At 33.8% G+C, this 72,089-nt stretch overlaps 4 protein-coding genes across 6 annotated transcripts in view; 2 read left to right on the top strand and 2 right to left on the bottom strand.

The window, feature by feature from the left end:
- The first annotated feature begins 36,602 nt into the window (after positions 1 to 36,602).
- Positions 36,603 to 41,072, top strand: LOC108476700 (E3 ubiquitin-protein ligase SINAT3). The gene is made up of 3 exons (XM_017778977.2): positions 36,603 to 37,203; positions 38,494 to 38,880; positions 40,535 to 41,072. Exons 1-3 carry the CDS (start codon positions 36,982 to 36,984, stop codon positions 40,895 to 40,897), a joined length of 972 nt encoding a protein of 323 aa, XP_017634466.2. The 5' UTR covers positions 36,603 to 36,981; the 3' UTR covers positions 40,898 to 41,072.
- Positions 41,073 to 42,000: 928 nt separating this feature from the next.
- Positions 42,001 to 44,861, bottom strand: LOC108476548 (phosphatidylinositol 4-kinase gamma 4-like). The gene is made up of 3 exons (XM_017778778.2): positions 44,709 to 44,861; positions 42,974 to 44,351; positions 42,001 to 42,654 (listed from the first exon to the last, which is right to left on the bottom strand). Exons 2-3 carry the CDS (start codon positions 44,336 to 44,338, stop codon positions 42,265 to 42,267), a joined length of 1,755 nt encoding a protein of 584 aa, XP_017634267.1. The 5' UTR covers positions 44,339 to 44,351; positions 44,709 to 44,861; the 3' UTR covers positions 42,001 to 42,264.
- An 18,940-nt stretch (positions 44,862 to 63,801) lies between these two features.
- LOC108479135 (cytochrome b561 and DOMON domain-containing protein At3g61750) lies at positions 63,802 to 65,861 on the top strand. Its single transcript, XM_017781548.2, has 4 exons — positions 63,802 to 64,351; positions 64,431 to 64,830; positions 64,911 to 65,188; positions 65,269 to 65,861. The coding sequence occupies exons 1-4, from the start codon at positions 63,989 to 63,991 to the stop codon at positions 65,545 to 65,547; spliced, it is 1,320 nt and encodes a 439-aa protein (XP_017637037.1). The 5' UTR covers positions 63,802 to 63,988; the 3' UTR covers positions 65,548 to 65,861.
- Positions 65,862 to 66,798: 937 nt separating this feature from the next.
- LOC108479136 (protein REDUCED CHLOROPLAST COVERAGE 1-like) overlaps positions 66,799 to 72,089 on the bottom strand; it is a 16,001-nt gene continuing 10,710 nt past the window's right edge. For all 3 annotated transcript variants that reach the window (XM_053022590.1, XM_053022591.1, XM_053022592.1), the window contains 6 exons: positions 71,817 to 71,948; positions 71,407 to 71,519; positions 70,643 to 70,733; positions 67,793 to 70,087; positions 67,476 to 67,545; positions 66,799 to 66,959 (listed from right to left, as the gene is read on the bottom strand). In XM_053022590.1, the coding sequence (XP_052878550.1) occupies positions 67,955 to 70,087; positions 70,643 to 70,733; positions 71,407 to 71,519; positions 71,817 to 71,948 (2,469 nt within the window). In that variant the 3' untranslated portion in view covers positions 66,799 to 66,959; positions 67,476 to 67,545; positions 67,793 to 67,954. The remainder of the gene's footprint in view (positions 66,960 to 67,475; positions 67,546 to 67,792; positions 70,088 to 70,642; positions 70,734 to 71,406; positions 71,520 to 71,816; positions 71,949 to 72,089) is intronic.

The following is a 72,089-nucleotide window of genomic DNA, read 5'->3' as shown; positions in this document are numbered from 1 at the left end:
GATAGGCGTAAATTGGAGTTTCTTCGTATTTTGGCTTGTGTTGGATTCTTGCTTTGGGGGGCTTGATGGCTAGTAGTCATTGCCCTTGGCTGACTTACAGTAATCGGCTTTGAATAGCCATTATCATACGTACTCGCATTATTTACCTCATTTTCCTTCTTTCTCGAGGTAGATCTCCTGACGTTTTCCCCGGCTTCTATTTTTCTACACCTTATTGCATTTTCTATCATCTCACTCCGCATTATTATGTCTGAGAAACTCTTAATTGTGCTTCCCAGCATGTGATTAATGAATGGAGCCTTCACGGTATTCATGAAGAGTATTGTCGTTTCCTTTTCTAACAGAGGTGGTTGGACTTGCGTGGCGACTTCCCTCCACCTTTGAACATATTGCCTGAAGCTCTCGCTTAGCTTTTTTTCCATGTTTTGCAATGTGATTCTGTGGGGTGCCATATTTGTTACGTGACCATATTGTTTCATGAAGGCTTGTGCCAGATCTTTCCATGAATTAATTTGGACACGACTTAACTAATTATACCATTTGGCTGCAGCCCCCGTCAGGCTATCTTGGAATAGTGAATTAACAACTGATCATTATTAAAATATCATGTCATCCTTCGATAGAACATCGTAATGTAACTTAGGGACAGCTGGTCCTATTATATTTCTCAAATTTCAGGATCTTAAACTTGGGTGGGAGCACTAGATCTGCAACCAGACTCAAGTCTTTAGCATCAACTCCATAGTGGTAATCAACGCTTTCTAATGCCTTGAATTTCTCGTCTAGCCATCTGCATCGGTCTTCAAGTTACTTTAGGAGCTCCACTCTCGCCTTTACTATTTCTGCTATATCATCAAGATCAGGGACAACAGGATTCGCTGGATGGTCTCCTGGGTTGGAGCCTGATCCTGTCGGGAAGCTTGTTAGTGTCGAGGTACTAGTCTGATATTGAGGCCTAATGTTAACGGACACCCTTTGTAGATATGCGTTTGGTTGTGCTTGGATGTTTGTTGGGGTAAAGCTTGGAGGATAAGCAGGGTCCTCGTTATCATCCTCAAAATTGACCATAGGGCTCTTTCCTTTTTCGAACCCTCTATTTAATAACTGGGTTAATTGGCTCATCATATTCTTTTAGGATTCTAGCATCTGATCCCTCATGTCTTGTTGAATTTTAGCCAATTGTTCTTGTATTTGTATTTTTAGCTAATCTTGCATTTCTTTTTGCATTTGCTCTAATCTTTCCAACCTTTGGTCCATTACTTTAGTTTTTTCTCGTGTTCCGTAACGATATTTTAGGGTAATTGCCATGATTTTAGGATCTCTTTGTGAGATTTAATGCACACGATGCAATGCAATGCTAATGCATAAAATGCATGCAAAAAAGGCGCATTGATTCTAATTCAATTTCATCAGAGTAACTTTTCTAGAAAATAAATTTCCTTACATAAAACGGATTACATATAAGGCCTCGCCCTAATACTTCAGGCCTTGACCTTTCTAAGAAGGCAAGCTAACTCTCGGCCTTGATCTAACTTTAACTCGTATTTCAAACTCAATACATCAACTTGGATTGCTAAGGTTTGTAAATGACCAGCCACCTCTCGTACTTGAGCCAAAACTACACCTATGACGTAATCCCTATCCCTAACCTGATCTTGAGACCGATGAAGCTGCTTTTGCCACGGCTCATTATTTGTTTCTAGGAGTTCAACTCAAAGTTCATAATTTTGTAGTGCGATTTTGAGTTCTCCTATCTTTCCTTTTACCTCTTCAATTTTGCTCCGACTAGCCTTCAACTCGATTACAGAGTTACGACTACAATACTGATGTAGGAATCTTTCTAACTCTGACACTCGAGTTTTTAACTCCCTTGCAGAACGTCTTCTTGTGCTTGAGCATCTCGAAATTTCCTTTCCTGTTGACTGGCTCTACTATTTTCCTCTTTAATTTCTCGCCGCCATTGTTTTGACATTTTTCCCAGACCAGCTGTTCTCATTGACCTCCACAGCTTCTTGTAGTCTGTTTTCAAACTGTCTAAATCCTCTTCAGCCTTACTCTTTCCCTTTCATAGCTTCTCGACTTCTAGTTTCTAGATGTCAACATCTAGTCTGAGCTACATTTTCTCCTCCTCCAATTGTTCTATCCTTTTTTCTAGCTCCAAACTCTTTCTCTCAAAATCCTGTTTGATGATCTCTAGCTCAAATGGGATTACCTGCAAGTGTTCTTCCACTGATTGGATGTTTTCTTAGTCTAACGTAGGGATGTTGTCGTTGATTCTCTGACCCCACCACCGGTCATAATCAGGGGTAGTCATTGGGTTAGCTGCAAATATTTTCATTCTGCGAGTTCGATTTCAGGCGTTCGATATTTCACAAACTTTCTTTTTGTAATTATCTATTTTGTATACAAACTCGCACTCCTTGTGTTATTGGCGTAAATTATCTTGATCTGTACTGCCTTAACGCAAGTAGAGGGGCATACCCGATAGCCTCTCATATTCCAAGAAGGGGAACCCAATCAAAATCACCACACCAGTATAGAATCTCATTAATGACCATCCAAGGGGCTCTCCACTCGACGTCTTCGTCTTGCAGATTTTGGAGAATCATCATCTATTTCTCTTCTATAATATCATCTCATCTTGGCGTAGCCACTAACTCTTTCAGAGGAGAATAGTCTTCGGAGAAGATTCGATATGAGACATTTTCCACTTTCTAAAAATGGCTGTGGAACCACACTAGTAAGAGTTGTGCGCATCCGATGAATCTCCCTTCACCCACTCTTCGGCATGCGTTCAAAGATCTAAAAGTTTTGGCCAAAATTGCGAGAGCTGGTGTGACCCTTTTATCAAGTCAGTCAAATAAATCAGAGACCGCCTCGTCTATATACCCTAAAGCCTTAGGGAAGATAACCAATCCATAAATTCTTAACGCGAAGATATCAACCCTTTTCTTCACATAAGGATGTGCTAGGATCATATCTCTCAAATTTCTCCAATGAATGCACTTACTATCACCTTTCTGCTTTATTTGGGCTGCAATCCACTGTTCGCTCATTCCCATAATCTTCATCAGCTTTTTTAAAAATGTTGGGATGTTGGCAGCTTTGGAATAAGCCTTGTCAATTTGAATCTTTGAGTAACAGAGCAAGGCCGTGTACTCTTACATAGTAGGTACCAAATCCATATTTCCAAAAGTAAAACAACTATAAGCAGGGTTCTAATACTAGGCAAGAGCTCGGAATAAGTGCTTGTCCACTTTTATATCGAGTAGATAGGGCAGATCACCATAATTACAATAGAATAGTTGCTTGATCTCGTCATCCCATTGATCCCATATTTCTTTCGTCTCTTGAAGATTATTTTGGGTTACGTTAACACGAGTAAAATCCAACAACTCTGACACAACCCTTTTCTAAAACTATCACCCTTCTCTTACTGCGTTGTCTCGGCCAATATCTGGATAGCCGTATTAACCTCCACATTATCAAGAAACCCCTTTTCCATGACAAGTTATCTATTTAGCAACCGAATGCGAATCAACACCTTTTTTATAATGACAATGCCATGCAATTACAATAAAAGTAAAACAAAATAAGTCAGTACTTCATACACAGTTTAAAGCAAGCGAAAAATAATAAGTAAAGCACCTACTCGGGTAACCACTAGGGTTTGGTATGGCTCTACCTAAGGTGGGCTCTTAAAGCTCGCTACATGGGGTTCGGTTCTAAAGTAAATGTACCTAAACTAGCAGATTCCTCGATCCTCACCAATTATAGGCTCATATGGACCGAGTTCAGTTCAAGGGAATACATTTTCCTATGGCTACGCGAAGATGAAAATCTTACGAAAACATAGGTACGGATGTATCTCGAAAGCGATCCACTATCCTATACGGAGGTGAAGACCTCACGAAGCAATATTTTCTCACTCCAACTTAAAAAAGGTAAAATCGACCGATTATGCGATGCATGTGTAGAAATATACCAAAAACTCAACCCAGTAAAGCAAATATAAACCAAAATGATGAATATCGCAACAAAGACAGATAAAATGCAACGAAAGTATCATAAATTTAAACCAAACTTTCAATTTTTGACAAAAAGATAAAATGTAATCAACTCATAGCTTCACTCACTTATTTTGGTTCCCAAGTGGAGTCGCCAAGCTGTCGACACCATTTCTTAAAAAATGGGTCGACTTTGATCTTGAAAATGAAACGAACATGGGAGTCGCCACCAATCCTTTTTATTTAGGTGTGACCAAATCACCTCTTAATTCAATCATTTTAATAAAAGTTTAAATTTATTAAAACAATGATTTTTGGTCTACAAAATCTAGAAAACGGGTTCGGAAGTCGGTTACGTACGAGGAAAGATTAGCACCCTCGATACGCCCAAAATTGGTACCTAGTTGATTACTTGGTGTCTTTAGTGTCGAAAATTGAAATTTTGAAAAGATTTTAAAAAATATGATCCTTTGTTAAAATATTATTTTAAAATTTTTTTGAGAAAATGGCGTTTTCCACGTTAATCGAGGAAAAGAAATATATCCCATAAGTTAGGACACAATATCTTAAATCCCCGAAATGAGAAAAAACACCGAAAATTATTTTGGAAGATGTTTGATTGTCTCGATTTTTAGAAAGAAATCATATTCCGTAAGTTAGAACACGATCTTTTCATAATTCCCGAGATTATTAAAAAAATTTCGTTTGTTCAGATTTATCGAGAAAATTGAAACCCCGTAAGTTAGGGAACGACCTTTCGAATTTTAAAAACCCGAAGCATTGCTTATTTTAAACACAAAAATTTTAATGCATTGCTTAAAATGTAACGCGGGTTTGTGGTGAAATGTAAAATGGATTGCGGTGTTTGCATGCATAATAGAATAATAAGTATATTAATGTAAATGACAATATAAAGGACGAAAATAAAATAAAAGATTCAAAATAGAAGAAAAATAATCATTAAAAAACTAAAAATTTGGAACCCAAAAACTAATACTAAACAAATAAATAAATAAATATAGTGTAACATAAATTAAAAATCATAATATTAATAATAATGATGATGATATTAACAATAATATAATAAAAATCTAAAGTTTTAAATCTATATAGAAGAATATAAATAAATAAGTAATAAAATGATAAAATGAAATAAATGTATTTAAAAATAGTTGGTAAATAAAATACAAAAGGAAACACAAAAATAATAGTAATAGTAATATAAAATTAATAATATAATAATATATTAATAATAAGCATAAAAAGAAAATATAATTATAGTAATAATAACATTAAATTAATTAATAAAATAGCAAAAATAACAAAAGGGGACTAATTTGAATTTTAAAACAGAGATTATGACGAATCAGAAATAAATAAATAAAATGAAAAGGACCAAGTTGAACACGCGAATAACAAGGCGGGACCAAAATGGGAAATAATCCCCACCCTCTAAAATGACGTTGTTCAAATAGGGACCAAATCGAAATCGCAATAAGTTATGGGGCAAAAATTAAAAATATAAAAACTTGATTGCAAAACACTTGAAAAGTGGAAGGGCTAAATGTACAATTAACCCTTCCGTTTAAAAAAGCGCGGATCCTAGCTTAGAGTGGGTCGTGTAATTGGGTCGGAGAGTGAAACGACGCCGTTTTGGACCATTAGAATCAGCCCTTAAACGACATCGTTTGAAGGGCCCTATATAAGCCAAAAAAAATTTTAAAATTCATTTTCTTTCATTTCTCAAAAAAAAAATCCCCCGATTTTGTTCTCTCTGAAAGCCTGAGGGTCCAGCCAAATTCTGGCCGATCGTCGTCGGGCCGGCCGTCGATTACTCGCGCCAGCACCGCCGTCTGCAGCGATGAGAAGGCCAAAAGTCGTATTTTTCGGGTGAAATCAGAAAGTTAAGTTTTCTCCTTCCTTTTTACTCCTTTTTAATATATGTATACATATGAAAATAGTTTTGTAAAGTAGGAAAATGAAAAGAAATAGGTAAATAACAGTTTCGAAAAAGGAAAATAAAAGAGAAAAAAATGAAAAATAAAAGGACCTTGGCATGTTTGGATTTGTTTTTCTCTTCTTCAAATACTTGTTGTTTTTCTTTGTTTATATGTTTAAACCTCTTTGGTTGTATTCAATGTGAGTTCGAAAAAGATTACATTTGATTTTGGTGGCTTTTATAGCCATTTACAAATGTTTTTAATCATTTTAATCTCTGTTGCAAGCCACTTGAGGGCGGTGGAGAAGTGACAAGGGTGGTGCTGACATGGGCGACGGCAGACTAGGCCTAGGGGCTTAGGGTTAGGCGGCGACACTTAGGGTTTTTGTTTCTGATAATAGTTTTGGGTATTGGGCTAAGTTTGGGCTTGTTTGGTTTAATTGGGTTGATGGTTTAGGTTTGGGTTTTGGGTTTTGGTGTTGAGTCTGTTTAGGTTTGGGGTTGTATTAGTTTTGGGCCTTGTAAAAATTGGACTGTAAATGGACATTGGGACTTTTTATTTATTTTTTGGTTTTGTATTTTGTTTATTTTTGGGTCTTAGGCCCGGGGTAAATTGGCCCATTACAAAAACAACATTTGATGTGAAGCAAGTGGGCAAACAACAAGAGCAATGCAATTATATCCTTTATTACATGTTGGATCTAGCTACTAAAGAATACAAAGTAACTATTAAGTAGGGACCTAATGAAAGAGTATTCCTTAATTTATTCATTTATTGTTGGTCTAATTATGGTTTTAGTCCCTTCCACATATTTGGAATCTGACCGTTCTACTTTAATTTGACATCTTTTGGTCCTTTTAATTTTGTAATGTTATAAGTAAACTCAATTGATAACAACATTAATTGTTGTTGTTAAAGTGATAAAGTGACTTTTAAAGGAAAAAAAGAAAAAAAAACAACCCTTAAGCACTTGACACCAACAGGCATGTAAATTTGTTATTAGTTGAACTCGATCAACTAGAATTTCATGTGGCAATAACTATGTGATCAAATAAGAGAAAAAAAGAACACTAGAGAAACCAAATTATGCTAAAAAAGTAGGTGTTAAATTCTATTTTTTATCATAGTAAAAGAGCTAAATCTAGAATTAAACCTTTATTGCCTTTTGGTTTTTAGCATGATAGAGAATATGGAGCGTCATTTTTTAAAATGTAAAAACATTATTATTTGCATGAGTTAATTGCACCAGATATTCTCAAACTATGACCTTCAATCTAAATTGGCCCTTAAACTTTAAAATATTCTAATTACATTATCCAACTATTGATATTATATCAATCAAGTCTTTTAATTATTAAAATCGTTAATTTAATCGTTAAATGACTTGTTAAATCTTAAGTGGTATAATTTAAAATGAAAAATTTAAAGAAAAATAAAATGGTACGGCATAACTTTTCTAAGTAAAATTAAAAATAAAGAAAAACCGAAAAAAAGAGTTAGCAATAAAACTTTTGTAAAATCTTGAAGGCCTCAAAATCAAGATTTTTACAATATTCATTTTCATTAAACTTTCCATTTTAAACTATGTCACAAATGATTTGACATATCATTTAACGATTAAAGTAATAATTTTAAAAATCGAAAGACCTTATTGATAAAATCTCGATAAATTAAAAATGAAATTAAAATATTTTAAAATTTAGGGATCAATTTAGAATAAAAATTATAGTTTAAAGATGTACGATATAATTAACTCTTATTTGTATTAGTACAAGATTAGAGATAAAATGGAGTATTGATGGACCTAATATATTCAATAGTTCTATCTTATGCACAATTATAGATGCATCTCTTATCTAGAAGAAAAAATGACATCACAATTAGTTTCTCCAAAATGAGAAATTTTGATTTAATCCTTTAAAAATATAAATATGTAAATTATTAAAATGATGAAATTGTATTTTAATTCTCATAAAAATATATAAATTAATACCATAAAATAAAAATTCTAACTTAGCCCTAATTTTGAGTTTAATTTTTAAATATTGGCTCATTTCAGGATGGCTCAATTCACTATTCAAAATAAATAATATATAAAAATATTTTTATATTTTTATAATTAAATTTAAATAAATTATTTTTGTAAAATCAATTCATTTTGGTGGCCCATATATTTGCCTTTACTTATAGTTAAGTCCAATATGAAACTCAAGGGGTTATTGTAAACTGAATCAAAGGGATGCTTTAACAATAACTCCATTGATTACTTTGTTTTCTGATAGGCAGATAGCTTAAAAGATATCAAAATGATACATCCAAATTTATAATAGAATTTTATATGTACAAATTTTTAGTAGAATAATGATATGGAAAAATATGAAGACAAATCAAAGAAATTCATTCATGAAATTATAAGTTATAATTTTTAGATAAATCATTTGTTTTTTTATGGTGCTTCGATTCGAGAGTTATTTAGACTTGATTTTGGACGGATTCAATTCGCTTTAAGGGTTGTCAAATTTTGATATTGAAAGTGAGTTTGGAGAGTTAATTGCTTCAAAATTTGGTTTGATTTGGAGTCAAGAGCCTTCGAGACTAGATCTTGAATCAATGAAGTCTCGCTAAGAGTTGACCTTGAAAATGAGTTTGGGTTCAAAAATCTTTGAGACTTAATCTTGAAGAACAAGTTCTTTCTTCTTTGTATTGATAAAACCGGATTGATAAGAGGTTTGATCCAAGAGTTTTTTACACTTCTAGACTTTTTCTTGAAAACGGGTTTAACCTCTAAATATGTTGAACAGTATCAAAAAGCAGCTTTCTTCAAAACTAATGCAGTGTTCTTTAGAAATTTTCTAGTTATTCGAATTCTTCAATGACTTTTAAACTTTTGGACTTCTAAATTTGTAAAGTTGTATTGAATGACTTGAAAATGGTCCTTTTTTATAGTGTTAATTCTTCAAATAAAAGAGGATGACTTGAGCTATCATCATTTTAAACTGAAGTAATTTCAAATTGACATGTGTTGCTTAGTAATAATTGGTCCGAATTTATTTTCTTCTCTTTATTAATCACCCTAAAAAAATACTAAGACAATTTTTAAACAAAAATCTTATGGTGGGAAAGAACAAGACATTGTTGTAGCTTTGTTTCTATGACGTTGGTGTTTTTATTTTTCTTTTATAGTTGTGGGTTTGCATCAGTGGAGTCGGTTCCGTATTGGTTCCAGTAATAAATCATTGCAATCAAATTCATTTTCTGTTCTAGTTGAAATTTCAGTGGATACAAATCAAACTAATTAGACTATTGTGCATTAGCCGGTGTATGAATATTTTATATTTAAAATTTATTTAATATTATTTATTTAATAATTATAAATATATATTAAACATATTTTCAAAATGTCGATAAATTTAAAATAATAAATTGACACAAACCAATACACAATTTCAGTAAAAAAAAAAAAAAAAACAATACGTCCACCAATGTGATATCACAATATTAATTGGGATCAAGCGATTTTGCCAGTTGCTTCGTGTTTGATTTTGTATGAAATGAATTTCATTATTAAAAGAAAAGCAAAACTCTCATTAGGAATTAAGGATTAGACAAAAATTTCCCCATTTGAAAGAACATAATTCATGAAGAAGCTTCTACCAGTTTCCTTGCATGAATATGAGGCATTTGGCGAAACAAGTTAGGGTTGGACCATGTTCCAGCGAAAGCTGATTCATTTTTGGATCTTTTCTTTTGGAAGTTATTAATATATGATATAAATATCTCACTTTATATTGTTGGAATCTTTAATTTCTTTGTATACAAATTTAATTTATCAAATTTTATATAAATATATAATATTTTAGAAATATAAGAATTAATATTGTTGATACAAGATAATACTAATAAGGGAAGAGTCTATGGTGGTGATGGCTAAGAAATCGGTATGGAATGAGAGAAATATAAAGTAATTTAGAGAAAAGGTTTTTATTTATATCCATCTTGTCAAACAATACCAACTTATATATACACGGAGGAATAGCAAACTATTTAACAATAATATATTTAAACTTTAAATAATTGATAATAAAGCTAAAATGTTACTAAAGAAAATGAAGAATCCCAACAACAAGATCAAGGCGGTTGAAGGATCTCATCATGCCCCCCAAGATGGACGACGTCGAAGCGAAGCCAATCCTGTTAACGATGTTAACGAACTGTTGGCGAGGTAACGGTTTTGTGAGAGCATTAGCTAGCTGGTCGATAGTGGAAATATGAGACACACGAAGACAACCGCTTTGAACTTGTTCATGAATGAAGTGGTAGTCTAGCGCAACATGCTTCATGCACGAATGAAATACTGGATTAGCACAAAGATGAGTGGCTCCAACATTGTCGCAATATATCACTGGCTGTTGTGGTATGATGACACCGAGTTCAGATAGAAGGAGCATGACCAACAGAATCTCAAAGAATCAGATAGCTATGGAACGATACTCGACCGGTAGAGAAGACCGAGTAATTCTTTTCTGTTTCTTTAAGCTCCAAGACACGGGATTGGGACCAAGATAGATAATATAAGCATTTGTACAAGTAAAGCCATCTTTTTCACTAGCCTAATCAGCATCAGAGAAACCATGAAGGGCAAGAGACGAATGATGATGAATGGAGAGGCCATGATCCAAGGTACCACAAAGATCGCGTAATAGTCATTTGACGGTAGTCCAATGGTCGGCTGTGGGTTGATGCATGAACTGCAACAACTTGTTAACAGCATAGGAGACATCAGGTCGTGTTAATGAGAGATACCGAAGGCTGCCAATAATGGTGCGATAGGCAGCTACATCTGCTAATAGGGAACCAGAATGTAATGTAAGAGACATCGAGGAAGACATAGGTGTTGAAATCAGTTTAGCTTCAGTCATCTGAACTCTAGAAAGAAGGTCAGCAATGTATTTGCGCTGACTAAGAAATAAACCATTAGCATGGGGAATGACCTCGACACTAAGAAAATAATGCAAGCGACAAAGATCCTTCAATGAGAATCGAGCGGATAGGTGCTGAAAAACTGGGATATAGCTGAAGAGGTATTGACGGTAACAATGATACCATCAACATAGAAAAAAGATAAATTACAGTACTATAGCCACGAAAAACAAACAGCGAAGCATGGACAATGGAGTTGATAAATCCAAAGGATAGCAAGAATGATCGTAATTCATGATACCAAGTACACAGAGCCTGTTTAAGCCAATAGATAACTTTCCAAAGACGACACACATGATTAGGATTGTCACGATCAATGAACCCTAGAGTCATAAACATATCCTCTAAAAGGGTACCTTGGAAGAAGGCATTATTGACGTCAAGCTGATGAAGGGCCCAACCATGACTAACAGCAAAGCTAAGTACCAAGCGCACCATGGTTGGTTTAACAACGGGACTAAAAGTTTCAGTAAAATCGATGCCTAGGCGTTGATGGAAGCCTTTTTACGACTAGACAAGCTTTGTACCTGTCAAGTGAGCCATCATAATGATATTTAGTACGGAATATCCATTTACAGCCTACTAAATTTTGAGTAGGGTACGATGGAACAAGCTCCTATGTTCCGTTGCGAAGAAGAGCATCAAATTCATTAGACATGGCACGCCTCCACTGAGGGTCTTTTAAGGCTTAAGTAACTGTGATTAGGGTGGTGAAGTTTTGCATGAAGGTTGAGCTTTTGAATAGGTTTGCATATATTGTGTTTTGAACGAGTAATAATACCGAGAGAGGGTAAAGGTGGCTGTATGGTGGTGGTGGTTAGTAATTCAGGTTGAGTAGGTGTAGTGGTTGGTGAGACGGTTTGGTCAAGAATAATTGGAGAGGATGGCTGAAGGTTTGAACCAAATGAAGTGGTGGAAGGAGATAGAGCATTGGAGGCGGGAATAGTGATAGGTGTTGAGGTAGATGAAGTAATGATTGGTATAGACAAGGAGCACCATTCAGAAATAGTAATGAGAGTAGCTCTCGGGAGAGTAGGAGCAATTTGTGTAAAAGGGAAGACCGTTTCAATAAAATGAACATGACGAGAAGTATACAGGCGATGGGAAGACAAATTAAGGTAGAGATAGGCATTCTGAAAAGACGAGTAACCAACAAAAAGATAAGCGATCGATCTGGGTTCAAGTCTATGAAAGGCATAGGGACGTAGCCAAGGATAACAAAGGCAACCAAAGCTTTGGAGTTTGCTATAGTTAGGAAGAATGCCGAAAAGTTTGAAGTATGGGGAGTCATTGTGAAGGGTGGGCATAGGCATACAGTTTATAAGATAAACGGCTGTGGAAATGACATATGACCAATAGGATAGAGACATTGATGCATGGGAAAGAAGGGAGAGACCAGTCTCTACTATATGTCGATGTCGACGTTCAGCAAAGCCATTATGCTCTGGGGTGTGAGGAGGAGATGTAAGGTGGGAAATTTCATTGATGTTGAAAAACAGAAATAAGGCTTGGTATTCACTGGCATTATCTGAATAAATTGTTTTAATTTTAGTGTTGAAGAACTTTTCGGCAACAGCTTTGAAACAGATGAAAGTATCACGAGCCTCAGATTTGCGGCTTAAAAGATACAACCATATGTATTTGGTGAAATGATCAAAAAATATTATATAATATTTAAATTTGTCGACAGAGTGTATTGGAGAGGTCCATACATCAGTAAAAACTATTTCAAGAGGGGATGAAGATGATAAGGTGGAAATGGAGAAAGGAAGTTTGTGACCTTATTAGAATGACAGGCATTGCAATATGTATCTAACAGAAAAGATGTGTTAACATTTAAATGAAAAGAGGAAATCATGTACTTGAATGTCGAGAGAGATGGGTGACCAAATTGATGATGCCAAACAAGAGGTGTTGTTTTTATTATAGAGAAAGTAAGTAACGGGGTGGAGTTTAAGGGCCACTCATAGACACCAATGCTTAGGTTGACCTTGGAAAAGAGCTGCCACGGTCTGTAGATCCTTGACAAGAAAAGAAGAAGGTAAGATTTCAATAGAAGCATTGTTCGATTTGCAAAATTGAGACACAAAAATTAAATTACAATTCATATTAAGAGCACAGAGGACAATAGATAAAGTAAATGAGTGAAAGGGAGTGTGAAAAATGGTAGAACCAGAGTGAGTAAGAGCAAAGCCAGAGCTATCACCAATCATTACTTCATCCGAGCCAGTGTAGGGATTGTAAACAGACAGATTTTGGCGATCAGTTGTGATATGGTGTGTAGCACTACTTTCTAATAGCCAGGGGTCAGAAGATGAGGAATTGGAGGTAGCTACATGAGCTTGAGGTTGCCATGATGGAGGCATACGAGATGTAGACGAATTGACCTGACGTGGAGCTACGACTACATTCGGGAACTGTTGACGAAAGAGAGAGCACTAAGTGACAACATGCCCTTAAGTTTGGCACCACTGACATTTTCCCAAAAAGGACGCATAGGTCTATTGTACTATTGAGATGCAGATGGCGCAGGAGACCGTTGAAATCGCTGATTGGAGCGTTGAGTGTGAGTTGAGTAGGCAGTGACTGATACACTTGAGGAGGAGTTGTGTAAGGCGAGCTCTTTGTTAATCAGTTTCTCATGTAACTCATCAAAGGTGATGGCAGTTTCGCGACTATTGGCAGCATTGATAACTGGTTGGAAGGTGTCATCAAGCCCTTCTAGGACTTTTTCAATAAGATCCTCTGCATCTAACAGTTTTCCAAAAGTAGCAAGCTCGTCGGCTTTGATTTTAATAGCTTGCATATAGTTGGTGATAGTTTAGGAGCCTTTGGAAATTTTTTTGAGATTATCTTTGATTTTTTTTTTATATGACCAAGAGATGGATGAACATAAGTGTTGGCTAGGACTGTCCAAGTTTCAACTGAGGTTATGCACCATAAGACTAGAGGTACAAGGTTTTGGGAGATGGTGCCAACTAATGCACCAAACAAGATTTTGTCTTGTCGTAGCCATGTCTGATATGCAGGATTGATGGAGGTTGTGTTATTGGTAGTGATAGTTTTTGGTGGACAGGGATGTGTGCCATCAATGAATTTGAAGAGGTCATAGCCTATGAGGATGGATTCTATTTGGGTTTTCCAGGAAAGATAATTGGTGGAGTTGAGTTTGATAGAGTTCTGGATTGTGACTATGGTGAAGGGGTTGTTGGGGTCAAGAGGGTTGGAAAGGGAATTGTCAATAGCCATTGGAATCAAATCCTAACCTCGTTTGAGATAGGCAACCGATACCATATGGAGTGAGAGAAACAGAAAGCAATTTAGAGAAGAAGTTTTCTATTCATATCCATCTTGTCAAACAATACCAACCTATATATACATAGAAGAATAACAAACTATTTAAAAATAATATATTTGAACTTTAAATAATATATAATAAAGCTAATAGTATTACTAAAGAAAAGGAAGAATCCCAACAACAAGATCAAGGCGGTTAAAGAATCTTATCAGTCGGTTCATCTAAATTAAGTGGAGAGTCGAAATATGTAAGGAGAAAGAGAGTGATGGTCTAATATAGTGCTAGGATTGTTGAAAATGAAGGAGAGACACCCCTTTCTCATCGTGTCTTTAGGTTGTTGGTCAAAGTTTACCAAGAGCCCCTATACTATTATTGAAAATTCATTTTAGTTTTTCTACTGAGAATTATTTCACCTTAGTCTTTTTACATTAAAAATTATTCAAATTATGACACTATTATAATTTTTTGCTAAATTATTGATAATTTAGACAAATTGTATCATACCAAATTACAACACCTAAGACAACCCATAAAGTATTTGATCACAATAAACTTTGTACACCTACTTAGGCATTAAGCATTTACACGTAAAAAATGGATTTCCTTAGTGTCGAAACCTTTTTTTATCTTGAAAATAATGGGGATCGACTTTTGAAAACAAAAATGTGGAGTCGCCATCAATCTCTTAATTTAGGTGTGATTGGGTCACCTACTAAAACATTTTATTCTATGAAAAATAAATTTGGTTCATGTAAAATAACAACGGGTTCGGGAGTCGATTACGCATGAGGAAGGGTTAGCACCCTCATTACGCCCAAAAATTGGTACCAAATTGATTTGATGCTGTCCTTATATCAAAAGTTTTAAAAGAAAAGATTTTTCGAAGTATGATTTTTTTTAAAATGTTTGAATAGTTCAAATTAGCGGTCAAAAATCTCTCGTGTCAAAGATATGCAGTAACATACCAGTACGATTGGATACGTTCCTTTTTACCTTTAAAAATACGATTGATTTTTGATTTTTGAAAACTCGTACACTAAAATTATAAAAAGGTTATCCAAACATTTGGTTCACAAAAAAATCATACCCAGTACGATTGAGAATGATTTTCCGAATTCCCCACATATTGGATATTGCCTTATTTCAGAATTTTTGAATGATAAAGAAAATTGGAGGCTTGCTCAAAACGTGTTTATCCATTTTAAAATGGAATGCTTAATGAATTGTATCAAAACGTTTACATAGGAAAGAATTTATGAACATGAAATAATAGGACACAACGAATCACAATTAACAAATCCAAAATTATGTACAACTATTCTAAGTAAAATGTGACAAATTCTTAATCATGGATGATGAACAATCAATAAAAATGATGTACAACAATAATTAACATGGCACAATATAAAATAATCCGCCAAAATATGTACAAAATAAAATGGAATTTAAAGTCAATATAGTGTAGGACATTTTCAAAATAATGATGAGTTAATTGACGCATAACATAAGTTGACAAGTTTGTATGAAATCTAAGGATATATAATTATATGAAATAAATATTGTAGGATAAAACATTTGGACCAAGTAATGTGCAAAATATTTTGGAAAACAAATTTATTTAAAATTGACAATATGCATGATAGCTTAAATAATATATAAAATGTAAAAGAATAATAAAACACATGATAAGATGTAATGTACGTAATAAATTCATAAAACATGTATATATATAAATAAATTTAGAAATAATTATTTGTAAAAAAATATGAAATTAATAATGTATGGAAAATCAAGTAATTATATAAATAATACATATAACAAATTTTAGAAAATATAACCGTATTCACAAGAAGGTAAAAAAAACTATATTTACAATATACATAAATTTAATGATGTATATTCATGAAACTATATTTATAATGGAAATTTTAAAACAAATAATATAGCATAATTTTACATGTAACAAATCGATTTGAATTGATGGAACATATAGATAATACATACATAAGGGCAACATGAAAGTGTAAACAATAAATAAGTTATATGATTTAAAATATGGTTCTTAAAACAAATATATTATACATGTAAATAATTTCAAAGAAGGAAAGAAAAGATATATAAAAGAAATATTAATTTGGAATCAATAATATAGACTATAATAATTTAATATGGGTTATATACACGTGAAGAAATTTTAGAAATAATTGTATGTCAAAATAATATTGAATTAAAATATAAATTAGGATTAACTTAATATTATCATAAATTATATCTGTAATAACTTAAAAAACACAATTATATACAAATTTATTTAAAAAACTATATATATAAAAATGCCATGGCCTTAATAATGCATGTGAGTTAAACATAAGTATTAAATATACGCTTAATAATGATTTAAATGACACATAAAATAAATGAATTTTAAGAAGTATATTAAAATATGTAAATAAATTCAAAAAAATTACAAAATAGCACAAAATTAACAGCATACATAAATTAACATGAACTTTATTGCGAATAATATACAAATTATCAAGATGATAAAATAACAGAACGAAAATCATATTAAATATCCAAACATATAATTAGCATGTAATAGAGAGCAATATGCAGTGACTAAAAAATATAAAAAAAAAAACTTAATTAAAACAAAATTAAAAGGAAAGGGTCAATTTACACATAAAATAATTACAAATAGGATTAATGTAACGCGCGCGAGTGTAGAGGGACTAGAATTGAGAATAGTCCAGGCCCCAAAATGTGGTACTGCAGCGCAGACTTGATTGCAAAAACGCACAAGTTTTAGGAAAAAATTAAAAAAACATGTGAGACCAAACAGGGACTAATTGGAACACGGCACAAAAGTAGAAGGGCTTTCCGAAAAATAACCCTTTTTAAGAGCAAAAGCGCGGATCCGGATCTTTGGACGGGTTGACGCGCGGGTTACTCCTTCCTAAGCAGTGCCGTTTCATTGTTTGCCCAAAACTTAAAGTAAATTGAATGGCTATTAACCATTCTTTCCAAACGCAAGCCAAACACCCAATTTATTTAGGGTTTTGACTCAGCAGCCTTTAATTTCTAAGGCTATTTCAGCACCAGTACACCATTAAAATTGGTGAAGTGTATGGAAACAGCCTTTATTTCAACAGAATCAACACTCAAAGGCCATTCTCACTTGCACATCCACGTTTCTTGCTCCGATCTCGACGGAGAAGACAAGGAGTCTCACCGATGCGAAGGTAACTTTCTCATTCCTTTTTTTTAAAAAAAAAAAACAAATAAAATATATGTACAAAAAGGACGAAAATAAAAATTTAAATCACCTTCTGATTCTTGGATTCTTGGAATTAGATTTGCGTAGTGTGCGTAGTATATATTCTGTGTGCGTAAAAATACAGGGATGAAATCAATGACTTCTTATAGCCTGATTTTTGGAGTAAAAAATAAATAAATAAAATACATTTATTTGTTGTATTCTGTTAGCAATTCTTCTGGTGTATTCCTGTGCAGACCCAGCCGTACAGAGGAAACGTGCGAAGGAGGCCGTGCGAGGAGCCACTCGTGAGAGTCCCAACTCTCTGTGTAACACCCTCTACACGTATCCATTGCCGGAATATGTACGAGGCATTACCGGAGTTTACTGAATATTTTCAGATAATTCTGAGTCATTTATTATTCATATTTTGAAAATAATCATAACGTCTCTCTATTAGGCCATCGAAGCCCCAAACATACATTAAAAACCAACTAGAATTAAATCGGGATCATAAAAAAAATTTCGCAAAATCTTAAATTTTATTTTCATCTAGGTACTTACCATTTCAATACTTCTTATAATTAAACATGTTACCATTCAATCAATAGCTTGACACTTGTCTAAGCATCAAACAACATCATTGTTAGTATACTTGCATATATTTCATATAAATTCAACATTTATATACTTATTTTCTCGACATGTTACACTTGAGTTTAATAATTGTCTTTACTTACATAATTTCCTTGTATTAACATATCAAAGGTAATCATATATGTACATGTCATGAAACATATCATTCTCTTACTGTTTCTTCATAAGTATATATCAATATTTCATGCACCATCATTTCCATATATTTTATGTATATTTATTCCGGTAAAGTTTATATCAAACTTAACATAAATTATATTCTATGTACTTATTCTTATTTTGTTTATCTATCTTCATAATTATTTCATACAACTATTTTGTACATATATTTCCATATGACCAGCTTCTTGTAAATATTTCACACAACTATTTCATATAATCATTCATCATCCGATACATATTACCGAATATCAATTGTTCAATAGATGTCATCACGCCTCCCATCCACGGCCTTATTTATCTTTGATATGATGCCATAGTGTCTTTCAACTATGGTCTTACTCATTTTCTCGTCATGTTGTCATGGTATCTTTCACCATGGTCTTATTCATTTCATGTCACGCCATGGTATCTTTCAACCATGGTCTTATTCATTTCATCATGTTGCCATGGTATCTTTCAACCATGGTCTTATTCATTTCATATCGTAGCCATGGTATCTTTCAACCATGGTCTTACACATTTCATATCAGTTGCCATGGTATCTTTCAACCATGGTCTTACACATTTCATATCGAGAGCACACTCGTGAACCTCATCCTTACGGTGGGATTACCAATTCAAAGCTAAATCCTCGTAATATAAACTCATAGAGTATTGTCGGGATTACCACCCGCGCTAAATCCCCTGCAACGACAATTAATTTAATGAGTTTGGATCAGAATTACCAGTCCAGGCTAAATTCAGACCCTAATTTGGATTACCCGTCCGGACTAAATCCATTTACACGTATTCTTCGGGAGGGTTATATCAGGATAGAATCACCCGTCCGGGCTAGATCCTTTTTACCATCAATTCCTTTTCAGAGATCCATCGAAATTTCCTTTCATTCAACCGGGATTTCTTCCCTTTTTTATCAAATATATCAATGTTTCATAAATTTTCATACAATGAACATTCAAATCATATTCACATCAATAACATACAATCTCAAGCAATTTAAGAATATAATTCAAGTTACACGAACTTACCTCATTGCTTGTTTGTGTTTATAATTTCATTAATCCGATATATTTTCTTTTCTACGATCAAGTCTCATATTTGAGTCGTCCAGATCTTTATAAATAAATTTGATCATCATTTTCATTCATTTCATATTCTAATGCATTTAATTAATGCTCTAGGCAAAATTACCATTTTGCCCATAAACTTTTAATTAATGACGATTTCATCCTTAGGGTCAGGGAAAATAAAATTCTTGCAATTTAATCCTTATTTCCAGCTATTATTCTCAAATGTATTGATAACAGTTCATGAATTCTATAAAATATCAAAATTTTCCATAATTTTAACACTTTTCAATTTAATCCCTAAAACATATTTTCCCCCGATCTTGAACTAAATTAATAATTTCATTCAATTTTGTAATTAAATAATAAAATAATCTATTTCATGCAATTTGGTCATTTCTGACATTTTTACAAAATTCCCCATAAAATTTTACTTTTATTCAATTTAGTCCCTGAGCCTAAAATATACAAATTAGCCATGCTAGATGAATATTCATTCATATTTTTCTTCTTCCTCCTCTACATTTCACATCCTTAATGTAGATAACACACTTGTAAGTAACATTATCCATAATTTTTATTATTTACTTTTATGAATATTTAAGTTGTCTATCTGCGTCATAGTCACTAAATTATTTATATATGAAGCTATAGAACTCAAAATTAATATTCACTAATTTTCTCTGAAACTAGACTCATATATATTCTTACCATAAAATTTTCATAATTTTTTGTATAGCCAATAAGTACAGCTTTATTCTTTAAAGTTACCCCCTTGCTCATTGCCCCGACGCTTCCGCCCTTCTTCACTAAAATTAATTATCTCCTTGTACGTAATTCAATGATGTTCGCTTGTTTCTATTGAAAATAGACTCATTAAGGATTCTAAAATATAAATTTAAGCCAATAATTATTTCTATCAAATTTTTATGATTTTATAAAGTCATAACAGGGGAACCCGAAATCATTCTGACCTTATCTCACAAAATTCATCATATCTCATGATTTACAATTCCATTGCTTACATAATTTCTTCTATAAGAAACTAGACTTAATAAGATTTAATTTCATATTTTATTCATCCTATAATTAGATTTATAAATTTTTTAATGATTTTTCAAAGTTAGACTACTTCTGCTGTCTAAAACTATTTTAGTACAAGATATTAATTACCATGTTATAACACCCTTATTTTCTTTTTCTACACCATTTCTCATCACTTTCTCTTATTTTCTCTTCACTAACATATCAAGAACATAGGACCTTATGTAAAAAAAACTCTACTATAACATTATTTCCACGCTTTGTCAATAATAACAAACTTAATAACATATTGAAATCTTGATATACTTACCTTGTTCTATTGATACTAATCTTTAACTTGATTTTCTCTCTCCTCCAGCTTCTATTTCTTGAATCCAACTTGACATTCTAACTCCCCATGGTCTCCTTAACATTTTTCTCTCTTAGTAGCTATGGAAATTCTTTTGATTTCTAGGTGAAAATGGTGAATTTTTGGTGGAAGGACCAAATTGTAAAGAAAACAAAATTTCTTTCTTTTCCTTCTCTTCTAACGTTGGTTGCATGGGAAAGGAAATGTGATGTTAATTCTTCATCTTTCCTTCCTTTTATACTAAATAAATAATAATATAATAATAATAAACATCTCAAAAAATATTAATAAAATAATATTTATCTAATTAATTAATTTAAAATATCATCAACATAATCATTACATTCTAGAATTCTCTCTCTTACTAATTGACCATTTTGCCCTTAATGATCTTTTAGAACTCCATCCTGGAGTCATCACTTAATTTGGTAAAATTGCGATTTAGTCCCTCATAATTTTTTACCTATTCAAATTGGTCCTAATTCATCACTTTTTCTTGGTTTCTAGATCATTCCACCTTTAAAATATTTTCACCATTAGTCCTTCAACTTTTTTATATTTATACTTCAACCCCTTAAATTTTGAGTATTTACTCTTGTGCAACAAGACTTTTCTCATCTTTGCAATTTAGTCCTTTCTTGAATTAATATACATAATATACTTCCCAATATTGACATAACTCAAAAATTCCCTTTTTGTCACTTTATTTCCTTATTTTACTATATCACGGGTAATATTTTACTGTAAAAATTTTCAGGGTATTACACTCTGGCCGATTCCAGAAGCTTCTGGTGCCCTCATCTGCTATACTCCCTTTTTTTTGTGTTTTGGGCCTCGAGTTTGGGCTATTAGAATTGGGTTTAGGATTTTATGTAATTGGGTTAAAGGGTTTTGGGGTATTTGTTTAATTGGGTTAGAAAATGTATTTGGGCTACTTTTTTTATTATTTGGGCCTGATGGTGTGTAAAATTTGGACATTATTAGAGATATTTGGACTTTAATTTTTAATTTATTTCGTGTTTGTTGTTTTTTTCTTTTTTGATTTTTGGTGTAAGCCCAGACAAAAATTGGGCCTTACACTTAGAATATATAATTGCAACTCTTAAAAATGGAATCGGATAACTTTTTTTTTTTTTTTTACATATGGAGACATTCATATATGTGGGGATAACATATAGATTTATTTTAAACATACGGATTTATTTTATAGGTATCCGTTTTTATCTATTTGACTTGATTGACTTTTTCTTGAGTCGGATGATGAAAAATTATCATGTTTGATTCCTTCGGAGGATGGATTTAGAAAAATTCATCTATATTTACTCATAACTTAACTCAACTGATAAAAAATCAACCATCCCCAAAAAATAAGGGGATAGTTAGGCTCTTTTTTTTATGAGTTGGATCATGGCTAACTTAGTTAGGGAGAAAGGAGGATTGTATGAAACTGTGATTTCATGTCATCTCATCACTTTCCAATAGGAGAATGGCAAATCAGATTTTTCCTCCTGCAAAAAAATTCAAATCCAACTAAAAAAGCTAAAAATTAAGAGGAAAAATTTGATTTATCATTCTCTTATTGGAAAGGGATAAAGATGATGTGGAATCACAATTTCATACAATCTTTTATCATCAGTTAGGTATGAAATGTTTTGTCCATATTATTAATAACTTAACAACAAATTTTAATGGTATTATGATTTGAATTTTTTTTAATGTACAAGGACTAACCTGGAGTAATTTTTAATAGAGGGACTAGACAGGGGCAGTGCCTCCCAGTCATCCCTAAAATGAAAAACTTTTCATTTAGATCCCTTTAAAATTTATAAAATTTTAAATTAGTAAAGTTAAAATTACACTTTGGCCCTCCAAAAATGATAAAAATTTGATTTAATACTTTAAAATTTATAAAGATATAGGCTATTAAAATGATAAATTTGCATTTTTACTATAGTAAAAATATAAAATTAATTCGGCCCCCTAAAAAAATTTTCTAGCTTCGCCCCTGAGGCTAGATAAACCTTTTTTAAAAGAACTAAAATAAACTTTACATAGTAATATAGAGATTCTTGGTAGTTTTTTATCGATATTATTTAATCGTAAATGTATAAAGAATTTACCGATCGAGTCTTAACTCGATTGGTATTGACATTATTACCAGTGTAAGAGGATACAAGTTCGAGTGTGCTGAAGCGCATTATCCTCCTATTTAAGAGTTGGAGAGGGATTATGAGCAATTTTAGGTATTGTATAAAAATAGTAAATATTATAAGAATCTATAATAAAATCAATGTGCGGAATGTGGGGATGGTAGCTTCATCCAAGCTTGGAAACCCTATATTCTCACAAGCACAGGCACAACTTAGAGCTAATTTTCAAACTCAGTTTAAGTTATCCCAAGCTCAGGCCCTTGCTCAATCTCAAGGGCTCTGGTAGCTCATGCCCAATTCCTAGCACAAGTTCAAGCTCAAAAGCTGGCATTGGTAATTTAGGTTCATCTTTGCCATCCATGTCTACTTCAAGCAATGCAAGTTCGAAGAGGATCATTCAAAGGCCCCCCATTCGCGATCTGGGTGTTTCCATGACAAACACAATGTTTCAAAAATTGCAATAGTTTTACGACAAATTTTTAAATCACTAAACCAAGAGTGAGAAAAAAAAGATTAATTTTTTCGTAGGCAAAAGTTGCTGAGTAAAAAATATTTATCATAACCCAGATGAATTTTGATGATGAAGATGACAAAGATGAAGATCAAAGAATTATCTAATGAATCTTGATTTATTCTGGGTTAATAATATTTATTTATAATTTTTTGGACTTTTGGGATTTATATATATGTAATTTTTATTTATTCTTTTTTAAGTTTATACATACTTAATAAAAATATATATTTTTATAAAAAGAAAGACAAATGGCATGATCTGATTAGACACAAAATTTTTAACACATCTGTTAGAAAAATGGACTAAAAATTACAACAGAATCATATTTTAGGTACCAAATTGAGACAAAAAAATTAAATATTAAAATAAGAAAACGAGTATATTTTAGGGGCTAAATTGTGAATTAAACCTATATAATTGGTCAAGCTGTATTATTAATTTTGTAATGAGTAGGTTGTAAATTTTATTTTTGAACTTTCATTTCGTCATTTGTAGTCTGTATTTTTTTTAATTTGAAATTTCACTTTTGAACAAATAATAGATAGTAAATTCATTAGGTTATTTTTGCTATTTTTAAAATTTTACGCAATAAACTTTTTATCACATATGTAATATTATGTCAGTAGATCTTTTCAAAGGTTAAGTTACTTAGGCAAGCCTAAAGGTTAGTCTAAAATTTAAGAGGATTTAGACAAAAATATTAGACTTAAAAAATGAACTTAAACAAAAAAATTAAGCTAGTCTAAAATATAAGTTGGGCTCATTCTTCAATATTCAAGAGTCATAGAAAACCAATGTCATTCTAGGTAATGAATTTTACAGTTACTCTTTTAAGTTAGGACTACAATTTCTGTTGGATTGTTGATACGTCCCTTAGCGCAGCAAAAAAATATTTCAATGGCCACAAGCCAGAGATTTATGTATGAGGAACAAACTTAGATGGAGAAAAGATGAAAAATATAGCTTTAATGATTTGAAAGCAACATTGTTATGATATTGATTCCTCAACCCGTGTTGCAAACCACAGTCCCAACGCAAAAATCCCGGCCTCTATGTAATCCACCTAGATGATAAACAATCATAAAAGTGAAAATAGTTTTTTTTTTCCTCTTTGCTAGCACTAGTTAAAAGATAGTATTTTTGGTAAGAGCATGAAATTGAGTTTTTTTCTTGTTATAAATTCAGAACTGTTTTGGATAGCTATTAACCACTGAGAGGAATATTAGGATATTATCTTTAAACCGTGATTTTCTCCTTGGATATCAACTTAACTTAAATCCTAGCCTAATCCCTTTAATCGAATTTTATTAAATACAACTTTTAATAAATTGGTAAAGGTAGATTTACAAATTAAAATAAGTGAAGCATATTTTCACATTATTTTAATTTAATCATCTATATATATATATATATATATATATATATATATATATGAATCAAGTATTTACATATATAGTAATTAATTTTAATATTGTCAAATTAAATTAATTATTAGAATAATTCAACAATTAATTTAACTTTTATGATATGTTAAATATAATCATAACTTTCATTACATTCTGATCGTCCTAACTAAAGGATGTGATCCCACAGTATTCTGTAATGTTGACAATAAAATTAAAACAATTCTACTATTACAAGTAATGAGTAACATCTAACAATGCATCACTGCTACTCAAGCTGCAGGAAGTCGTGGTTTTGTCCTTCATGTCTAGATTGAACATGTAACATGTAATACCCCCTACCCGTGTATGAGGCCGGGACAGGATACGAGGCATTACCGGACTTAAACTCAAACAATCATGCAAATCGAGCCATAAAATTCTATTCGTATTTTAAAACATTCAATCACATGCACATAGTTCCTTATTTGGGTCTACGAAACCCAAAACATATTTTAGAAAAGGTTCAGGATTAAACCGAGAACTTTGGAAAGTTTTGGGAAAATTTAAAAATTTTTCTCATGAAACAAGGTCACACGCCCTTATGCTATCGATACGTCCGTGTTCTCAGGCCATGCAACTCTCTGTTTATGAAGTCAGCAAATAAATTGAACCACGCGGCTAGGCCACACGCCCGTGTCACCAGACCGTGTCCCTTACACAATTTAGACACACGGGCGTGTCTCATCCCATGTAGTTAACTCTTAGGCTATTTTCCAAGCCTTTTTGTCACCCTTACTTGCATACACATCTACATGGATCCAATGGCATTCAACACACATTACATATTGCCAACCATGCATGACAAACAAACATAATCATATCTTCACATCATAAGCAATAAATCATAACATGACTAGCTAGATTTATAAGCCATAATCAATATGAGCCACATCTCATGGCCATATACAATAGCTCAAAATAGGCCAATACATTTGGCCAAATCATAATAACACATGTCATAAAACTAGGTCCCTATACATGCCACTCACTTGATATTTCTAACATATGTATCAATACTCCAAAAGTATTGGCTTGATAGTGTGATGCTGCCTCTGACGATCTCCAACCCCGAGCGACCTAACAACAATAAAAGAAAATGGATTACATGCTATTTCTCAATTTCTCTCTATTTGTTCAAAGTCCAGTTAAGCTATTTTCTCGAGTCACAGTAACTAAATTATTAATATCTTGAGCTACAGAACTTCAAATTAAGATACGCTAATTTTCCCTAAAACTAGACTCACATATATTATTACCATAAAATTTTCAGAATTTTTGGTTTAGCAATAGGCAGAGTTTATTCTTTAAAGTTACCCATGTTTCTCTGTCTAACAGTTCCGACCTCTCTTCACTACAAATTAATTATTTCATAGTACGGGACTTGGGTTATGTTCCCGTCTAATTCTCTTGAAACTAGACTCATTAAGGACTTATCCATATGAATTCTAACCCATAATTATTTTTGTACAATTTCTAGTGATTTTCCCAATTCAGAATAGGGGATTCCGAACTCATTCTGACTCTGTCTCATAAGAATTCGAATATCTCATAATGTTAAATTCTTTTTCTTATATCGTTTCTTCTATGTGAAACTAGACTCAATAATATTTCATTTTATATTTAGTTCAGCCTTTCATTCAACTTCCACAATTTTTGGTGGATTTTCAAAGTAGGACTACTGCTACTGTCCAAACTATTTTAGTACAATATAATGATAACCATCACAAGATTTTCATGAAATTACTCTCATAAGTATCACTCATTCATTTTCATTCTTATCACAAGTCCATGGGTTTCGAGTACTTACCTGTGCTATCATTTATCACAACACTCGACCAAACATGACAAATCATATGCATCATAATAGTATCGTATAACATAAATGAGTTTATCATGGCAAGAACCTTTTATTTCATTTCTCATATTAATCTCGTTGAATTTCTCGGAATCTCGATGGATATCCCATTCACCGTCAATTCATACAAGTGATCATTTCAAGTATACACTCCCGCGAACCTCGCTCTTACGTCCGGATTACCAGTCCAGGCTAAATCCTCTGCAACGACATATACTCTAATGAGCTCAGATCTAAATTACCACTCCAGGCTAAATTCAGATCCTAATTGGATTACCCGTCCGGGCTAAATCTATTTCAGCACACATTCTTCAGAAGGGTAGATCACTTTACAAGTTCATGTATGTCAATTCGTATTTTCCCTTTTTAAAGAGCACACTCCCGCGAACCTCCTTTCTTACAGCGAGATTACCAGTCCAGGATAAAGCTGTAACACCTCCTTACCCGAGACCGTCACCGGAGTCGAGCACGAGGCATTAATAGACTTAAATTATCACTTAAACAATTTCAAACAATTTATTTCACCTTTCGTAATAAACTGCCCATCTGCATCACAGTCACTAAAAAAATCATATCTCAAGTTACAAAATTCAAAATTAAAATCCGTAAATTTTCCCTAAAACTAGACTCATATATCTATTTACCAATTTTTTTTCAGAATTTTTGGTTGGGCCAATTAGTACAGTTTATTAGTTAAAGTTTCTCTTGTTTCAGTGTTTGACTGCTCTGACCTCTGTTCACTACGAATCACTTTTCTCTATGTAAAGAATTCAGATAACTATGCCATTTGTTTCTATTAAAAGTAGACTCAATAATAAATCTATACATATAAAGTATGACTCATAATTATTTTTGTAAAAGTTTTAGTGAATTTCTAAAGTCAGAACAAGGGATTCAGAAATTGCTCTACCCTGTTCCACCAAAACTCAAATTTCTCATAAACTACAACTCATTTACCTCTTTTGTTTATCAAATTTCATATTTTATTCATCATCTAATTCTGTCTCTACTATTTTTAATGATTTTTCAAACTCACGTCATTGCTGTTATATGATATTGTTTTATAGCAAATTTCACCTTTTTATGAATTTCCATGGACTAGATAGCACATTAAGTATACATAACACCAAATATGATCTTGATTAGCCATTCCAATGGCTAATCATTACCAAATATTTCCTTACCACCCAATAGTCATATCATAAGATCATATACACAAAATGATTATAATGCTATACATATCATACTCAAAATATACAAGCCACTATACCAAAATGGCCCACACCGTTCCCAATTTCCGAGCTGGCTTGTCAAAACTACAAAGAATGGAAAGGAGGGAGTAAGCATAAATGCTTAGTAAGTTCACATGTAAATAGCAAGTAACATAATCATGCAATCCAACATAAAACATCATTTGTATAAATATCACCAAGACATTCATGTTACATTTGCATTTACTATATTACCACGATTTCATCATACCAAGTTCTCAACCCGAGGGTTTAAGCGCATACCTGTCCAAATTTTCTCATTCACCACGCTTACCAACATGTCACCTTCGTCTTAAGTATTCTCCTTATTCACTTAAGATTCACCAGTTGAACACATCGGAATATAATTTGGATACACGGATTGCATGCACATAAGTGTCATACCCGCAGCTAGGCAAACTCAATAGCCTGCGAAAATTATGTAGCCAAGCTACCATGTAACCCGCCCATAAGCGAACTCAGACTCAACTCAACGAGCTTGGGCGTTCGCATCCATAAGTGAACTCGGACTCAACTCAACGAGTTCGGATGCCTAGTTACATCTCACGAACTCGGACTCAATTCAACGAGCTCGGAACTCAAATATCCTAGTGACATGTCACTTGTATCCTAATCTATTCCCAAGGTTCAAACGGGATTTTCCTCAATCACACATCTTTGCTGTCTTCCACGGAATGTCGGAACCGATACTTGATAGCATTTCATATTTATCAAGTAGCTCACATAATTTGCATATTACTAAATAATAATCCACGAAGCATAATATTTCATGATAATAATCTTCATATCATATAAATAATATTACATTACTTAAAATGAAAATTATGTAACTACATTTACACCTGAACTTACCTCGGTACAAAATGTTAGAAATCGAGCCTATTCCTCGTAAACTTTATTTTTCCCTCGATCACGACTCGAATCTTGTTTCTCTTGATCTAAAATAACAAATTTAGCTTATTTAATACTCACATTTATTAAAACAGTCCTTGACTCAAAGTTTGGCAAAATTATATTTTTTCCCCCTAAACTTTTACATATTTATACTTTTTTCCCAAGGCTCAGAAATTAAACTTCATCCTATTTTCCTATGTTTTATGGAATGTTGATCATTTTTCCCTTCTATGGTAACATCAAATTCTCACTCTAACATGTACTTATGAACATTAGGTATTTTTACCGATTATGTCGTTTTACTCGTTTTCACGTAAAATCGCTTAGCAAAAGTTGTTTAACACAATTTCAAGCTTCGTATTCTACCATAAAAGATCAAAATAAACACATTTCACCTATGGGTATTTTTCCAAATATAAACCCTAGGTTAAATTATTGCTAGAATAAGCTTAATCGAGTTACCGAGTCTCAAAAAACGTAAAGAACATTAAAAATGGAGCTAAAATGGACTTACAATCGAGCTTGGAAGCTTAAAAAACCCTAGCTATATCTTCCACATGTGAAATTCGGCCAAGGGGTTGAAGATGGACAAAAATTGGCTTTTAATTTTGTTTTTAATTCATTTTAATAACTAAATGACCAAAATGCCCTTAATTAAAAACTATGGTGTTTTATCTTCCTTTAGGTATTTTTGTCCAAACTAGTATAATGGTCTAATTACTATCCAAGGACCTCTACTTTAAAAACCCCACAAGTACTTAGTACCTTTGTGAACTAGAACACACATTTTACAACTTTTGCAATTTAGTCCTAAATATCAAATTGGACCCTCTATCGATAAAATTTCTAAACGAAATTTTCACACAATCATGAAATCATGCCATAGACCTTAAAATGATAATAAAATAATTATTTATATCTCATATTTGTGGTCCCGAAACCACTATTTCAATTAGGCCCTAATCCGGGATATTGCAAAATCTCCCGTAATATAAACTCATAGAGTATCGTCGGGATTACCAGTCCAGGCTAAATCCCTTGTAACGGCATATACTCAAATGAGATCGGGTTTGAATTACCACTCCAAGCTAAATTCAAAACCTAATTCGAATTACCCGTCTGGGCTAAATCCATTTACACATATTCTTCGGAAGGGCTATATAGGGACTGGATCACCCGTCCGAGCTAGATACTGTTTATCATCAATTCCTTTTCAAGAATCCATCGAATATCCTATTTCATTCAACCGAGATTTTTCTTCCTCTTATTATCAATCATGTCAATGTTTCATAAATTTTCATACATTGAGCATTCAAATCATATTCTTATCAAGAGCATACATTTATCATATAATCGTCATTTAAGCAATTAACATACCTCACACATTGTATTTACTTGCAAACGGACTTACCTTCCTTTTCACTCTTTCACAAGTTATCCAACTTAATAAAACATCATGTTATATCAAATTCTCAACATATTCAGCTATTATATAGCAAGCCATTAATGATTGAACCATCAAACATTTCATGTGTTACTAGTCATATATCATTGTTCTCACAAAATTTATATACCATTCTTTCATCATTTTTCAAGATATTAAATCATGTCATTCGTGCAATAATAATATAGAATTTTCAATTCAAATATAGCATTGCAATATTATTAACACACGAACTTACCTCGGCACCAAAATAGCAAAAAGGAACCTAACCGTCGATTTTCTATTTTTCACCTGATCTAGGTCCAATCCTCATTTTCCTTGATTATGGAGCTTGGAAAGCTTGGCCAAACCCTAGTCATGGTGTCCATGCGAGTTTCGACTGAATTATGAAGAAGATGGGCTAATTTTGTCTATTTTGGCTTTTTAATTCTTTTAATTATTAGATTACCAAAATACCCCTAACTTAAAAATATTTTATTACACTCATTTAATGTCTATTTTTGTCCATCACTTACTAATGGGCTAATTACCATTTAAGGGCATTTAATTTAAAAACTCATAAAAATTTAACCCTTCTAACATGTGGAACTCAACTTTTCCACTTTTTACAATTTAGTCCTTTGACTAAATTGAGTGCTCAAACGTCAAAATTTTTTCGAATGAAATTTTCACAAAATCATTCCGTGAAATTGTAGACCATAAAAATATAATAAAAATGAATTTTCTTACGTCGAATTTTTGGTCTCGAAACCACTGTTCCGACTAGGCCAAAATCGGGATGTTACATAACACCCCCTAACCCATACCCGTCGCCAGAATAGGGTTTCGGAGCATTACTAGGACATTCAAAACATTTTTCCATTAAACTACGTAAATTACTATTCATTTACCGAGATCATTCATAACGTCCCTTGATCAAACCCTCGAGGCCAAATAAGAGTATTAGAATAGAATCAGGACTTAATAGGGACCTCTAAGAATTTTTCGCGAGATTACAAAATTTTTCCAAGGTGCAGGACTCACACGCCCGTGTAGTCCAAGGGACACGCCCATGCTAGAGGCTATGTTCGACCCTGTGTAACTCTCGAACTTGCACAGACGGCCATGCCATACGCCCATATGCTAGGCCGTGTAGTTAATTAATTCAATTCAAAATTAGGTACAAGTTTTACTCGACCAAGACACACGCTCATGTTCTAAGCCGTGTGGCACACACGGCTGAGACACATGCCCGTGTGCTCAATCCTGAGCATTTTGTTTCTCAAAATTAGGTGCAAGGGACACACGGCCTAACCACATACCCATGTTACCAGGCCATGTGTCACACACGGTCTAGACACAGGCTCGCGTGTCTGCCTGTGTGGACAAAATGAAGCCATTTCTAGCTCTATTTCTCACCACCCAAGACTTGCACTTGGAACACACATCCAAAACCAACCAATTCAAGCACTCAAATTGGACAATCCTCATCATTCAACAATACATATCACTACATACATATGTGTTTATAAACTTACCTTGGAATAACTTAGGCCTTAGTATCATTTGATCACATATACATAACATATCACATATGAATATATCATCATAACCTACTTAATCATACCAAAATAAACCATTACTAGCCATTCCAATGGCTAGGTTGCAAAATAACATTTCAAGCCACTATTGGCCAAGTTGCCCTATACATGCCATTATACTAAAATGATTTCCATTAAGTATACCTAAAATGACTCGTTGATAGTGTGACGATGCTCCAGTGATCTCTAATCCTCGTGAGCTTCCGAGCACCATAAAACAGGGAAAAATAAAACGGAGCATGCATTACATGCTTAGTAAGTTCGTATAATGGAAACTAAACTTACCAATCCTGTATATTAAATCTAAGTATACAATGCCATGTTTCCATCCATTTGGCTAAATTGCCTAATCACATACATTCAATCAAACATGTTAGTCACCAAAATCTTCATATCAATCAAGTAACATAGATGAGCTCATCAAGCAATATTCTTTCAAGTCATTATCATACCATCTCAAGATTTTCATGCCATGTTAAGAGTTTTATGTCTATTGAACCATTGAATTACGATGGATGCTTAAGTAGTACACTCAAAGTGTACGATTCAGTAATCCATCAATTTCTTATTCAAGGGTACCCATTAGGGAACTTAACCAAGAAACACTCTCTCGAGCCACATATCGTATAATAGGATTACCAGTTTAGGCTAAATCCTTTATATAACGTAAACTCTGAGGAGCTTGATTAAGATTACCAGTCCAGGCTAAACCCTAATCATAACATATGCTCGAGAGGTATTATATCGAGATTACCCATCCGGGCTAAATCCTTTCTATAACAAGGTCAATAGGATTACTCGTCCAAGCTAAAACTCGTCCGCAACAAATGCAGGACCTTATTAGTTTCGAGGAAGCACATATAATCATCGGAATTCAATAATCAATCGGGGCTTAACCCTTTATCACCATTTCAAGCATTATGTCAAATTTTCCATCATAGTATACAAGTAAAGCACATCAATATAAATCACATTACATACAAACACAACATTCAATTAACATAATTACATGCCCGATTAAGTTACACGAACTTACCTCGATAATTATTCGCGTAAAATGTCTACTAATCTGAAACATTTTCTTTTCCTCGATCTATCCTCAAATTAGTGTTTTCCGGATATATATAAATGAATTTAACCATCAATTTCACACATTTCATATTTAAATGGACTCAATTTACGTCCTAGGTAAAATTATCATTTTGCCCCGAACTTTTTCATAAATTTTGATTTTGTCTCTAAACCCGAAAAATGAAACTTGTGCAAATTACTCCCTATTCCAAGCCTAACCAAAGCCCCATTATAAATTTTCCAGCACATGTATTCATAAAATTTTAAAATTTTTCATCAAATTTTACAACTTTTCATTTTAGTCCCTAAATCATGTTTTCATCAAAAATCACTTTGTAAAAATTATTTATCTATCAATAATCTTTCATTTTCTACCATAAATTTCTAATTTCCAGCATATACATCCATGAACCATTTTCATACCTTGATAACTTTTCAAATTAATCCTTCAAATAAAGAGATTAAGCTATCCCGATTTTAAAAATACCAAAATTACTAAAAATGGGACAAGAGAACTTACCCAATTAGGCCTTGAAAGTTTCTTTTCTCTCACCTAGGGTTTCCATGTGTTTTAGGTTAAAGATGACAATAATAAGATGATATTTTCTTTTATCTTCTTTTAATTAATTAAGTATTTTATTGTTACCAATTTAGTCCTTGCCTTTTTTCTATATTTCCATGGATGAGTCATCAAGAAAAATCTACATACTTTTCTTAATGGTCTAATTACCATATAAGGACCTCTAGATTTGAATTCCATAGCTATTTAATCCTTATAGCTACTAGAATTCAACTTTCTCATTTTATGCGATTTAGTCCTTCTCGTAATTAAGCACTTAATCAATAAAATTTTTGTGTTAAAATTTTCACACAACATGCCTATTATAATACGGGCCATATAATGAAATAAAAATAAATCTTTTTTTTCGGATCGGATTTGTGGTCCCGAAACTACTATTCTGATTTTATTGAAAAATGGACTGTTACAGAACACAAGTCATGGAATAATCACACTTATACAGTCAAATCTCTTATTTCTTAATTCTCAAATAGACTAAGATAAACAAATAAGTATGATATCTCATATCAACTCATTTGAGTATGGCCATGCATCTCTAGTCTTACTTGATCAAGAGGTCTAAGATATTTATCCTATTACGTAGGAGGAACAAACCATATCTTTATCACTCACATCCCACTATATAGATTGTGGCACACCCAATATCAGTCTTTATAGTATAACCATTTACGGAAGACGTTTGACTATGTCAAAACATACGACTCACAATATTGTAATAGTGATGATCTCAAGTCTAAGAATCAACATGCAATTACCACTATAAGAAATGTTATGAGTATTACATAATAATTCAAGAAACATTCTCATGGCGAGTCAGCCCAGTATATTATTCTCTAACATATACTTATGTGTTGATTTGATAACACATATCTATAGCACTTGTCATCAATCAATCACATATTAGCCTAAATGTATTATTGTTGTTTAAATCCATAATAATACTTGACAAAAGACATTTAAAAATGATCATATCATTCTTTGGACATTATCATTATAGAGTTTATTTAAACACGTAAATAAATCTGAAAACAATAATGACAATATCTTTATTAATAAATTAGGTAAAATATGTCATTACAATCATCATATGATTGGTCTTTGAGCATACTCCCAACAATTTCAAAACTCGAAAAGTATAAGAATTAAAAATATCAAAATTTATAATAATGATTAAATCCACAATTTAAGTGTTCTACGTGACTAATAGCAAAATTTGAAATAATATATTTAACTACTATCATTTGAGCACGTAATTTCATTTAAAAAGTACAAAAGCATAAAAACACTTGAATTAAGTACAAGGATTAAATCCACAATTTATACATAGTACAATAATTAATAGCAAATTTTTACTTATATAATTTTTTAAAAAATAGGTTTAATTTTTATCTACACTATTATTATCAAGCCATTGATTAAGTTGATGTCACAAATAGACTTGTCCATTGGCCGGGCCATCCAGCCCGAAGGCCTGCCCAAAAAGTAAGAGGGTTTGGACAAAAATATAGGCCTAAAAAATAAACTTGAAAAAAAAATAAGACCCGCTTTATAAACGGGCCAAGCCTCAGATAAGATTTTTTTAGCCTGGCCCAGCCTGACCGAACTCGAATTTGCAAAAAAACTGCTGCTGGTTTTTTACTGTGTTGCTACTGTTTTTCATTGTTTTGCTATTATTTCGATATTATATTGCTACTATTTTGTTGTTATTGTTTGAATATTGTATAACTCTTATTTTGTTATTAATTTTGCTACTATTTTAGAGGTATTTGCTTGCTAAGTTGCACTTATCTTAATGTTATTTAAGTATATTTTTTAATCTTTTTTCCACTGGTTGGAAAACATTTATTTTAATGTTTTTGATGTATTATATTTTTTAAATTTATTTTATATAAAAAATAATATAAAAATTTTAATACGTGTGGGTTGGGCCGGGCCGAATTTAGTTTTTAGCTTTTTATCTAGGTCGGGCTTGAATAAAATTTTAGGTCCGTTTTTCGAATCGGGTTTAAAAAACAGGCTTAATTTTTTTATTTGACTCGGCTTAACCCATGAACAACTCTAGTCACGAACTTATAAATACCAATTAAATTAGAAAAAAGATATTAAAATATTCTTAATAAAATTAATAAATATTGTTACAAGAGTGCTTTTATTTTTCTATAAATAAATCACTAATAAATGTAGAAAAAACCTTCAAATGATGAAACTTGAACTTAGGACATGTTTGATTGATTCTTTATATAAAATTTGAGATAATATAAATTTTGACCCTTGAATTTGGTAGCTAGATCCAATTTGGTACTTGAACTGAACTAGGCAATTAAATTATTTTTTATCCCTAAACTTAAAAAATATAAAAGTTTGATGATACGACACTTTGAGATTATGCCACATTAGCACTTGAAAATTGAAAATATATAAATTTTCAAGACATTGTACAATCTTAGAGTGTCACGTATAGCGTTCTAATAACTGAAACAGTGGTTGAACTTGTTAGACCACTGGTTCCTAATTTAATCGATTTGATCGGTTCAATTGCTAAACCTATAATAATTAAATAATTAATTAAAATTCATAAAATTAAAAAAAATATTAAACTTGTTTAACTATTGGTTTTTGGTTTGAGTTTTCAGATTTTACGAGTTTCAAGCAATTTCTAATTTAATCGGCTCAACTCTTTATTTGGAATAGTATATAGATGGTTCTTGGTCCAATCGGTTCGACCGACCAATATAGTCATGTTCGAAGAATACTGGTCACATCATTAAATCTTAATGAAATCTAAATTTAGGGCTCAAAATAAATTTAGACGTCAAGTTCAAGTATCAAAATTAACAGAAAAAGAAGGTAAATATGCCAAAGTGAATCTAATTACCAAGGTTAGGGCCAAAAATTTATATATATATTTTTTGTAAAATGTAGGAATTTTATTTATTTTTGAAGATAAAAGAAATTGTTTTAATTAATTGAAACATGGTCACTGTCTGTATGTTGCGCTAATAATTCCCACCTCATCACCTTACAAATCTTAAATATACATACACGTATGTACATACATATTGTAAGTAACCGTGGTTCTCTCTTTGACCTTGAGCCGCGTGATGTTGATCAACTGTCTCGTAAAATTTTAGACGGTGAACTCTCTCTTTCTCTGCAACCTATGAAAAAGAATACAGAGAGAAGAGAAATTAAAAACAGTAGTTTATTGATTTCTCTGTATTGATTCAACTCATCTGGTTTTCCAATTGATACCCCATTTTCATTCCTTGTTTCTTCTTCGATTTACTCATAAACTAACTTAGTCCCCAAAGATTAATACGTTATTTTTGTACCCATCACCCAAAGTTTCCATCTTTCCCAAAAGGAATTTGTACCCATAGCTGATCAAATTTGATAACTTTGTTATACCCTTTTTTTATGGAATCAGATAGTATTGATTGTATGGCATCATCGGATGTGATGGATGATGATGAGATCCATCATCATCAGTTATCTTCTTCATTGTCAAAGACCCACAGCAACAATGGGAACAGCAACAACAGTACCTTGTCATCAGCTGTTCATGCAAGCACTACTAGTGTCCATGAACTCCTTGAATGCCCTGTTTGTACCAATTGTATGTACCCTCCTATTCATCAGGTTAGTCTTTTTAATTCCATTTCCCTTGATGGGTTCTTCTTTTTCTAAATTGAGAACATATTTTTGAATGCTTATGGAGTGCTTGAATGGTTTAAATCTGTTTCTTTTTCTTGGATTTTTTTCAGTCAAATTTATAGCTTATTTTTATGTGTTGGATTTGTGCTCTTTTAGGGTTAGAATTAGGACTACAGATGGGATTAGGTTGTCTTTATATAATTGACTTTTTTTGGGGGTGTTATGTGAAGACCAATACACATATGCGTGGTTGAATTCTGTGTTTGTTTTAACGTATCAAAGAAGAAGAAGATGGTCTGATTATTGTAAATGTCGAAAATGAAACCTTTTTTTTTTTTTTTTTTTTCAGTTTAGTCCAGTTGGTGTTGCCTATAGCATTAACCTATACTCATTAGAATGTCTTTTTATTATATTTGACAAAGGTTTCCAATGCTGATTCAGCCTTTCAGCTCAGGCGCAGGGAATTTGTAAACAAAGGTGATATGTTGTAGCTGTTTGTGCTGGGAAAGGTTTTAGAAAAAGTGTGGCTAAGATGGCAAATTGAGAGGAAACTATTATCTTCTCATTCATTTGTAACAATCCATGAGAGTTTACTTGGATATGTTTATAAATTTGCATGATTTCACAATAAAAGTATAGAATAGTGGCTTCATCTAGAATATAAAACAATGCTGGTAAGATTGTGTTTATAAAATTAACTTAGGATTTTATAAATTTTGGGGATTGAAGCAGCAACTTTCCATTTTAGGGGGGCCAAGGCTCCTACCTGCACCCTCATCCCTTTGCCCCTGATTGGGAGTACAATGTGCCTCATCACTACACCCAACAACTCAGTTGTTGGTGAGATGGAGTATCATTTGAGTTTAGGTGAAATCTATGAATATTTATTTCTTCTTTTTCCTTCTTATGGGTGCATTTACATATCATTAGCCTGCATGGGATAGGTAGTTGGTTAAATAAGCAGCTGAAGTATACCAATGATGCTTAAGGATCATGACAGCCTTTTCTTTGTCCCCCTTTTACGGGTTGGGTGCAGGAACTTTGGCATGTGTAGATTATGTTTATGCCCAAGTACATCTCTCTGTTGTGTATGCTGATAAACCATATTTGTATGCTTCACTCTGAAAGTGCCCCAAAAGTTGTGCCAGTTTCTCTAATTTCAAATGTCAAACGCCGTATCCTGTTTTCTGAACCATTGGTTTTTTGGCACATTAGAGTTTTCCATGCCTTTGAATGCTAGTCTTATGATAAGTGTTCTATAATTTGCTTTCACAGTGCCACAATGGGCATACTCTCTGTTCAACTTGTAAAACGAGGGTACACAATCGATGCCCCACTTGTAGACAAGAGCTCGGTGATATTAGGTGTCTAGCACTAGAGAAGGTGGCTGAATCACTTGAATTACCTTGCAAATATATGTCACTTGGATGCCCTGAGATCTTTCCCTACTATAGTAAACTCAAGCATGAGGCTCTATGCAACTTCAGGCCGTATAGTTGCCCATATGCCGGATCGGAATGTGCTGTTGTTGGTGATATTCCATTCCTTGTTACACATCTAAGGGATGACCACAAGGTGGACATGCATTCTGGATGCACGTTTAACCATCGATATGTGAAGTCTAATCCTCAAGAAGTAGAAAATGCAACATGGATGCTAACTGTAAGTACACTCAATCTTAGGTGGTAAAAGTACTATGGAGACTCTTGTATTAGGAGTGAGATTGCATTTTTCCCTCTCTACTAAAATATGGGCAAATTAGTTTCTATAAGTTAGATAAAAAAGCAATTTGGACTTTTCTGCTAAAAATTTTATCCCTTTATACTTTTAAAAATTGGTGTGACTAACAAAATAACTCAACAAAGACACATGGTGTGCCATGTATACGTTATGTTGATGTACTAGGGCCAATTTTTAATAGTAAAAATGGATGGAATTTTAACAGAATGACCATCTTGCTATTTGATCTAACATACAAAGACTAATTTGTCCATTTTTTGAGTAAAGAGAACGAAATGCAATCCAACTTTTAGTATAGAGCCTTCTATGATACTTTTACCATTAGTAGGCATCTTTATTCTGATTAAGAATTGAATACTTTTACCATTAGTAGGCATCTTTATTCTGATTAAGAATTGAATACTTTTACCATTAGTAGGCATCTTTATTCTGATTAAGAATTGAACTTATTGGATGATTGATGATAATAAAAGGGATAAATATTAAATTTATATATGAATTTTGATCTGATGTGCAATTTGATACATGAATTTTAATTTGGTGCAATTATACATATGAAACTTGAATTGTGGTTCGTATGTATACGTAAAATTTTGATTTTAATTCAGTTATACACATTTAAAGGAATGAATACATACATTTATTTTCATATTGGATTAATATAATTGTTTGTATATGCACTATATCAACGCAAAATAGTACTAATTCGATAATGTTGTCAATGATTTTGTGAAAATTGAATCAAATCAAATTATCATCTATAAAATCGCACAAAAATCAAAGTTCATATATGTCATTACACATTGGATCAAAATTCATGTATAGTTTTGATATTCATCCCTAATAAAAAAGGTCTTTTCGATAATTTAATACTTTCCCATATATGAACATTGTCTTGACTTATGTGACTGAGTTGAGCTGTCTATATTGTGTACTTGAAAAAGTTACAGGTTTTATTCGTGGTAGCCATACCTTTCATTGGATCAGTTTGTTGTTCTAGTCTCTTAATAAAATGTTTTTAGATTTATAGATATGTGACGAAGTAATCCTTGCTAATCTGCTTTAATGTAGATGCTGATTAATAAGCTGTTGATGTATGATAGTTGCTGGTAAAAGTACCATGGAGGTCCTTGTATTAACAATAGGATTGCATTTTGCCCCTCTACTAAAAAAATGAGCAAATTAGTCAATCTAAAAGCAAACTAGTCCTTTTGTTAAAATTTTTATCCATTTCTACTATTAAAAACTAGTCTCTATATGTCATCATGCAATACACATGGCACACTATGTAAAACTGTCCGGTTAGTCCATCAATCACGTCAGTTTTTAATAGAAGAAATGGATGAAATTTTCAATTAAAATGACTAGTTTGCTTATTGATTTAATGTATAGGGATTAATTTATTCATTTTTTTAAGTAAAGGGAACAAAATACAATCTGACTCTTAATACAGGAGCCTATATGATACTTTTGTTGCCTGTTATTTGAACTTTCCCTGACTTCCCACAGTTTAGTTCAATCTTCTTAAATTTTCTTTAATGCTAAATGGTTCGAATCTTTTGTCATATATGTTTAGGTATTTCATTGTTTTGGTCAATACTTCTGTCTCCATTTTGAAGCCTTTCAGCTCGGAGTGGCTCCTGTTTACATGGCATTCCTTCGTTTCATGGGCGATGAGATTGAAGCTCGCAACTACAGTTATAGCCTAGAAGTTGGAGGGAATGGTAGGAAACTCACTTGGGAAGGCACCCCGAGAAGCATAAGAGATAGCCACCGAAAGGTTCGGGATAGCCACGATGGCCTTATTATACAGCGTAACATGGCGCTTTTCTTCTCTGGAGGGGATAGAAAAGAGTTGAAACTACGAGTAACGGGGCGGATATGGAAAGAACAACAAAACCCGGAAGGTGGTGCCTGTATACCCAACCTTTGTAGTTAAAAATGTCACCCCCATAATGTTGTTTGCTGCATCTTCCTGTAATACTAATAGCAACCTGCCATTGATGTTGAGGATTTTTGAACTCTGCATGCACATTGAAGCCTTAAGCCTTTTCTCCATTATTAACAATAAGCTTTTTAGCTGTAAAAGTATCATGGAAATTCCTATACTAAAAGTCAGATTGTAATTTAGTCCTTATACTAAAAAAAAAAATAGACAAATTAATCTATATATGTTAGATCAAAGAGTAAACGAGTCTTTTGTTAAAAAATTTATTCATTTTTACTATTAAAATTGGTTTTTGTACGTACTAGGAGAGATACACCTGGGATGTCATGTAGCACTATCAGATTATTCTGTCAATCATGTCAATTTTTAACTTGAAATTTTTAAAAGAAAAAGTCAATATATTCTTTGATCTAACATATATGGATTAATTTATTATTTTTTTAATACAGAAATTTTCATGATAATTTAAGGCTGTTTAGCTTTGCTTATGGTTTAAAAACGAAGTTGTATATATATAGTAAGCATTATGCTGTAAATGATGCATTCCCATGTTTGGTTTTCTTGAAAATAAGCTGCTGATATATCAGCTAAAGTGTGTGTAGTAGCCTATAGGGTTTTTTTCCTTTGATTCTTACTATGTTTGTAATTTGGTCAGCAGCCACTTGAGGAAATGATCATCTGATTACCCTTGATTCTTGATGTTTTGGTTGATCCAAAAAATGTAACATGAGAAAAAAAGAGGCCAAATTCTACATTTAACACCTCTACCATGCGAAACCACCATGCGAAACTTGTGGATTAGTACCTTTACAGCAATTTAATACGGAGGAATTATACATAATAGAAACAACATTTTGGCTTCTAAAAGAAATTGCCAAATATCATATATCAGATTCATCTTACTTGATGAAAAATGCTACGTTTATATTTGTTCCAAAATCGGATTTAACTTGATCAAAATTTGTTTTCATGAGAAAAATTGTTTTGTTTCTCTTATTTGTGCTTCGACATAAAGTAAAACCCGAACTTTACTTTTTATTTTTTGGCATGTGCCGTACATGTGCTGGCAATTTTTTTTAAGAAGCCAGAATGTCTTTTGGTAAAATAAACAATAAAAAAATTCTTTTAAAAATCAATTCAAAACAAGAATCATGGCCTAAAATTAAGAAGCCTTTTTTGTAAATGTGCCATAAGAAATAGAGAATTACATGAAAGTAGAGAAGAACAAACCATTATGTGCTTTCATAACCACCTTGCTAGGCCATTTGAGGTCCCATATATGGATGCAGAAGAATGTGGAGGCCTGTACAACATAACAAACAACTATGAACCACCATTCACTATTAGATACTCTGTACTTATAGTATGTGTGACCCAGCAATCTCATCAAGACGACAATCCATGATTTGGGATAGTTTTTTGAGAAATGCAGCTTCACTTGTGTTGGGAAGCACACTTTCCTCCGCCTCTTGTACAATTTCCTCAATCACCGATTCCTCGTTCAAGTTCTCTCTGCACATTATACTTCCAATGGCATAAGGAGTGAGCGCTCTCGCAGCACCCTTTTTGAGAAGCATGGTGGAGATGCGGAGGGTACGTGCACATTTAGGCGGTATGTCCCACCCAAGGTATTTCAAAAGTGCAATATCTTTTTCAGCATCGAGGGATTTTATGTAGTTGAGTGTCTCAGACGAGTACAATTGACGAGCTTGAGGCCAATACAGCCAGTCAAAAGTGCAATCTTCAAACTATAGAAACAGAATAAACAAATAGTTATTAGTACATTGCAAAAGACCACAAAATATATAGAACTTGAACATTGCAATTCTGTGAAAGAAAAACAACTTGTAATGACACTCATAAGGACTCCAAAAACCGAGAACGAATTAGACAGGCAGCAGCACCACTCAGCTTGTTAGCCAACAAAATATAAAATTAGCATAATTAGTGAATCAAGACAACTTTAACTAATACAAGTTCAATAACCATCTAACTGTAAATCTATTATGCGGCTCAAGTTTAAATGCATGAAGTTGAATTAAGACATATTAGTATACGGTAACTTACACTTTCAGGCAAGCAATAGCCATGATCAATTGGAATTAGCAATGTTTGCCCATCTTTATCTTTGCTCAATAAAATGTTTCCAGCATGTCTATCTGCATTAGCCAATCTTATATCCAACACCGAGATTTTATGTACTTGCTCGACCGGGAAAGACCCAGGACCCATATCCTCACAACTTCCACGGTTCTCCACAAACATCTGCAATGACCCGATCTTGGCTTTTGGTGAACCATCAGGATTGTTAAACCCATTATGCAAACACTTGACCAAAGTAGTAGGAGGGACCCCGGCAAAACCCTTCTGATCACCATATATTGTGCATCGTGGATGATCCAAAATATAAGCTGCAACTTCCCTAAACGCTCCTTCTCCAACTCTTGTACCTTTTTTCAACCCTTCACCATCTGATGACATTGGTAGTTTTCTAGGGTTGTTAATAGCTAAAGGCTCCTCATCAATAGGCTTAAAAACAGAAACAAACTTTTGACCCGATGAATCCTGCATGAAATAAGCTCCCCCAGTACCTTCCATAGACCTGATTGGATTTTTCTTGCTACATAATCCATCAAATGTGGACTTAATCATTTTGACAATCACTGAAGACAATTGAACTTTGGGATTAACAATAACAGGCTCCAATATAAAATCCCTCTCGGGAGGTTTTCTTGGTACAAACTTTCTATCAGCTTCATATTGTACTCCACCGTTTGTCTCACCAACATCATTATCTCGCTTACCTTTCGATTTTGGTGCCATGATAGACAACTCGAAATTCTTGGCAACAGGCTTAGCCCTAACTTTGGCAGATTTCCGGACCAACAAATGCAATACAGCATCATTATGCTTACATATATCATCAATAAGCCTTTGATCCTCTAATCTCTCCCCATCAAAAACAACTTCCTGCTCATCAAGATCAGTAAACCATTTCTCTCTCTTAGCAATCTGCCGTTTCACATAACCAACATCACATCCTCGTCCTCGTCGAACATGAAATGTAAATTCTTTCCCAGACGAAGTCTTAACATTAATGACCTGAAGATCGGAAAGCTTAAGAACCAAGTGTAGAACATTCCCATCGTTGACTCCATAGTCACGAACAAGGGAATTGCTCCTTGCCAATTCCCGGCCTCCACAAACCAACTTTTGATTCTTTACAACAAAACCTTTACAGGTTTGAATCCGAAGTTTCAAGCATTCAATAGAATCCGATTCCAGAATCCGCATCGGAATCATCGATCCAGAAAAAGCCAAATACACACAAATCGATTCACTTTCGCAATGACCCGATCCAGGACTTATATGACTGGGAGTAGTCAAAGGTTCATTTAGAACTGGAACGACAGCAAGACCAGCCGACGACATTTTTGACGGTGAACTGTCGAAGAACGATAGAGTTCTCAACACTCTAAAACGAGAATACTAAAAACAAATGCTTAAACTAATGTACAAATTCACAATAATTCCCCATTTCGTTTAGCAATCTAAAATACTATAATTACCCCCCAAAAAAAGAGAAAATTCCCCAATCCAGGCTCAAGGAAATAAACCCCAAGCCCGAGAAAACGAAACCCGAAGTGCCAAAAACGAAAATTTCGAATCACCAAGCTCAATTCATCTTCTTGTGTGAGATTAGGGTTTAGAGATTGAATGTACGGAAACTATGAAAATGTAGAAAAAGGGGAAAAATGAAAAAGAAAAACAGAAAATTATATAACGAAAGATGGATTCTTACCAGTGTAAGGAAGAACCGAAGAGAGGAGGAAGCAACGAAGTGAAGCTTTTAAAATCAACAGTCAAAATTTCTTATTTTAGGAGCCGATGATTATGGTGGAATTTGTTTTACCTCTATAGGTAACGCGCAAATATGTTATAGTTGAATTGACTCTTCACTAATTTTTATTTTCACATAATAACAAATTTAATCTTTAAACTTTACAATTTTTTATCAATTTGTCCCTTATTTAACGAAAATATTAAATAAAACATTAATTTTTTTAATGATGCTAATACTCATGCCGACTTGACACTATTTTTTTATATATCACATCAACAAATACAAATGAGGGTAAGCCCTTTATTTATAGTTGAGTTCCTCCTAAAATCAATTATACAAATTAAGCTATATTAACAGTCAAAATTAAAACCTATCTATAATTGAGAGTTTTAAAAGATTTAAACTCTATGCAATATTCTTTTAAGATTTACACTATTTATCCTAATAACTCTAGTTTTACTAGAACGTTTCTTTGGGCCATCAAGATTTCAAGTAAATGGACTTCTTCATGGGTGTTATGAGTCAAGTCAATTCAATCAAGTCAAATGAGCCCGATATTTCATATGTTGACCTCCATGAGACATTTTGTGTCTAGACATTTTGGATGCAATGATCACACGACCTGTGACATTACGCTAAGATTGTTAACATACTTGACCAATTCTTAGCCTAACTAATTCTAGCAATTAATCCCGACCTGTGACATTACGCTAAGATTGTTAACATACTTGACCAATTCTTAGCCTAACTAATTCTAGCAATTAATCCGATTTGGTTTTATAACTGTCAAAATAATGAAAATTTGAAATTTTATTTTATTTTCGATTTAATTTAGTTGGTTTTTTTAATGGATTTCAATTTAGGCGATAGATTTTAATATTTTTGAGTTCTAGTAAGATAAAGTAGGGGCCGCATGTGTCATTAAGTTTTGAAAACTTAATAAAAATTGTAAGCATCTAATTAAAATTTTCAGAATTTTTGAGAGGTTTAATGAGAATTTTTAAAATTTTTAGGGTTTAATTAAAATTTTTAAAAAATTGAGAGAATTAATGAAAATCTCTAAAACTTATAGAGCTTTAATTAAAATTTTTAAAACTTTTGTAGGTTTAAGTAAAATTCTAAAAATTTAAGGGTCTAATTAATTTTTTCAAAATTTTGAAAGGTTTAATGAAATTCTTTTTAAAATTTGTAAGGCCCTCTATCTTAAAGTATTAGACCTTTTTCATGAGTTAGGCTTCCCGACTAGGCTTGAAGGCTCACCTTAAATTTGGGAGAGTTTAAATAAAAATATTAAACCTAAAAAATGGATTTGGATAAAAAAAATAAGCCCATTTAAAATATGAATTAGGCCTGGACTTAAACATTCAATGCCTGAGCTCAACCCGACCCATTTTTATTTTATAGCACTTTATATTATACTTTTTTATATATTATGTAATTTAGAACACATTTAAAAAAATAAACATATACTAAATATATAATACTACTCTAATATAAGCATTAAAATAATGTTAAGATGACTATATAAAAATTTTTAATAAATAAAAATGTATAAAATTATTAAATATTAAAATAATATAAAATAATTTTTTTAAAAATAAAAATAATATGAGCTGACCTAAAATGGGATTGGGTTAATCTTTTATAAATATGGGCCAGTTTGAACAAAATTTTAAATCACATTTCGGGTTAAGTCTAGCATGGACAAATATAAAGTATATTAATATCATGCTTAAGCTTGAACCAAATCCTACCCGACCCATAACCACCTTTATCGAGTATATTATGCCACTAAGACGAAGGTAAGCTAGGGCGCTAAAGCTTGTGTTTTGAGATTTTATTTATTTATTTTATGTTTAAGTTAATTCAAAAGCATTATAATAAAGAAAGTAAAGGAAAAATATAAGAGGAACACAAGTCGGTTTAGAATAAAAAAGTAGATTAATTGACTTGTAAATTAACTGAATCGATCAAATTGATTGATTGAACTAATTTTCTCTTATTTTAATAATTTATTCAATCGAATTAACTGAATAAAAAATTGATAATCTAATCGGTTCGAAAAACTTGATTTTAAAACCTTAAGAGGAATGAGGGAGGTCTCCTTTGAGGCTTGTGACTTTGGTCCAAAGTAGTTTCTTATTTATTCTCGGTTTTCATGTATCCTGACATTCTAGACTAACTTTGTACCATGATGACCGAATTCGTTGATGATTAACGACTAACATATAAAATTATAAATACACAATTATTATTAATTAAATATTTAACAAAATTATTAATCCAATCTTAGTTCGCTTAAGAAATTAAAAATAAAAAATAAAAACACATTTTTATAAAGTAGCAACATTGCTAGGAGGATTTTTTTATCGCTTTATATTTTAGAGTAAACTATACTTAATGTCATTAACTTATTAGTGAGTTTTCGTTCAACTTAAAAGTTATAAAATTGTCACCGAACTATTCAAAATTTTATTTAAGTCACCGAGCTATTTAGAAGGTTTTTTAAGTCATTGGACTCTTAAATGATAACTTTAGAATAGTTTAGTAACCATTTTAGAACTTTTTGAGATTGAGTAATCAAAATGTAAATTTATTAATAGTTTAATAACTTTAGATATGATTTACCAAAATTTATAAAAATATACTTGATGGAATTTGAGCTTTTGACACCATAATTTTCAATATCTTTAACTTCACTATTTTAACCAAATTATTTTTTATCAATTTTTTTATAAAATATTTATTATATAATTATTTTTCCATTTAATATAACATAATTAGTTTTTGTAGTCTGTTGGTAAGTATTTCATCTTACATATATAATAATAATAATAATAAACCATTAATCAAAGGTGGCAACTGCCAACCCAAGTCAAATGATTGAAAATTAAAGTTGACCTTTACTGAAAATATTTTCCCCCTATTTGACAAGATGACCATTTTCCTAGTTTTATTTGAATAATCGAATTATTTTAAGTTTTGGGTTTCAATTGTTTTAAGTTTATTTAAATTTATGTGAATTCAAATTCAAGTTTAATGTTATTAAATAATTAACTTTTTATAATTAAATCAAATTAAATTTAACTTGAATTAAAATGGATTTTCAGTCATAATCCACAGGTTGCATTAAACTATGATAACATTAAACTTGAGTCAAATTTCATTCTCAGGTTGCATAAGTTACAACAAGAGAAATTGAGGCTAAAGTAAAATAGAAATTGAAGATGAGTGAACGTATTAGTGCTGTTATTTACTATGATAGCAAGGTCTGTCACACCGAGAACGGCATTGTTTTTTATCGGAGAACACAGCGCGACTGATTTTTAACTAGAACATAGATTTGACAGAACTTCGTAAAAGAATTAGGCGTAAAATCTTCGGAACGACGCTAGGGAAAGTTTTTTCTATTAAGTATCGATTTTGTACTTCGGTTGATCCCGTGAGATATGACTCATTCGACATCAAAGGTCCTCGTAGCTTGGAGGCAATGGTGCAGACTCATCTTGCTAGTGGATTACCCTATCTTGAGTTATATGTACAATTTTCTTCTCCAATGATGCATTTGCGACTTCAACATCTAATCCTGTTCAAGAGAAATACACGACCTTTGCCCGACACTCCGTTAGTGAGTGGCAAAATACAAAAATACCCGTGTTTGGTAGCAATATGGAATACACAACCCCTGCATGAAACTCCATTAGTGGATGAGATATGCACCTCGATGGGTCGATGTTTGATACTGGAAATACGTACTAGAAAATGACATCAACTTCTAGTGGTTGGCAATCCACATCGGATTGGGGACGTTATGAAACGTCTAGAAGAAGGTATGATGTACTCCCTACGACATCCACCGGCGAGGGGACCTCGTTCGTTGCAGATGATAGAGGATCGAATGATGAATCCGATGTCGATCCACCTTGAGAGCTTGGCCCCGATGGTGTAGAAGTTGGATTATTTTCTGAACCGGAGTCTGCTCCAACCATACCTGAAGATGTTGAAGGGGGTTCAGATGAAGAAAAAGAAGATCCGCGATTTAGGGTGTACTCGCCTCCAGCTCACATGCATAATGTCGATCTATCTCAAGATGATGCGTTGGAGTTTCCAGATCTACCACACAGAAGACGTAACCGTACAAGTTCATCATTGGATTCGGGTGAAATGGAAGTTGGTAGGGAGTTTTCCAATAAGGATAGTTTTCTTGGTGCATTAAAACAACATAGCATCATGAACGGGGTTAACTACAGCGTGGTTAAATCCAAATCCGATAAGTTTGAGGGTTAGGGTTTTTTTAATTGGTGTAAGGTTAGGGTTTAGTTTAGGGTTTTTAGGGTTTAGGTTTTTAGTGTTTTTTAAGGAAAAAATTAATTAAATTAGGGTTAAGGGTTAATTAATTAAATTAACTATTAAATTAAAAAAATAATTAAATTAAGGTTTAGGGTTTTTAGTGTTTATTAATTAAATTAACTATTAATTACGGAAAAAAGCTCTCACGTGGACGTTTTTTTGCTACAGTAGTATCTAAAAAAATAATTTTGAGAAGATGTTTCTGAACAAATAGTGTCAAAAACACTAAAAACATAGCATCATGAACGGGGTTAACTACAACGTGGTTAAATCCAAATCCGATAAGTTTGAGGCCAGGTGTGCAGTGCAAGACGGTACATGTTCATGGAAAATCATGACCTCATCGAGGAAAAAGACAGGCATTTGGGAGATAAAAAAATACAAAGGTCTACATACATGTGTTGGCGGTAAACTATCACTAGGTGTTTAGGGTTTTTGAATAATACTGTTATTACATAATGTTGCATTATTTAACATACTTCGTTGACAGGTGTTTCACAAGATCATCCCAAGATGGATTCAGATATGTTAGCTAATATTCGTAACCAATTGAAGTACACGCCCTCTTACCGCAAGGTTTGGATAGCTAAGCAGAAGGCGTTAGAAAAGATGCATGGTAGGTGAAAAGCTTCATATAATGAAGTGTGGCTGTGGTGTCAGGTGCTGGAGAGATATGTCCCAGGTTGCATAACAGACCTTGAAACAACACCTGCGTACTACAACGACCGATTGCTCCGTGGATGCTAAGTGTTCAAGCTTATGTTCTGGAGCTTTAAGCAATGCCGGAACACATTTATATACTGCAAGCCATTGGTACAGATTGAGGGTTCCTTTATGTATGGTAGATATACCCATCGGCTATTGCTAGCTGTGGTACAGGATGGCAATGGGAGAATCATTCCAATTGCATTTGCAATAACACTAGGGGAGTCAGCTGATGACTGGGATTTCTTTCTTTCTAGGTTAATAAGGCATGTCTGCCCCCAACCTGATATATGCGTTATATCAAATCGAGGCACTGGAATACTAGCCATAATTGAGTGACAAGGAAGCTAATGGCATCGCACACATCATTGGTATTGCCTAAGACACATTGCGTCTAACTACTACAGGCAATGTCAATCTACAACTAAACAACGACAAATGACCAACATGGGTATTTAATCTCTATTAATATAATTTCGTTTGTAATATTCAATTTATTCTGAATGGAAGAGTGGTATGTAATTTTTGCTATCAACTTATATTGGCAGGGTATGAGATAAGTAAGAACCGTTTTCATGAGATGTTAGAGGTTTTGCGTTCAGTTAACGAAGAAGGCGCAGACTACCATTATAACATACCTTTCAAACAGAGGACACAAGCATACGGCGGCGGCCTACGATATGGTCATATGACCTCAAACCTGGCTGAATGTATAAATTCTATTCTAAAAGGAACGCATCATTTGCCGATAACAGCCGTTGTGCGAGAGATATATTTTCATTTAGCGGCACTATTTCCAAAGAGAGCAGCGAGTTATAAAGGCCAATGCAGGGAGGCCAAATGTAAGGAGGTCATGTATGGTGCGCGAAGATATTGCAAGAGATTAACAACGGAAGGTACTAGCCAACACCATGCACATAGTGTGTCATGATCACGACAACCTATGGTTTCGTTTGACGGAGTTTGGTAAACCAAACCAACGTATTATTGGCAGGCAATATCGTGTACACTTGAGAAATAGGACATGCGACTATGGGTTGTTTGATGCACTACGTTATCCATGCGCTGATGTAATTATAGCTTGTCAGAATCTCCGTCTGGATCCCATGACATATGCTGACCAAGTGTACAAAGTAGAATACATGTACAATGTGTGGAGACATGTATTCTCACTGATCCCAGATGAACATAAGTGGACGTCTGTATCGCTTGCTCCGTTTAAGTTGTTACCGGATAGAGAATTGCGTCGCAAACCAAAGGGTTAACCTTGCTCGACTAGAATATGTAACAATATAGATATCTGAGAAATAACGAACCAACAGAGGTTATGCGGATGGTGTAGGAACCCAGGCCATATAACTCGATCATGTCCAAATTGGAATAATTGATAGTTGTTGTAATAAATTTATGTTGCATTATTTATATTTTATTAAAATATAAAAATATTAAAAATATTGCCGTATTCAAAATAACATTTATTTTAATAAAATTATTGGCTAATTTAAAAGAACATTTATTGTATTAAAATTAAAAAAGTAAAAGTACAATTAAAATATTAAAAACAACTTTTATTTTATTAATTAAAACTATATAAAAATAAATATAAAAATAATAAAAATATTGGCTAATTTAAAAGAACATTTATTTTAATAAAATTAAAAAAGTAAAATACAATTAAAATATTAAAACAACTTTTATTTTATTAATTGAAACTATATAAAAATTAAATATAAAAATAATAAAAATATTGGCTAATTTAAAAGAACATTTATTTTAATAAAATTAAAAAAGTAAAGTACAATTAAAATATTAAAATAACTTTTATTTTATTATATGAAACTATATAAAAAATTTCTACAAATATATTAAAAAATCAATGTTGGTGCCGGTCGAAATCAATGACACGTAGGGGTCATCGACGGTTATGCGCTAGATTCCTCCTTGGTTCAGCTTTCGGCGGGGGTTGTGGTTGCTCCGGTGGGGATTGTGGTTCTTCCGGCAGGGGATCTGGTTGTGGGTGTTGGGAGTATAACCTACCTTGATAGAATAATGAATGCGGAGGTGTTTGCATCACCCATGGTGGAGGTGTTTGAATCCCATAAGGCGATGGGGAATAGTAAAACTAAGAGCTCCCCGACGGCACCTCGTGCGATCCCTCATGCGACGGCGACCTATTGATCAACGGTTGACTCAGATTAATTGGGAACGGAGATGAACCGAGCCATGCATTCTAACCTGCCATAGGACTAGGAAAAGGAAATATAAAAGGGTTAGGATACATATAAAGGCTAGGATACGCACCTGGCATAATTTGAAAAGGCTGTGATATGGGTGTCGTCAGTTGAAGTGCTGGGCCAGGTGGCTGTGTGGGCGCTGTTGATGGGCCCGGTGATTGTGTGGGTGCTATTGATGGGCCCACTGATTGTGTGGACGCCGCTGATTAGCCCGCGTTGTCATCCATTCTTCTTGGATTTAAAGGGCCCCGTCGTTCCCTTTGCATACGAATTTGTCGTCACCTCTCCTCTTCTACAGTAAATATGGCTTGCCATGGATCCTAAACCATGGCATGTATTCCGGCGCGCATGCTAACTCAGGAACGATAATCGGTTCCCGAATAGGTATATAGTCATACCGATTTTCCCACATTTCAATATATTTTGACCAGTGTCTCGGCCAATCCATATTCAATAGCCGTAAGTCGACTTTGTGCTCATCATCGAGCACCTCAGGTGTCACGGGAATCAGTTGTCGGAATCCAAATTGCTGCAATACTCTATTTGACTGGTGCATCTCCACGATAGCATAGTTGACCAATGAGACTTTCACGTGCAAAATGTTTGAATTTTGAAAAAATTCATCCGGAATTATTGCCAGAAATGTCAAATCCTCGCATGGTGTCCATTGAAACTATATGAACATGATAAAAATATTAGTTATATACGTAATACTAAATACTAAATACTAAATACTAAATACTAAATACGAAATGACTATTTTATTATGTATATATATTTTATTTAATACTTACTTGTGCTTCCGACCGTTGGTCTAATAGAAGTTGTATATCTTCAAGAGATGTAGGTATTCCAACATAACTCGCCAAATGGTTCCACCTAATTAAATAAATTTTTAGTATACAATTATATTTTAAATCTACATAATAATTGTAAAATCTAATATAAAACTTGCCTCGTTATTAGTAGGAATGTATATGAGTGGTTCACTCGAGGACATAAAAATGGAAAGCGAAACCGTGCCCATGATTGCAGTAGTGATAGGCATCCTCCGATTTTGGCTTTATTCGATCGCGTCGCCCAGCACATCTTCCGGTACAATGTTGCTAACACGGCAGACCCCCATCTTAATTCACCTGCTGCTCTAAAATCAACAAGTTTCAGTAGCCATCTCAGATGTACGTGGTTTCGTGACAAGTCCGGCATCAGATAACCTCCAATTATCTCAAGAATGTATGCCCGAGCATGTCGTATTCTTTCTAATTCAGTCGAATCATTATCTGGCTCCTAAAATGTGTCTCGTAACCAGCCCATCTCGATCCGACCTCAGTTAATATTATCCGGAATAACACCCAAAAGCTCGTAGCATACGGCTCCCCAATCAGCAAATTGGGCGGACCCGGTGACTGCGTACCCATAGACCGACAATCTCAATTGCAATTGCACGTCTTTCAGAAAGATAAAACACTCTCTGCATGGAAGATAAAAAGTGTGCGTCTCGAGTCTCCACCTCTCTATCAACGCATTGAGTAGTTTCAGATCCAACTTGCACCCCCGGCCTATCGTGGTCACCTGGCAAAAACCTGTTTCCCGCAGATAATTCTCCATCAACGGCGATGGAGGACCAGACATATTACGAAAATATAGCATTGCAACACCCGATCTACAGACAGTTATAAAAAAAATTATAAAATAAATATTAATTAAAATTGCATAAATGAAAAAAAAAATTAAATACTATTCAAAAATTAATTAAACTTATCACTTACCGTTGTCATTTGATCGACGGAGATGTGTTTTGTATCGAGACAAATTAATTCTCTGGTCATTGCTAACACGATCGAATATTTTTGTAATTTAAAAAATAAAACTAATTGAAAAAAATTTAAACAGAGCTTTTTTGCAAAAATTAAAGAGAGTTTTGACAAAAATTGAGAGAAATTTGAGAGAATTTGGAGAGAATTTAGAGAGAATTGTGCGAGGACTATTGTGTGAAAAAATAAAAGGGGGGAGGGGCCTTTTATAGTTTTTTTTTTTTTATCGTTGGAGTTCAAATGGTCAAGTGACCGTTTTGCTGACACGTCCCTTGACTTTGTGTTGAAGTGGATGCACTTTCGGGGAAATGGCCCTTTCCGATAAATATTCAAAAAATCGATCCATTTCGGTAAATAATAATATAAAAGGACTTTTTTTAGTAAATTACCCTAATAATAATAATTGTATTTGTATTTGAATAACAATACGAATTTCAAATTTTATTTGAATTGAAATTAGATTTTATTTCTCTCAAATCAATACTATAAGTACATACAATTCTACTATCATTAGCTCATAATGTCAGTTTCATAACCAACCATGATGAAAAAAATTGTTTCATTAGAATTAAGTGACCCAAATTTTATTTAAATAAAATACGATGGAAAATAAAATAAAAGTAAAATCCATATAGAACTAGACTTCTTTTATTTTATTTTAGAATAAGGTTTTTAAACCTTATTAAACTCCATCTATTTTATATTGATTAGGATAAGGTGTTTCAATCCTACTAGAATATGGCTTTGCAAGCCTATAAATAGACATAGTCTATTCCTCTTGTATTTGAGTAAAAATTTTTCGACATAGTGAATTTTCTTCTCCTCTGCCCGTGGTTTTTTTCCCGAAAGGGTTTCCACGTAAAATTTATGTGTTCTTTATTTTTATTTATTTTATTTTTCACAAATTGGTATCAGAGCTTCCGGGTTATTCATCTCGATCACGGTAATGGTGTCTTTGAAGTATGAAATTCACTGTTGGATCGCAACACCGATTTACGTTGTGGCAAATTAAGATGCAAGCGCTTCTTGCAGATGGATCTAGAGGATGCCCTGCTAGGATAGATAAGATGCCTTCGACATTAACAGATGAAGAGAAGAAGCGTAAGGATCGAAGGCATTAACACAATTACATCCGCATTTGTCCAACGAAATTTTGCAGGATGTGATGAAAGAGAAAACGCCATTGCATTATGGAAGAGGCTAGAACAAATATGTATGTCGAAAACTCTAACAAGCAAGTTGCATATGAAGCGGCGTCTTTATGCTCATCGTTTGGAGGAAGGTGCGTCAGACACTAACACTTAATGTTGTTTAAAGAAATTCTCTCAAACTTGGAGGCCATGGAGGTTCAAGATGATAAGGAAGATCTAGGGTTGATTCTACTTTGTTCGTTGCCCCGCCTTATTCAACCTTTAGAGACACTATTTTATATAGCCGCGAGTCTCTCACAGCTTGATGAGGTTTATGATTCTTTAACCTCGTATGATAAGATGAAGCATCTTGTGGTTAAACCCAACTCTCGTGGAGAGGGTCTCATTGTTCGTGGGAGACAAGACCGAATGTTGATGATGATCGTGGTAGAACACAGAATGGAATCCTCGTGGTAAATCTAAGGGTAGATCGAAATCTTCAAACAGAGGTAAAACTTGCAACTTCGCAAGAAGAAAGGGCACATTAAACTGAGTGCTATAAGCTACAAAATAAGATTAAAAGGAGGCTGCGAATCAAAAGGAAAACAAACGGAAAATTCGGTGAAGGCGATGTTGTAGAAGACTACAACGATGGTGAACTTCTAGTTGCTTCATCAATGATTCTAAAGTAAGCGAGGAGTGGATACTTGATTCAGTCTGCACCTTCCACATGAGTCCCAATCGGGATTGGTTTACAACTTATGAAACGAAGATTCAAGGTGTTGTTTTGATGGGAAATAATGCTTCATGTAAAATCGCAGTGTTGGAACAATTAAAGTTAAGATGTTTGATGGAGTTGTCGAACACTTAGTGACGTGCGGCATGTTCCGAATTGAAAAGAAATTTAATTTCGTTGAGTACTCTTGATTCAAAAGGGCATGATACACAGTTGAAAGTGGGGTTTTAAAGATTTCAAAGGGTCCCTTGTTGTGATGAAAGGGCAAAGAAAGATTGCCAAGTTATATGTTTTCTGTGGTTCTATCATATCGGTGATGCAATTGCCGCTTCCTCTTCCTTGTCGATGATGATATTACTAAACTTTGGCATATGCGCCTAGGGCATATGAGTGAGAATGGCATGGCGTAATTAAGCAAAAGAGGACTTCTTAATGGGCAAGGAATTTGCAAATTGAATTTCGTGAGCACTGTGTTTTGGGAAGCAAAGAGAGTTCGATTCACTAGAGGAATCCATAACACGAAGGAAACGTTAGAGTATATCCATTCGATCCTGGGGGCCGTCAGAGTGCCTTCGAGAGGTGGAGCTAATTATATGCTAACCTTTATTGATGATTTTTCCAGAAAAGTTTGGGCGTTCTTCCTGAAATAGAAAAGCGATGTGTTTTCCACATTTAAGTCTTGGAAAATTATGATTGAAAAACAGACGGGAAAACAGATAAAATACCTCCGTACAGACAATGGCTTAGAGTTCTGTTCTGATGAGTTTAATAGATTGTGCAAGTAAGAAGGGATCATGAGACACTAGGCAGTTCGTCATACTCCACAGCAAAACGGCGTTGCAGAACGAATGAACAGAACGATCATGGAGAAGGTTCGATGTATGTTGTCAAATGCCAACTTACAAGTCATTTTGGGCGTAAGCGACTCTCATCGCATGTTTTTGATCAACCGATCTCCATCCGTTGCCATTGAGAAAAGACTCCACAAGAGGTATGGTCCGTAATCCCGCTAATTATTCGATTTAAAGATTTTTGGGTGTCTGCGTATGCTCATGTTGATAATGGAAAATTGGAACCGAGATCCATTAAATGTTTTCTTGGTTATAAAGTGGTGTAAAAGGCTATAAGTTATGGTGTCTGAAAATAGAAAAGTTGTGATTAGCAGAGATGTTGTTTTTGATGAAACCGCTATGCTACCTAACTTATCTCTTAAAGACTCTTCCAATAAAGAAAACCAAAAGCGGTGGAGCATCGATTAATACGTAATCAACTCCTCAAGCCAAGACAAAATTGAGAATAGAGTTGCTTCTTCACCGCAATACTCTATCGCCAAAAACAGACAAGAAGAGAAATTAAACCTCCAAAGAAGTATGCCGAGGTTGATCTAGTTACTTATGCTTTAAATGTGGTGAAGATATAGATGTGAATCAAGAGCCATTTAATTATTTCGAGGCGATTAGTGTGAAGACTCGAGAAAAGTGGATGTTTGCTATGCAAGAGGAGATGGAATCACTCCACAAAAACAGAACATGGGATCTTGTAAAACTTCCTAAAGGTAAAAAGGTCATTCGTTGTAAATGGGTGTTTAAAAGAAAGAAGGGACTCCGAAGTTGAAGAACCGGATATAAAGCAAGGCTTGTTGCAAAGGGTTACAGTCAAATTCCGAGTGGACTTCACAGATGTGTTCTCTCCGGTTGTTAAGCATAGTTCGATTCGAGCTTTGCTTGGTATTGTTGCCATGCATGATTTGGAGCTTGAGCAGTTAGATGTAAAACGCATTTTGCATGGAGAACTTGAGGAAGATATTTACATGCAACAACTAGAGGGTTTTATAGTCTCGAAAAAGAGGACTATGTTTGCTTCTTGAAAAAGTCCCTTTACGGTTTGAAACAATCACCAAGACAAGTGGTACAAGAGGTTTGATTCCTTTATGACTTCTCATGATTTCAAAAGAAGTAGTTTTGACAGTTGTGTCTACTTTAAGAAAAAAGTGATGGTTCTTTTGTGTATCTACTTCTTTATGTTGATGACATGTTGATAGCAAGAAAAGATAAAGAGAGATAAGAAAGGTTAAAGCCCAACTAAGTGAAGAATTTGAGATGAAAGATTTAGGACCAGCAAAGAAGATACTTGGTATGGAGATTCTCGAGATAGAAAAGCAAGTAAATTGTACCTAAGTCGGAAGGGTACATTGAGAAAGTTCTTTTTGAGTTCAATATGCAGAGTGCTAAGCTCGTTAGTACTCCTTTAGCACCCATTTCAGACTTTCATCGGCCTTATCTCCTCAATCGATAATGAGATTGAGTACATGTCACATGTTCCATACTCTAGTGCAGAGGATCTCTCATGTATGCTATGGTTTGTTCACGCCCGATTTATCATATGCGATCGGTCGGTTAGCGATACATGGCGAATCTCGTAAAGAACACCGGAAAGCGATTCGATGGATTTTAAGATACTTACGAGGCACTACTAATGTTTGCTTACAGTTTGGAAGAACTAAAGATGGAGTTATAGGGTATGTTGATGCTGATTTTGCTGGAGACCTTGATAGAAGAAGATCTCTCACGAGTTACGTCTTTACAATCGGAGGTTGTGCAATTAGTTGGAAAGCCACTTTGCAAACTACAATCGCTTTGTCTACCACGGGTCGAGTACATGGCGATTCTTGAGGCTTGTAAAGAAGCTATTTGGTTGAAGGGACTATTTAGTGAACTCAATGAAGACCTTCAAATCAGACAAGATTTTGTGACAATGAGTGCCATCTTTCTTACAAAAGATCAAATGTTTCATGAGAGAACAAAACACATTGATATTCGGTATCATTTTGTTCGTGATATTATTGCTCGTGGTGATATTGTTGTGAGCAAAATTAGCACTCATGAAAATCCTGCAGATATGATGACTAAGTCACTTCCTATAACCAAGTTTGAGCATTGCTTAGACTTGGTTGGTGTTCATTGTTGAAGTTAAACCCTTAAGGGGTTTTTGGAAGAGGTGAAGAACTTGTTTATTGAAAGTTCGCGATGAAGAACTTGTTCATTGAGAATTTGTGTCAAGGTAGAGATTGTTAGAATTAAGTGACCCAAATTCTTATTTAAATAAAATACGATGGAAAATAAAATAAAAGTAAAATCCATATAGAACTAGACTTCTTTTATTTTATTTTAGAATAAGGTTTTAAACCTTATTAAACTCCATCTATTTTATATTGATTAGGATAAGGTGTTTCAATCCTACTAGAATATGGCTTTGCAAGCCTATAAATAGACATAGTCTATTCCTCTTGTATTTGAGTAAAAATTTTTCGACATAGTGAATTTTCTTCTCCTCTACCCGTGGTTTTTTTCCCGAAAGGGTTTCCACGTAAAATTTATGTGTTCTTTATTTTTATTTATTTTATTCTATTTTATTTTTCACAGTTTCCTTTTAACATTTTTGTTTTATTTTTCTTTGTTTCCATCTCATCATCTAATGGTGATGGGATTTAGTGTTTGAAAATTATATTAATATCAATCTTATAAAAGTTATCGATGATATGGCAGTATTCATTTCAAAAATTATAGTCAAATCAATCTTAACCGCTTTACTGGACTGAAAAATATTGTCTTTGATTGTAAAGGTGAAGGACCATATGTCGATATATCCGATGGAAGAATATTAAAATGAAAGTCGAAATTTGGTTGGCAAGAATTTGCCATCCCTTCACCGTTTAGGTATATTCACATCTTATTCATTTTTTTTATTCTTTTTTGTCGTTTTATTTTATAGTGTTATAAATTGGTTTTTCCTTTGGATAAGAGAAAAGAAATTGTGTGATGGCATAAGAGATTCAAATATTGAAACAATATGTGGAAGACCATTGGGCTTGAGTTTGATACTCAAACATGTCTTTTGTATATAGCAGATGTCTATTTTGGTCTTTTAGTTGTTGGACCAAATGGTGGCATGACTATAGGACTAGTTATTTCGGCAAAAGGAGTTCAATTCAAATTTACAAATGGCTTAAACATCGATACAAACACTAGAATGGTTTATTTTATTGATAGTAGCGTTCTTTTTCAAAGAAGGTACATATTTTTTCATTTCTAAATTATCATTAATTATTAATTTTATTTAGGGGGATTTACATATAAATAATTAATAGAAGAATTTATATATAAATAATTCATAAAGAGATTTTTCATATCAAAAGAATAAATTAGTTTTTAATTGTGCAGGGATACTGACTTTCTTATAAGTTCTAGTGATAGAATTGGACGACTATTAAAATAAAAACCTTATACAGGAGACGTGTCTGTTTTGTACGACGGTTTAGCTTTTCCTAATGGGGTTATTTTTGAGTGCAAACAATTTGTTTATTCTAGTAAATCAATCAATAAAAAAACAGATTTTGAATTTTAATATACACAACCCGAAAGCAACTCCCAAAATATTCGTTGAATTGCCAAGAATTCCGGATAATATAAAGAGGAATAAAAATGGTGAATTTTGGGTAGCCCTAAACAGGAGAAGATTAAGAACAATTGATAATGGTACTCCAGATCTAATCAGAATGAAGTTTAATGAAGAAGATAAGGTTTTGAAAATCTTAGATGGAAATGGCGCACTCACTTTTAACTCGATAAGTGAAGTTAAGGAATATAGGGAGAAATTATATATAGGATCTGTTTTGAAGTCATATATAGTCTTAAATGCCTAATTGAATTTTTTTATTTTACAACTTTTTTATTATTTTTGTTTGTTTTATTTCATAATTATTATACTTTATATATTTCCAATTTTATTTTCAAGAAATTTTATGTTAGAAATTTTTAATTATTTTGATTTGCCTAATTGAGAAATTACATCTTCATGCCTCGTATACAAGAGGAAATAAGCTACGCTACATTGTATCCACGATTTAGTCGAATTCGACGTACCTTCAAAAGTTAACAGGAATTAGATGAATTAGTTTCCAATTTAAACAGTAGAACCACAAAATTGAACTCATTACTTTTTTATTTAACCGGTTGAACCAATTGGTTTAATTTGAATTTACAAATATGGAATTATTTTTAACTTTGATGTAATTGATTTCAACTCAGATTTTCATTCTATTATTTGCTTACCTATAAATTTCTTTAGAATTTTCTTTCTATTAAAGTCGGTATCTAGCATAATTAGATAATTAGTGTTTTTATTAATTTGTAGGTTCATTTGCTTGGTTCTTGCTTTTCATTTAATAACTAATTAAATTCGGATGCCTTAATGCCAAATTGTAGATTATAATGAATTAATTAAAGATGTTTTTGGTCAGTCATAAATAATACTTCAACTCAGGCTTGTAAACCTGAAAAGTAAATAAAATATACAAAAATATTTATAAAATCTTATAATTAAAAGATTTATTGAATAATAATAATTAGACAAATTGTAATTCCATTGTTTTTATAATTATTGGAACTAATAGCAGCATTTAACCTAAGATTATATCTTAAAGCCTAGGCAAAAATTATTATTCTATTTTGATAAAAAATAAAAACAAAAGGTTACAATATATCAAGTTGGAGTTGAATATAATTTTGATTTTTGAAGTCAAATTTAATATAAATAAATTAATATTTAATTTTAAATCGAATAAAATCGAGTTAAATTAGATTATATCGAGTGATGGTTGAGGTGAAAAATATCGACCCGTCACATGTCACTGCCATCTCTATTCGTCCTTGCAAATATCTGTGTTTCGTTGTTGTTACAGTGTGACATGTACCACAAGAAGAAAAATGGCTCATATAAAACAGTACGAGAGCCTGGAAGCAACGAGTTCATATCAGCCTTAGCAGCTGGCACCAAATCCAAACTTGTAGTACAGATCACATCCGGCGCATCACCATCCACAATCGCATTAGCCACGGCCACCAAACACACTGCCACCGGGTCGAGGTTCGTATCCATCCTCCCAAAGGCTGCACTTGCTGAAGCCGAAAGAGAAGCCAAAGCTCCAGGCCTAATAGACATCATAGAATTCGAAACCGGAGACCCCATCAATGTCCTACAAAGCTAAGACAACAACGATTTCGCCTTGCTAGATTGCAAGAATCCCAATCACCCCGAGTTGTTGAAGTCGATCTTCGGCGGTGGTGGTGGCAAACAACTTGCGGAGCGGTAAAGGTGTGGGAGGTTATGTTATAGGAATGAAGGATAAAATTCTAGTGAGGTCAATAAAGCAATATCACATTGGGAAAGGAATGGAAATTGCTAGTACTATAAGTGAAAGGCGAGATCACGCCAGTGGTGGTAGTGATGGAAGAAGAACATGTGCCATGAAGAAGAGTAGTATCGGTAAGAGCAAATGAATTGTTGAAGTTGATGAAGCAAGTGGTGAAGAACATATATTCAAGTTGCAAAGATGAAAAGAGTTTTAATTTAATTAGCAGTTTATGGAAACTATGAGGCTTGAATTTGTTTCATATAGCTTCATTGATGTATATTTTATCACTTACGATAGATGGCATTGGTAGTGGAATTTTTTGGTTTTATTAGCAAATTGGTCCCTAAATTGTACTAAAATTTACATTTTTGTCCTTAAAAGTTTTTTGGGGGTTAGAAGTGATTCTAACTATCAATTTTTAGCTCAGTTTGACCCATACTTGTTAAAACCGAACTAGAAACCAACCAATACATTAGTTTGGGGTAAGGGAGAGAATCAATTGACCCATGAATCGAGATAAAAAAATTAATTGAACTAGATTTTATAATTTTTAATAACTTTTTAATTTTTTATATTTAATAATTTATTTAATTAAAATCGAGCAAACGGTTGAATTGAGAGCTGGTGACTTAATTGGTTCGATCGTTGACCCAATTTCAAAAACCATGGTTTAACCTAAAAAACGGTATCAACCAATAAGAATGTGACAATGACACTCTCTTATTAGAATCGTACACTTTTTTAGCAAAATAGGACAAAATAAATAGTTTAGGATTATTTTGTACAAAAAAATTGAAGGACCTATTCGGAAATTAAATTATGGTTCAAGGGTTAATCTGCAATTAGTCAGGCTGTCTCTTTAGCTTCTTCTTTTTCCTCCAGTAATGCCATAAAAATCTCACCAATGGGGCATTAATTAAGTGAAAAATTATTTTCATGGTTTTCAAGTATTTTAGTTTCAATGGCAATATAGCTGATTGTGAAATGATTGTTGTTCTTATAAAATATAAATAATCATAAAACTTTTTTTTTGTTTTTAATAAAACGTTTTCTTCTTTATTTAATTGTTTAGTTGTAAGAAAGCAAATTGAAAAACCACAACATAGCAACTAAAATTAGGTTTTGAAAAGATTTAATTCCTTCTTCATTATTATTATTTTTAAGGTTGAGTTATCGAATGATTGATAAACATATATATATTCTATCTCGTAAAGTAAAGCAAATTAAATAAAATCTTGCCTTCAAAACTCTATTAGAGCTACAACACTATAATCTTGTCAAAATTTGAACTAAAGCTATATTATTTAATATATATATATATATATATTGTTATAGAATTATTATAGAATATATCATAACTTGATCTAAAATTTGATTTACTCTGATGATTCAGAATTCGGCTCAAAAAAAGTCTCTTTATATACTTTTCTAAGGACCCTCTTTAAGGTGGGTTTACTCTCTCAAGACTCTTCACTTTTTTTTCACATCTCTTTATTCACGAGAAAAATTTTTTCTCCATACTCTAATCATTTATATCAGGAAAAATATGAATTAATCAACTCAACTATCAACTAAATCTTGTATCAGCATATATATATATATATATATATTACAAATTTATTACATAAGTTCTTTTACTTAAATCGAGAGGGTGATGATAATTTAATTTTACAAAATTAAGAAAATTGAATTAGATTTCCACTTTATGGGTTTTTTAATATATTAATATATTTATTATTAGTTAGCATATCAATGTTTAGGAAGGTAGTGCTTACTTTAGAAGGCAAATTGGCTTTAGAACAACAGTACTATTAAGATTTTACCAGTTTACCTTAAAACAACTTCATTTCATCCAACCCTTTGTAGCTAAAATTACACCCATCTAAATCCACCTAAATACTTCAACACATTTGGATACAAAAAAATATTTCAACACAAAGACAAAAAAAAAAAAAAGCTTATTTGTTTATGAGTTTGCTGGTGGGAATGATGATTACCAACAACAACCATCACCAGCAACAACCATATAATTGCAACCTTAAGTTCAAAGAAACTTAAAAAAACATCTTAACCACTATGCACAACTTCACCTTCACACTTTTTTTTCTTGTTCTTCACATTGTCATTGAGACCGCTTTGATCACTTGTATCTCAATGGCAATTCCAAGTTATTTTGTTTCCTTTACCAAGATCCTTCTTGGGTTTTGCCTTCTTTGTACGGTACATAAAGATTTTGTGGTTGCCGGTTTTGAGGAGGTTCGGGTTGAACATGATACGAATGAACCTCTTACCAATGGTTCAATTACTACGGCCGGTACTGGTGAAGATGGGAGATCTGAGCTTTGTGGTACTGATCTAAGTTTCCTTGGACCACCTTATGGTAATATGTCCACTGCCAAAATGGTGTGTTCACCTATATGGAATACCTTTGTTTTGAGGGTAAGTTGTTTTTCTTTCAACTTATTAGCCATTAGCCAATCATTTACTAAGCTTATATCATTGCTTACTATGTATGCAGTACCATCAGAGGGAAGATAATGTAATGACAATCATATTATCGGCGGTCTACACGACAGGATGGGTTGGGATCGGTTTTTCGAGGAACGGGATGATGCTTGGATCTAGTGCCATGGTGGGATGGTTTAATAGAAAAGGTCATGCAAGGATCAAGCAGTATTACTTGCAGGGTGCCCATGTATCACAAGTCATACCAGATAAAGGTGAATTGCCACTTAACGGTATTCCACCGGTTGTTGCCCTTCATGGGGCCATGATTTACTTGGCATTTCAAGCCAAGTTCGAACATCGTCTTGGCCGACAACCAATTCTATTAGCTTTTGGAACAAGGTACCCTACTGGTTTTCACCACTTAACTAAACACGACGATAAGACCGCCGTTTGGTTCGACTTCTCTCAAGGTACATATACTAACTCTTATTAGTTCTCATCATTCTTTCAAAAGCAGCATGATATAACCACGGATCAACCCCATTTGCAGCATCTGTTTTAAACATTGACACAAGCCAGAGGAAAAACCATGGCATATTGGGTTTAATGGCATGGGGTTTAATTCTTCCAGCGGGTGCAATGGTCCCGAGATACTTAAAGCACAAAGATCCACTCTGGTATTACCTTCATGCTGTGATCCAATTCCTGGGGTTCATCCTAGGACTTGCATCCGTACTCCTCGGTATACAACTTTACCAAAGCATGAATGCCGATATCCCGGCACATAGAGGCATAGGAATCTTTGTTCTTGTGCTTAGCATTCTTCAGGTTTGCGATGCATGATTATCAATTAATCATCTCTGATATACTTCTTTTATACTGATGAAATGTGACAAATATGATTCCAGGTAATGGCGTTTTTCCTACGGCCAAATAAAGATTCAAAGTACCGTCGATATTGGAACTGGTACCACCTTTATTTCGGACGGATGGCCCTTTTCTTCGGATCTTTAAACATCGTACTGGGAATTCAATTCGCTGGCGCAGGGGATGACTGGAAGATTGGCTATGGATTCCTTCTTGCCATAACTCTACTTGTAGTTATTGTTTTAGAAACATTCTCTTATCTGAGGAGAAGGAGAGACAAGTCCAATCTGCCTTCAAACTTCCAAATGAACACAATTTAGTAACTCATGTTCAAAAAAAAAAAGGAAAATTTCTTGATATTTTTCGATGGATCAAAGGGGGGTTTTGGTAATGATGGATCATGTATTTTGCATCAGATTGGTGTGTGCTCAGCATTGAAGGAAGTCAATCCATGACTAAACACCGTTGTTCAAAAGGGACCCCACAATCCTACATGGTTTGAATTTAACCCCTGACCTGAAACCTATTTTCATGTGTGAGTTTTGTTCGCGTCAAAAAGTGAGTAAATTAGCTTCATATTTGTTTGTCAAGGTTGAAGAATTCCAATTTCAGTTTTTTTTTTCCTGAGACAGAATGACTCAGTTTTTTTCTCTGTCAAAGCGTAATTTAAACATACCTACTTTTTTCAAAGCATGACTATTTTTTCATGTCCATTGTTTATCACTTGGAAGTATACTATTACTATGTCAAAACTCGAAGCGTTTTGGTTTTGATGTTAAATGGACCCTCAAGAGTGGAGGTATTGTGCTCCGGGTATCTATATTCAACTTTAACCCCAAATTTTGTCTCCCGACTCCGAGGAGGGCTCAACAAGTTTATGGAGTTTGGGGAGTGCCTAGCCAAGTGGTAGTGTTCTCACCCACTAATGCCATATAAGGCATGGATTCAAACCCCACCAAGGCCAAATGCTCACATATCCTTGGTGGCGAGGAGCTCCTCAAACTCTGTGAACCCATGGGGCTCTCTTCGGAGTTGGGAGACAACTCAAGGCAAAAATCTAGCATAGACATCCCGGGCACAATACCTCCAGTGTTTGAGGATCCAAGACCAACCTCCCCTCAACATTCCATAACAAACGGATATGGAACTGCAGGTGTCAAGGCCCGCTGACCTGCAAGATGCTCTCATTTTCGTGTGCTGCATTGCACTGGCGTCGTGCCTATAAGCTGGTATAGTCCATTTTGGATTCCCACCAACTCCTCAAAAAATCAGCTGAAGATGAGCCTTCCATGGTTGCAAAAAGGTCCTGAGTTTCAATCTGGGGAGGCATATCTTCGGGTGACAAAGCTTTGAGGAGCAAGTGGACATCTAAAGAAGACGATACTAGCTTATAAGCACGACACTGGGGCGATGTGACCACAAAAAAATGAGAGTACCTTGCCAGTTGGGACAACAGGGGATGCAAAAGCTGTTTTCTCATTTGCAATCATTATAAACCGGAGCAACTAAAGCTAATTTGAGCAATACAACGATGCGGATAAAGCAAAAGGCAAAACTCAAGTCATATACAATTGAATAAAACCAACTATCAATGTCATTTCTATTGAAGATCGAAAAGGTGAAATCAGTGTTTAAAATTCTATGATTTAAAAAATTGTTATAACTAAAGTATAGACCAAAATTGTCACCTTAACAACTGCTTTAAATCCCCAATAGTTATTACCATTTGAACCTGCAGTAGAAAACCAAAATGTCATATGAGCACATAAAAAACACACCAGTTATACATGGCAAAAAGCCTATTTATACACGGAGGAAGCCAAGGGATAATCCTAGGGGAATTATTTAAAAACACTAACAAACAATAAAATTAAAAATAAGAGATAATAACAGCAAATTCAAAAATAAATACAGGTACAAATTTATGTCCGACCAACTATAATATAGAATCCAACCAATACAAAATCATAGCAGACAAAGAATCAAACAGAACCAGACAAAACCTACACATGGCATACACATCTAGTGGGATTGAGACCCACACATCACAATTACGGATGGTGAAACTCGAATCTAAGTACTCAAGGACCCAAGATCTCTACCTTAACCAACAAGCCAACTCATTAGCGGTTCATTTTATATGTTACAGCCACAAACGGTCATTTTCTGAATTAATGAATGATTAACAATTACCAATGGAAACTACATCAAAGATAAAAACACATAAAAACTGTTAAGTCATGATTACCTGATTTGAAAAGCCGCACTTGTCCTTGTTCATACTTATAGCTGAATCTAGTACGAAGCAAATAAAATACCTGAAAAATGTTTTGTGATAATTAATATGATAGTTCAAAGGGAAAGAGAAAGTTTTTCTGCATCTATATGATTTTAAGGTGTTCCTAGTTTCTAAAGAGCTTAAAAGGGCTATGATGACCTAACTATTATTTGTGAAATAGAAGTACCAAAAAAATGAAGATAGTGAAACAGAGCATGTGATGCATATACACCTCTTTGTGAATGGAAAGCAAAAGGCATAATTGGCCTCAGTTAAATAAAACCAACCTGCATTTTAGATCACAAATCCAATGGATAAAGCAGTCTGTTACCATAAAGCCAGAAAGAATTCTCTTCGCCTCTCGTAGGACTGATCAAAATTTGTGTTCTCTACCCTGTTCGGACAATCTTGCTACGGTAAAATCAGCAAGAAAAAAAAAAGGCTTTTAGCTATGTGGTTGAGGCACTAGCTGTACAATTATCACTCAAATAAAGGCCAGTAGTTTTTGGAACTTCACTCCCTCTGATAACTCTGTTGTATATAAGTTTAAAAGACTGCGAGCCATATGGTCGACTAAGTAAACTGATTGGCATTCTCAACGTCTGCTTTCGGTTCCTTCTACCTCTTACTAAAATGCTGAAGGTTTTCTCATCATCACTCTTCCTTTCAGCACTGCCTCCAGCATTTTTGTTTGGGCTGTTGTATTGACTTGGTTTATTTCCAGAGTTGTCTAGACAATGGTTCAAATGACCATTTTCCTGCAGGCTTTCCAACCCAGCTCTAGATACTTCATCAGCACTATTTATTGCTTCAGATGCTGAAATGTTGACTTCTTCCTTAGCTTCTCCAATAGTCTCAATATCTACCGGCAGCATTGAAGCTGAAGTAGGGTTAGAATCATCACCTTGGATTTTCGGTTCCAATATCTGATCAGTAATTGGCTCAACAATCCGTGATGTTGTGGGAAACTCCACTGGATGACCAGGCCAAACTGTCCCCGGAATGAACTCTGGTACACTGGGGCCCACATTGCACTGCCATGAAAATTGACTGGGGTGAAAAGGGCTGCTAGTTAGAGGAAAGGTGCTTGTTGGTACAGGTTGGGGTTGAGAATAGGGTGGATACATAAAGGGTAGATGCTGCATCATGTTTGGAGTTGGAGGAGGTGAAGGAAATGGATGGTGAGGGGAAGAGCATGCTGGATTTGGTAAGACAGGAGGAGATGCAGGATGAATAGGCATGTTCACTGGCCAAGGTGCAATGGCTGGAACAGGTCCAGGTCCAGGAGGAAGGACGATGTTCACGGGGCATGGTGCAGCACGAGGAATGGGTGTTGATGGGTTGAAAGGAGCTGCAGAGGCAGACAACTTCCTATTGGTTAGTCCCTGACCGTTACCGGAAGTTAGGACCAAGGGTTTCTCCTTCAATTCTTCTACCCCTTGTAATGCGGAACTTGAAATACTATGGGGTTCAAAACTTGGAGACAAATCCTTCTCAGAGAATTCCTTTTCAGGAGAATCAATTGAACTTGGCATGCAATTTATGTATATGCCATCCTGTACAACTTCACCAGCCTCATCACCACCAACTTCAAGTTCTTGTCCTTCCTCTCTCTCAGTCTCCACCAAGGAAGAGTTATCTTCCATCACAGCAGGTGACCTAGTTTCTTTGGTTTCAACCGCATCAATTTCCTCTTTTGAACTATCTGTTGAATCCAACAAAGCATTTTCATTCTTCTCTTTAGATATGTTTTCAGTCCCTGTAGTCACCTGGTCAAAACTGTCTTTTGCCTCATTAATTTCATCTTGATGATGTTCAGCGTTGCGGTCTGGGGCCTCTTGGCTATCATGGCAATCAGTTTCAGGCCTGATATGCAGTTTGGAGATACTTCCTGGAGGAGCCAAAGCTACTTCCTTGTAAGAAGGAGATTTCCCAAGACTGACTAGAGAATTTTTTGTTGGTCGGAGATCATTTGGTGCAAAGGTAGAAGCAGATCCCCCTGAAGGATTAAGCACCTCACCTCCATTTCCAGAGACTTTAGCTGAACTTTTACTAGATGGAGTGGACTTAACCCTGTATGCAACAGTTCTGATTATTCCCCGTCCAAATTTTGAACCTTGGGAGGGGCTCATCGTGTGCTGCTCTGTATAAGCTCCATGAGATATTGTTCGTTTCTTTAAAAGGTAAAACCTACTATTCTGATTAGTGGCCTTGACAAGAGGGAATTCCACATCAGGATCAACATTCTTTTTCTGATAACTAAAAACCTTCCCAATAGTTGCTCGCCTCTGCTTTAATCGCCGTCCACCATGTGAAGCAGATGCTCTTGGCCTTTGGACAGGTTGCCACCCATCGTCCCCTTCAGCATGTAATTCAGAATGAATGTGATTATCAACGTTTATTTTTGCCTCTGTTGTCTCTTCTGCAACAGGAGCATGGGGCTGCAAAGGTACAGTGCTAGTCCACTGGTTAGCATCTGGTTTATCTTCCTGTTCAGAGAATTGTTTCTCTTCATCTGAATCCTCTTTTGCAGCTTCTTTAGGAGAATCCTCAGAGCTTTCTGGATGGACTTTTCCCTTCACCTGCAGAATAGAATTGAGATAGCATCCGAGGTGAATTTTAGGTAAAATAAAAGGAAGAAATATGTTACACGCATCAGATGGTGCATGCCAAAAGTCATGTTGCCCTTTTCCTAGCCTGCGGACTTGCTATTATCCAGGCTTGTCTGTTGAGTCTTTCCATGATTATGCCTTTACCAGGATGCCTAGATACTTTCCTTTTTAATTTAAAGTTGTTAAACAAAAGTATAAAGGAAAATTTCCCCCTTCCTAGGAGAAGAATGTGCAATCATTTCTTTAAGGTTTACTTAAGCAGTACATCAGTCATGTGGGGCCTCATTATGACATTTTGGCAACTCATTAATTAAGGATCTTAAACTACTTCAAAGGCTTTAGACAATCCGCATAAACTTAGTCACCAACAAAATCTAGATAATGCCCTACCGACAGCAGCTAAATACTAACTAATATCAAGCTATAGCCTTTGCCCTTAGTAAAGAGAATCAGATTTTGAGTCATGCTTTGATCATCAACAATCAATAAAAAGTTTGAGAAACCATAAATAAAACTCCACTCTACCTTCATAACGAAGCTTCTTCTCTTTCCTGCCACAATACCCTTCCCTTTGGCATCATGATTTGGATTAATGTAGTCAAGCAAATCAGATACACTGCAAAATAGCAGAAAAAATCAATACAAGTAAAAGAATGTCTAAATTTCCCCAAATGGTAAAAAGAGGGTCTAACATTCTATCCTGTAGCAGACACAAGGGTAGGAAATATGCATACAAATGCTAACAATTTGGCCAAGCACCAAAAATTTCTTGTCTCAACTAATTACAGCAATATTAAACTTATAAATCACTACAGAAGCCTTTTAGATGCTATATGGCTCAAAAGTATTGTGGCCAGCTACAGCACATTTGAAACAAGAAGCTAAAGTTTTGTTTACATTTTACTCAATTTGGTACAAATAAAATTATAATCCATCAGCCATGACAAGCAGAGGCCGAGGGAGGTGTTTACCATAGATCATATTAAAAACTGACCTCTTATTTTGGTAATGAGCTCAAGACACTTCTAATTTTCTTAAGCAGTGAGAAATATTAGTCCATAAGCAAGTTAGAGCTCGGTCCAAAATAGACAAATGGCATTTTTGGAATCCCCATGAGAAGGCATTGATTACTTTTTCCACATGTTAACTCGGAGATATACAAGAAACCGACATAACAGAAGGAGTAATTATGTGAATAGCACACGAAGTAGCAAAAAGGAAACTACATGGCATTCACAACGATAAACTATTTCCTAGTCACTTATGAGGTGAATATGCTAAGATAATACCTTAGATGGCCCTTGCTAGCTATGGATGCATCTGGCTTCTTAGTACCATTTCGAGCAGCTTCTTGTTGTTCAAATGCCTTGGACTCAAAGTACTCAAGCCATGCAGCAGCATCCTGCAGGAATAAGAAGTTGCAATAATGCATTGGTGAAATGAATCAAATAAAATGAAGTACATGTAAAAATTAATCATATCTAACACATGCTGTCAGAAATTATTGATTTAATTCATGCACTTGATGTGCATATGTAAAAAATTAGCAAGCTGCTGTTTCTGCCAACTTTCACTTCATTATAATTTGTTCTGCCAACTAAGTGTTTGAACCACTAGCTGCACTGTTTATAGGCCACAGGTTACCTCTATTAGTGATATGAATAGCGTACATGTTCAATCTATGAACTGAATAAGATACCTGGGTACGCAAATCATCGGGGCCCAGCTTTGCTCGGAGAATTTGCAAGGTTGTTTGTTCATGTTGTACACTCAAAGGGTAAGCCTCCATCAATGAGAGCGCAATTGCTATAGCATGATAACTTGCTGCTGTCTGGAGACGTTAACATAAAAAGTGTTATTCTGGTTAGGGGAAAAGGAAATCAAAAGTACACAACTTCATAAAATATTAGTGATACTCCCTAACAGCTGATTTGGGAGGATGTATATCCCGAAAATAAAATTTTATATAGTC

The sequence above is a fragment of the Gossypium arboreum genome, chromosome 12 (genome assembly GCF_025698485.1).
Source record: "Gossypium arboreum isolate Shixiya-1 chromosome 12, ASM2569848v2, whole genome shotgun sequence".
Taxonomy (NCBI): Eukaryota; Viridiplantae; Streptophyta; class Magnoliopsida; order Malvales; family Malvaceae; genus Gossypium; species Gossypium arboreum.
The sequence above is the reverse complement of the archived record's forward strand: the minus strand, read 5'-3'. Positions and strand labels throughout refer to the sequence as shown.

Excerpts from the sequence above, each read along its gene's own strand:
- LOC108476700 (XM_017778977.2), top strand. The coding sequence starts at position 36,982 with ATGGAATCAGATAGTATTGATTGTATGGCATCATCGGATGTGATGGAT. Across the intron at positions 37,204-38,493 it reads TGTACCCTCCTATTCATCAG|TGCCACAATGGGCATACTCT; the intron begins GTTAGTCTTTTT and ends TTGCTTTCACAG. Across the intron at positions 38,881-40,534 it reads ATGCAACATGGATGCTAACT|GTATTTCATTGTTTTGGTCA; the intron begins GTAAGTACACTC and ends ATATATGTTTAG.
- LOC108476548 (XM_017778778.2), bottom strand. The coding sequence starts at position 44,338 with ATGTCGTCGGCTGGTCTTGCTGTCGTTCCAGTTCTAAATGAACCTTTG. Across the intron at positions 42,655-42,973 it reads GCTATTGCTTGCCTGAAAGT|TTTGAAGATTGCACTTTTGA; the intron begins GTAAGTTACCGT and ends CTGTTTCTATAG.
- LOC108479135 (XM_017781548.2), top strand. The coding sequence starts at position 63,989 with ATGCACAACTTCACCTTCACACTTTTTTTTCTTGTTCTTCACATTGTC. Across the intron at positions 64,352-64,430 it reads GGAATACCTTTGTTTTGAGG|TACCATCAGAGGGAAGATAA; the intron begins GTAAGTTGTTTT and ends CTATGTATGCAG. Across the intron at positions 65,189-65,268 it reads TTGTGCTTAGCATTCTTCAG|GTAATGGCGTTTTTCCTACG; the intron begins GTTTGCGATGCA and ends ATATGATTCCAG.